General features: G+C 43.5%; 1 protein-coding gene across 3 annotated transcripts; it reads left to right on the forward strand.

Annotated features, from left to right (window-relative positions):
• The first annotated feature begins 19,531 nt into the window (after positions 1-19,531).
• VEZF1 (vascular endothelial zinc finger 1) lies at positions 19,532-47,093 on the forward strand. 3 transcript variants are annotated; one of them, XM_056865295.1, is made up of 10 exons: positions 19,532-19,541; positions 23,601-23,635; positions 32,849-33,546; positions 34,212-34,275; positions 36,998-37,181; positions 38,535-38,576; positions 41,189-41,323; positions 45,072-45,110; positions 45,932-45,976; positions 46,563-47,093. In XM_056865295.1, the coding sequence occupies exons 2-10, from the start codon at positions 23,603-23,605 to the stop codon at positions 46,988-46,990; spliced, it is 1,668 nt and encodes a 555-aa protein (XP_056721273.1). In that variant the 5' UTR covers positions 19,532-19,541; positions 23,601-23,602; the 3' UTR covers positions 46,991-47,093. The 3 variants fall into 3 exon arrangements, with proteins under 3 accessions (XP_056721273.1, XP_056721275.1, XP_056721276.1); XM_056865297.1 differs by lacking the exon at positions 45,932-45,976; XM_056865298.1 differs by lacking the exons at positions 45,072-45,110; positions 45,932-45,976.
• The last annotated feature ends 24,996 nt before the right edge of the window (positions 47,094-72,089 follow it).

The following is a 72,089-nucleotide window of genomic DNA, read 5'->3' on the forward strand; positions in this document are numbered from 1 at the left end:
GCTTAGGAAATATGGCCCTTCTATTGCAGTTTGCTGCATTGAATAACCTAGCTAATCAACCTGGAATTCAGCTGGTGCATGGACAACAATTGGTCTTCAGAATAACAAATGGGCCACAAGGATCGCTATATGCAAGGCGTTCTAGCATTAGAAGATAATGCCCAACCACCAGTTCCATTGAATCAGCCAACATCAACTTTAAATCAGGGATCAATGGATCCTCAAGATACAGTATTTTCTTAGTCATTTTCAAGCAGAAGGAAGAGTTGGACAAGGCAATGCTACTCCTATGGAAGGCATAGCATGGCATGGGCCATTTCATGCGGTTGATTGGCAGCCTGATCATCCTTTCTCAGCAGGATTTTTACCTATTACTGCAGTTTTGGTAGCAGGACAAGTGGTGACTGAATTAAGATTTTTAAGTCAAGTTGCCAACAGAATTATCCAAATGTGAGCTCAAGGTCTAAGAGCACAAGGTGGTGCCCCTTTTATACCACATGGCATAGTGACTATTCCAGTAAATCAGCTCTGAGGGGTTGTTGGAAACACACCTTCAGACATCAAAAAGATTGCAATATGGCTTTCTAAGAAAACCAAAGCCTTAGATGGAACAATGCCAATAAACACCCCAGAAATAAGGGCTCGAGTGGTGAATGCTCTTGTTGGTGAATATCCCTCACTGGCATTATGACCTGAGGAGGCAGGATCCTGGCCCCAAGACATCGGAAACCTCTATAAGAAAGCTCATTGAGTAGTCCCGTTAGTTGAACTATCTAAAATTTTGACAGAATTAGTCAAAAGTGAAGGATTAGTAACTGCATTCAATATAGGGATCATGTTAAAAGAAGATTTTGGACTAGTGTGGGTTATCTTGAAACCAACTTGTACAGGCCTTGCTGTGGTCTCTGCAATTCAAGCTTCTTTGTCAGTTTTTCCAGATGGTAATATTCGACAGTTACAATTCCCGCACATAGTCAATACTGTATTAAAATTTGGGTCTAGATTCTACAGTCGACCAGCCCATCGGGAAGCAGCTCGACATCCAGAGTACCCTAGCAAGGAGGTGCTAGGTGGACAGGAAGAACCCTGAAACCGAAGTTCCAGATCTTCCAGCAAAAAACTGCACCTATTAATGAAAAAGGCCCACAGAGATCAGAACAACAAGGACAGAAATACTTCATTAAACAACAACCCCACATGTCACTCCCAAGAACTCCATCCAATAAGAATTGGAAGATTGTGCCTGGCAGTGGAAAAAGTCCACCAGGAAGACAAGGAGGACTGGGATATAGCCTAAGACAGAATGTGAAACGACCTGATTGGTATGGGGATCCAGATTGTGGAATCTTGACACTGCACAGACGAACAGAATCTTTCGCACCACCTGCTGAAGAGCATCAGGTTCCAGTAAGGCCACAACCATCACAACAGCAAGGACAAAGAGTGCAACATGTTCAACATGGAAATTCTCGTCCAGTACAATGATCATTAAATGAGAGTGGCTCCAGACACTCAGGCTACAATAACATGTCTGCCCAACAGCTGGAGGATGCAACGGGAGATACCAGTGGAAACGACCACAGTAACCACCATTAACGGCGGTAAAGATTATGATTTGTATTTTTAAATTTTATATTTAGATGGGCGTAAAGGTACAAACTGAGATAATCTTTTATGAAGGAATGCAGGATATAGTCTCCATTAAGGACGTCCCTTGGAGGATAGATTTGAATTTAATCTTAACTATCAAACAACTGATAGAAGACTATCAAGATAAGATAATTCAAGATTCTTAGTTATCTGAGAAAGGAAGTTTACAGTTGCAACGTCTTTTCCACCAATATAATAAAGTCTTTCAGAAATGGGAAAATGGGAAAATCAACTATAGTTCTATATTGCTAAGGCATACAGATGCCAAAAGCATAAAAACAATATCACATCAATCAAAAGGCTAGACCAGACATCCAAATAGTCATAAAACATCGAGCAAGTCAAAAAATTTAAATATTTGGGGGTAACATTCACCTACAATGGTAGTTCCTCTGGTCATATTAAATCACTGGCTTGCTCTGCAGAGAGAAGTACAACAGCTATTTTGAATTTTTTTTTAGGAGAGAGGGAGCCCGATTTGTTCCTGCTGCTCTAAAACTTTATACCGCAAAAGTGCTCGCCCTTATGAGATATGGGACACAAACCATCCAATTCAGTAATCTTAAAACCTTAGAAATAGTTCAGTCGAAATTTCTAAGATTACTTTTCAACACTCCAAGAGGTACTCCAAATGTGGTTTTGAGACAGGAGGCTGGTTTATCTACGGTATCAACTGAATTATGGCGACATACCCTTTTTATTGGCTAAGAGTCCACTTAAAACCTATGGGTCTAATCCCCTCTATGCTACCTGCTGATCCCTTCCCAAAATGGTCTCTTAGAGCCATAGACCAATTAAGATCTATAGGATTAGACCCTGAACAACTCTTAGAAGAAGGTTTAAAAAAAGCAAAAAATTTGGTTCACCAGCGACTTTTCGACATTGAATTGCAAACTGAGCATGCCGCCTTACCGCCTTTTTATAAACATCTGAATCCCAGCCCAAGCACAGCTTTAGCATCATACTTAGCCAATATTTCAAATTCCAATCACAGATGGGCCTTCTCAAGGGCTAGATTTGATGCCTTTCCCTCCGCGGTTCTCTCTGGTAGATTTAGTCGAACCCTCATGTCTAGGAGAGTTTGCCCCTGTTCAGAAGACATGGTAGAGTCAACCTGTCATGTTTTATTTCATTGTCCTCTGTATGAAGCAGAAAGAAAATGACTAATTGAACCCCTATTAAGGTGTCTTAATCCCTCCTGAACTTTCTTGCATCAAGCAGAAATTATATCTCTGAGATATCTCTTGGAAGAAAAGCATATATGGATATCACATTTGATGGTCAAATTTCTGTATATCGCGATTGCCAAATGAAAGTCATTTATAAACAGGTTAGGTTTTATGTAGATAGAATACCATTTAGTTTTAATTCCACTTCAGTGCTTAGCATCATATTTGGATTTTATTCGGTTAGTCATGCTTAAGATAGTATATAATGTATTGTACACTATTTGTGCTGGTTCATTTTGATCTCCTTATTGGAATTTAATACCTTTTATTCTATACATGTGACAGATATTTTACTGGTCATGGACCATTTTAATAAAACTGAAAATAGTCATAAATGATCTGTTGACCCAAGGTGTGTTAATCCCACAAAGCAGCCCAATGAACACACTGTTCTATCCGGTTCCTAAACCTGATGGGAGATGGAGAATGGTTTTGGACTACAGAGAAGTAAACAAACTTACTCCTGTAGTACCAGCCCAGTACTGTCATTCAACTGGGATGTTACACAATTTGATACGACACAAGTTTAAAATTACGCTGGATTTATCTAATGGTTTTTAGGCGTGTCCAATTTCTCCAGACAGTTATTGGATTACCGCTTTCACTTGGGAAGGTAAACAATATTGTCACACATGTCTTCCGCAAGGTTTTTAAAATTCTCCTGCACTCTCTTCCAGTGATGTTATTGAACTTTACACGGACTTCCTGGTGTATTTGTGTATGTTGATGATATTTATTTTTCACACTCTACTGAGGAAGAACACCTACAGACCATAAAAGAAGTAATAAGGAAACTTCATGCCAGAGGGTATGTAATTTATCTGAAGAAATCTGAAATTGCAAAGTCTACTGTCACATTCTTAGGATTTGAAGTGACTGATATAGACTGAGACCTGACTCAAAGGTTTAAAGATAAAACTTTGAAACAGTTACATAGTATCTTGGGCTTCTTAAATTTCACTAGAAATATTGTTCCAGATTTTGCTGAAAGCATAGCCATAGAGAGGCTATGGATTAATTTCAGTTTCAAAATCAGAAAAATATTTTGTTCCATGGACTTAAAAATATCAAGCAGTACTTGATACCTTGATTGTGAAAGTTATGACTTAAAATATCTTAAGGCAAGAGACTAGTAAAGCATTAGATGTGAAATTTTATGCTTCTCCCACGACTGGATACATTAGGTACCAGAATACTGGTTCTTCTAAACCCCACCAGGAGATCTACACCTGGAATGGCCCCCGAATGATGTTATAAATGTGCAAATGGCCCTTGGCAGGAAAAAGGTTCCCCACCCCTAACTTAGATAATTATTCAGCTGTGTTCTATACTGATGGCTTAGCAATAACCAGTCCTGTTTCAGGGAAATGACATGCAGCTGGTATGGGAATTGTCCAAGGACATTATAAATCAACAACACAGTTTGTTGTTGACCACAAGTGAAAATTCTGCTCAATATGCTAAAATTGCTGCATTTAACTTTGCTATCAAAGAGGCCACTTTGATTAACGGACCAATACTTATAGTAATGGACAGTAACTACTTGGCCCAATCCTTCAATGAAGATATAGAAACACGGATCTCAAACGGCTTCATGACCAATACAAAAAATCTCTACAACATATTGGGAAATGGAAAACTATTGCAAAAATTGCTCAGAAACGCCCAGATATCCAAGTGATAAATGAGCCAGGGCATGTTAGCACAACAAGCTAGTCACTCAGGTCATAGTACCATACATACCAAACCAATTTTTGATACAGATCTGATTCAATGTCTTGATTCATTCAGGTCTAATCCACCTGGCTATCCTGTAAAATATTCTTATATAAGAAATAAACAAGGTGATGTTATAGTATATAAACCTGATGGTGAGTTTATATTTCCACCACGTGCAAAGTGCCTTAAACTCATCCAGGCAGCTCATGCTGGATTGGGGGGTATACATGGTGGGAGAAATGCAACATTAACATGCTTTAAGGGGAAATTTTGGTGGCCTAATATGAAAAAGGATGTTGTTTCTGTTTTAAGTTAATGTTCTGCTTGTCAAGTTGTCAACAGCAGTAATACTGTACAAGTTCCTTATATAGAGCAACAGCGTCCTAGTAGGCCTTTTGAAAAAAAATATTTATAAATTATATTGGGCCCTTATCTCCTTAAAAAGGAATGGTCAATATTCTAGTATTGGTTGACAGTTATACTAGTTTCACTTGGTTATATCCCACTAGGACACCAACAGTCGAAGCGACAGTCAAAGTGCTCAATATTATTGTCTCTACTGCTATTCCAAAGACTTTGCATTTGGATCAGGCTTCTTCTTTTACTGCTGGACAGTTTAAGGACTGGGCCAAGGCCTTAGGCATAACCTTGGAATACTGTACCCCTTATCACCCCCAAAGCAGTGGAAAAGTGGAGCAAAAAAAATCTGAAATAAAACGAGCCTTGACTAAGCTCCTGCTTGGTAGACCTAAGCGAAGGGCCAAATTGATTCCATTTATAACGTTTGGTTTACATTCATATAAGAGCTTACCACCTGTTAAGTCACCTTATGAACTATTGTGTGGTGTCTCAACTTTGTCTCCATTTACCGCTAATGATACTGTGGTATCTAGGGATGAACAATCAGCCTTAGTCCAGGAATTGCACTTTTCTTTAACTCATAATGCTTCTGTTCCAGAAACTACTTCTCTTTGTCCAGGTCTTCTCATCCAGGAGAGGGTACATAGGCCGTCTCAACTTCAACCTCGTTGGAAAAAGCCCACTCCAATACATGCAGTTTTGTATTGGATGTCAACGGCCTGGAACAAATATTGTCAGTAGATAATATAATGATTACCAGCCACCAGAATGGTCCTCACAGCGAATCAATAGCTGGATTGGTACACAGCTCAGAGACAACAGCCCCATGTCATCCTCAATGATGTAAGTAAACTTTCACCTTCCTCAACTTCTCTACCATGGACTTCTCGATGTAAGCACTGGGCCTGTTTGGCTTGTGCCATGTCCACTCGAATATGCTTATGGATCTTACTTGCATGTGTGGTTCTTTCTTTGGCCCTTGGAGCAATATTATCTGTAATCCTGCTGATGCAATGGAAATACACAGTGGAACAACCTGGTGTAATACTGACTTGGAACCAGACATCTCACCAGTAGCATTTGACACATGCACATGCTTCTAGAAGATCAAGGCGTGCTTTACATCATGCTTGCTCATGTCTTATTTTATTGTAGTTTCTATACAGAATCTCGCAATGATCTATTAAGCCCCCTGTTGATTGATAGACAGAATGTCCCAGATTCTTTTAATGTCACCTATTTATTGAATAACCATTCACCTCAAATTTTGGAGACGGTGGCACAGTTTTTAAAGTTTTAAAAGCCCGCCGAACAGTTAATTATATGGTATTATCAACAAACAATGTTATTTGATGTAACTGTCTACTAACTATTTTTTAAAGGGAACCTTTTAATATTTCCATTCCTTTTGTATCCTTTTGTATTGTGCCTTTTTATGCCAATAAAGGAATGATTGATTGATTTATTGACTGTTTTAAAAAAGGTGCTCTTAGGCCACAAACAGATTTTGAAACTACTATAGCAAAACACCGAGACCATGTACTTGGTAGAATTTACAAGTTATTGCTGAAATACGATACAGAAACAGAACAAGTAAAGACCAATATGATTAAATGGATACAGAACCTTGGAGAAATTATCCCTATCGATCAGTGGGAATTGCTCTGTACCAAAGAACTAAAATTTACAGCCAGGACATACACAAAAATTGGTATAAGATGTTCTATAGATGGCATCTCACTCCAAAATTATTGAACAAGATGCATAATACAAACCAGGGTACATGTTAGAAGTGTAATGCATCAGATGGATCCTTCTTCCACGTCTGGTGGACCTGTCCGAAGGTCCAGATATATTGAAAGAACATCCACAATGAGTTCCAAAAACTGTTTCAACTAAAACTTCCCTTAGACCCCAAGAGCATGCTGTTGGGTATTACTTCATTAGAACTGCCAGTGCAAGCCAGAGAACTGTTTAAATACACTGCAACTGCCGCCAGAATTGTATTAGCAAGGAAATGGAAGACGATATCACTTCCGGATTTAGACGAGTGGAAGGAGAAGCTGTCTGAATACACAATTATGGCCAAAATGACCAACTTGGTGAATAAAGCTCAATACCACAAGCTGTTTTTTTGAAAAATTGAAACTTTATTATCATTACTTAAAAGTTTAACGATAGAAGAGTGCAGGTGTTAGAAGATTAGAAATGCTTTCACAAATCATATTTTTATCTTGAGAAAACAACCTGTGCAGGCCAGGTAAGAAATGGATATATATATTTTCATAATTTAGTTTAACATACAAAAGTTTAATAGAGTGCAGTAGAACAATTGATGCTAGAAGACTAGAATCGACAAAATCTTGATATTTCTATAAACTACACTTCTATGTTGGGTAAACTGTCTTATGTAGGCCATACAGCCATGTAACGTCTATGCATATAAGTATTTTTTTTCTTTATCTGAATTGTTCTATTTTTTCAAATGTCCCCCTTCCTGTATTTTCCCTACCCCTTTGCTCCATTTTAAAAATAAAACATTAAAAAATAAGCAAGTAATAAATGTGTTAACAGATATGGAAGAATATGTGGAGAATAATGAGTAATGCAATTCAAAGAAGTTGGCAATCGATTGTAATTTTGAATGGCGAGCTTCACATGTTATATTGTGTATATGATTTGATGTGCTTATGTTTGTTTGTGGTGTCTTGTTAAAATAAAAAAAACATTAAAAAAAAAACAGTGTGGTACTAAATACTACCCAAGCTGATTGCTAAAGACCAGCTCCAGGTTGGGAAATACCTGGAGATTTTGGGGGTAGGGCCTGAGGAGGACAGGGTTTGAAGAAAGCGGGGGACTTCAATGAGGTATAATGCTGTAGAGTCCATATTCCAAAGCCGCCATTTTCTCCAGATGAACTGATCTCTGTCACCTGGAGACCAGTTGTAATAGCAGAAGATCTCCAGCCAGCACCTGGAGGTTGGCAGCACTACTACAGACCAACCTACTGTCAAGGGGACAACTATAAGGGCCAGTTAAATGACACTGAAGGGGATTCTGCACCCCTGTCCCTTACCTTTGGAGATCTGTGGCTTTTGATAACAAAGCCTCTAAGATGCCAGAAATTATGAGGGTTGTGAACAAGCCTGGAGAAAATGTCCTGTTTCTCCAGTAGAGGCTTAGTGTGGAAATGGGCAGCTGAAGCTTTTCATGGCATAGAGGTAAATAACACCAACTGGTAAATAACATTCCATTAAACCTCTAATAAAGAATAGGATATTTTTTCTGTTGACAACCACAGAAACTACAGGTGGATGCTGAACAGGGAAAGCTCCCTGGCAAGCCATTGCCAGGACATTAAAAGAAACAGCAAGGGTTCCAATCTAGAAACCTATTCAGCCTGGAGCTGGAATCAACAAGGCTGCGCTACCTGCTGGGTATAAAGCCAGCTAGTTTGGAGGCCGCAGCTGTTGGCTTAACAGTGTATATAGTAATGTTACAAACAGGTGGGCTTGGCTATTTCTGATGTACTGCTTATAGGTCAACTCTTAGGTGCTTTTTCTGGCCCTGTTGTTTGTACAGAGGCAAGACAGATTTCCCAGGGTGATAGTTAAAAGTTGCAAAGCTTTTGACTACCAGAGTGATCAGGATATATAATAGAAAACTGGCTTCCGGCTTGCTAGCTGATCCTCATTCCATGCCCTGCTCTCTGTGTCCCTGCCTATAGTGGTAAAGTGGGTGGTAACCAGAATAGGGGCTTTTTCAGTAGTGGTGCCTGGCCTTTGAATTCTCTCCCCCTTGAGGCTGGCCTGCCACCAGCCTTCGTTTCCCAATCTTTAGGTGCCAAGCAAAATAATAATAATAATCATTTTACCCAGGTTTTTAACTGAGGCAATTGTACCTCTTTTCTATTTGTTCTAGTTGTTCTAGGTTTGTTTTTAGCCTGGTGACTGTTTTATGAGTATCATTTTAGGTGCTTCAATGCTTTATCTTATGCTGTTTTTAAGGGCTTGGTGTTCTCCTTCCTGGGTGCCCACCTTGTATAAATTAGCAAAGGCATTATCCAGATTAATAGAGGATAGAATCTGCTATTAAAGCCTATCAGCTACAATACCTAGATAGAGCCTCTGTACCTTGAAAATCTAGTTACTAGGAGGAAAATTGTTGATATTGTTTGTTGCCCTGCTGGTAGATTTCCTGAAACATCTAGCTGGCCATGCTTGGAAATGTGTAGCTTGAAAAGGGTAAGCGTTTGATTTGACCCTGCAGGGACACGAACTTAACATATATTTATACATAGTTTCTTTTGCTAGTCCTAGGGAGGAGAATACTTATGCAGTGGAGGATTGGGGGGGGGTACCATTAGGTCACAGCCAACTTATGGCTACCCTGCAGGGTTTTCAAGGCAAGAGACTGACTGGGGTCAACCCTTCTTGGCTTTCAAGATCAGACAAGATTGGGATAGCCTGGGCCATCCAGGTCAGGGCAGGCAGATGAATGGAGGTGGTTTGCCATTGCCTGCCTCTGTGAAGTAACTCTGGACTTCCTTGGTGGTTTCCCATCCAAGTCCTAACCAGGGCTGACCCTGCCTATCTTCTGAGATCTTATAAGGTCAGGCTACCCTGGGCCGTCCAGGTCAGGGCACAGGGGTGGATGCCCCAGTGAAAATTCTTCTCAATGCTTATTTCACTTCTGAGTCAAAGAGTTGCCAACATTATTGACATAACATTTCAGCATTAAGGTCTACAATTGAAGATCGTGAGTTTGGTACCCAAGTGCCAAGTTTCTGCATGAGGATTTAATTGTGACATACAAATGGCCCTTAATGCAGCTTCTCCCTACTCTCAGGTGGCTGAATTATTTTCCCAGTCCAAGCAATTCAATAAATGCTTGTGTAACAGGCCTACAAGTGCCCAATAGAAGAGGTTGTCTATGCCTCTCTTATTAGGGAGATTTACAGTACAATCTGAAGAATATTTTCTTGGGAGTAAACCTATTGACTAAAATGGGACTGACTTCTGCGTAGACCTGCTCAAGATTGATCTCTAAGTGCTGTTTCAGACTTGCCTTTGATTTACATGGCCAACGATTGCTTCTGTGTGACAGTTGGCTCTCTGCAAAAAACTATCACTGTAAGTATGGGTGGGCAGGCAGGCTGATGAATTTTTTATTGGCTAGTGACTTTAGACTCTTGCAAGGCGTGGCTCTTGGGTAATAGGTGCAGTCTTTGTGGATTGTATAATTAGGACAATTAGGTCTTTCTTCAGGTTGAGGAATGTCCTGAAGGTGCTGCTTTTCTTTTTCTAGTGATGCTTGGTGCACGCCTGGTTGCACATTATAAGTTATAGCCTGACAAGTGGGAGGGTCTGTGAGGAATGGGAGGGGAACAAATAATTGTGACATTTTCCTCCTCTCCAAAATGCTTATCTCTAGGGTATTATAGGATGAGCAGCCTTGCCTTTCCTCTCCTTTGAGGCTGCCGTGCCTCTAAGAGCATGCTCAGTCCTCAGTACATTTTTGTCTTACCAAGTAATATTGTTCTGTATGCCTAAGAAGTTTACACGCAGGCACACTCTTGCTACCATTACAGTTTCTTCTGTTTCCCTCATGATAACAGTTTGCTATTGGAAGAAGCAATCAGAGATAGGGGAATAAATGATTTGGAAACTTTCTCACTACAGCCATAGGCGTAAACTTTGGGGGGACTGAGGGGCTCAAGCCTCCCCCCCCGGATTTGGCTGGGGGGGCTGAGCCTCCCCCAGGCAACCAGTGCCAGGCAATATTGACACTCACATGAGGGACTCAGTTACAATAGGGTTGCCAACCTCCAGGTGGTGGCTGGAGATCTCCCACTATTACAACAGATCCCAGGCGACAGATCAGTTCCCCTAAAGAAAAGGACCACTTTGGTAATTGGACTCTATGGCATTGAAGTCCCTTCCCTCTCCAAACCCTGCCCTCCTTAGGCTCCACCCCCAAAATCTCCAGGTATTTCCCAACCCAGAGCTGGCAACCTTAAGTTACAATGGCAGCTGAAGCACAGGACTGCCCCACCTTCCTGTTGTATCAGTTTCCATGATTCTTTGAGAGTTTGTTCCTGTTTGCTAGTATGTATTTGTGTGCTTATGAAGAATTTATGCACTGCCTTTAAATACCTATGCCTCTGGGCCACACAAAGTAGCTTAGTCCTTAACACTGGCTGGCTCCACCCACTTTCAGTGTAGCCACATTCAGACGACCAGGCCTCTGTTGGGCAGAACATATTTGCTTGGCTCCAATTTACATTTGGGGGAAACCGAGTCTCTATTTTATTTTACTTTTCAGTTACGTTCTCATTACATTGTATTTTGGAAATGGAACACTGGGGAAGGGTAGTGCAGATATTTCCTTGTTGAAATAGCTTTGTTTGCATGTTTGCTTGCTGCTGTTGATGCTTTTTGCTGGGTGTAGGATGGGTCCATGTATCCTTGATTGAGAACAGTTATTTTTGCAATGGTGGGGGAGGCTGCTTCAGCCACTCCTAAATTTTCATTTCATTTTTAAATGGTGATGTGGTATCTATTGAAGAAAAGGACAGTTCCTAAAATGGCAACCTGGTGCTGTCTCTCTGAAGCAATGAGAAAGCCCATCTGTGTGAACAAGATTGGCGGGGGGATGCAGATCAGAGGCCCTTTTAAAATTTCCTTTTGTGCTGTGTGTAGCCCAGAAAGAACACTGGCAAGGAATGTGCACTCTGTACGTGTTCATGCTCTTCATTTTGCTGTTACCTAAAATAGTGTGGTACAGCTTCAAAGGGACAACCAATAATGCTTAGAGAAGAAATTGAAAAAAAAAAAAAAACAGTTCAGCTGCACTTTCAAAACTACAGCAAATGTATTGCTATAGGATTTGGAGATTCTTTTGGTTGGTATTTTGTGTCTTCTTCAAGCCTGTGATTTTCTATGTATCTTGAACTGAATGCTGAACCAGTTCTTTTTTTAAGTTAATTAATGGCCCCAGCAAGCCTGTTAAGCATTCTTTTAAAAATATCTGCACTCTAAAGAGTTGGTCAAGTAGATGTACTTTGCATGGCTGTTGTTTGGATAAAAAGCTATAAAACACTTTGGCAAATATGAAATGCTGTTACAAAAAGTTAGAAACTGCAGGGATTACACCCTGCCTGCACAACCCAGGCAAGTCTGTCCCAGCAGACATTCACACATATTTGCCAAGGACCTAAACACAACATCTAATGTGTACAAGCCAGAATATTCAGACTGTGTCCAAGATTCTTTTTTATTTTATTTTTAGGTAGGTTTGTGTTAGTATTATTTCAAACCTGGACCCTCTTCAGGATCCACTTAGAAATCTCTGTTCTCTGATACTATGATTAACATGGCTAACCTTCTATTTTTTATATGTAATTTCCCCTTCAAAATCCTGATATTTTCCTTTGAGTTGTTTTCAGTCCACCATTCCATTCAATTTGCCATGGATAGATTTTAATTGTGTGTGTTAAGTGCCGTCAAGTCGTTTGGATGGATATTATTAAGATGGTTTAGAAAGTCCATTAATTTTTCTTCACCATGGCTCCAAATGGTAAATGTATCATCTACGAACCTGAACCAGACTGTAGGTTTGTAAGGTGCTGATTCTAATGCTGTCTTTTCAAAATATTCCATGTAAAAGTTTGCTATTACTGGACTGAGTGGACTTCCCATAGCTTTTGAAAAGACAGCATTAGAATCAGCACCTTACAAACCTACAGTCTGGTTCAGGTTCGTAGATGATACATTTACCATTTGGAGCCATGGTGAAGAAAAATTAATGGACTTTCTAAACCATCTTAATAATATCCATCCAAACATTCAGTTTACCATGGAAAAGGAAATTGAGGGTAAACTCCCATTTCTTGATACCCTTGTCATCCGTAAAACAAACCTTCAGTTAGGTCACAAGGTCTACCAGAAACCAACTCACACAGATCGCTACTTACACAAAAACTCCAACCACCACCCCCGACAGAAAAGAGGAATAATCAAAACATTAATGGACCGTGCAAGACGGATCTGTGAACCACAGTTTCTCAAGGAAGAAACTAATCATCTAAATCACGCACTGCTAGCAAACGGCTACTCCAAGAATGAAATCAGAAGGGCCATTAAACCAAACAAAAATCAGAAAACTCAAGAAAAACAGTCTCCCATAGGAAAGGTATTCTTGCCATTTATTAAAGGAGTCACTGATAGGATAGAGAAACTTTTGAAAAAACATAACCTACAAACAGTGTTTAAACCCACCAAGAAAATACAACAAATGCTACGATCAGCAAAAGACAAAAGAGACCCCCTCACCTCTGCAGGAGTATATCGTATACCTTGCAGCTGTGGAGAAGTTTACATCGGGACCACAAAACGCAGCATACAAACAAGGATAAAAGAACATGAAAGATACTGCAGACTTGGCCAACCTGAGAAATCAGCAGTGGCTGAACATGGACTGACACAAACAGGACACAGGGTCTTATTCCAAGACACTGAAAGACTGGACAATTCTACCAACTATTTTGTCAGATTGCACAGAGAAGCCATTGAAATTCATAAACATCAGCACAACTTTAACAGAAAAGAGGAGAGTTTAAGAATGAATAAGGCTTGGCTTCCTGCCCTGAAAAACCTCCAGACAAAGACAATATTCAACAATAGCCATACAGATTAGCTTTGGATTACACACATTAACAGATCACTTCAGGATACAATGGTTCCATATTAACATACCATACCCTCATTAGCACATTATCTTGATACTTACAGGACAATACTTTTGCAGGACAATACTCAGCTCAAACCCAACCCTTTCTAACTATATATTACTCTTCCTACACCCTTGACACTGAGAGACACTGTCCTTCAGTGTTACTACTCTGAAGATGCCTGCCACAGTTGCTGGCGAAACGTCAGGAAAGAAAATTCCAAGACCACGGTTACACAACCCGGATAACCTACAAGAACCAATGAACTCTGACCGTGAAAGCCTTCGACAATATTGTGACCATTAGTTTGTCCTATGCACATGGTATGTATATTTGCAGATCTTAAAGTGACTATCCTACAGTGAATTTCAAAAACAGGACACAGTAGTAGATCGCTGAGCTACCATTAGAACCACTGGCCAACTCCCACCTTTTCCTCGGTTTGGCCCAGCCCAGGCCCCCCTAAATTTCTGTGCCCCCCCTAAATCCCCCATGGCCTTGCCTCCATAGATAGTGGCAATGGAGGCCCATCCCTGTGATGGCTCTGGCTCCTCCCTATGATGTCATAGCAACATCTCTGGCCCAGCCCCCCCCCCCGAAACTGGAAAGTCTACACCTCTGACTATAGCTAAATGATCCCCTCCAGGAGTCTATGAATTGTCCAGGGTCTGTGCAGGCCAATTTTCTCAACTCCCCACCTCCCCTTAAGTAACTCTCAACACTCACTTCTTCCTGGGGTGTGATCAGTCCTTCTTCTAGTTTTGGTGGGTTACTTTTTTTTTTTTTTAATGTTTTTGAAAATTAGCCAAAGTCATTTTTTTCTGCATATCTGGGAAATTCTCCCCCCTCCCTGAGTATGTAGAAAACTTTTCTGTGAGTAATGTTGCCACTTTTGTGGCACAAACTGCCCATTTTACCATTGCATAAAATAATGATTGCATTTAGGAATGTTCAAAATAAATGCATTCACAGCTCTAGAAACCAATTATGAGCCCAAGGACTTTCTATGTCATACAGACTAACAATGTGAAATATTTGCAGAAGAAAACCCCTTTAAAGGTGACAAAATGGTATAATGTTAACTTCAGATTTATGTGTCAAGACAAAACTCCCTGTTGGCAGAAAAGATGAACATCATACAATAATAGGTAAATGCCCCACTTATAAATTATAACTTTGTTATTTTTAAAATTCAATTTATACCCCACCGTTTCCCATCCTAAGATGGGCTCAGGGCGGCTTCCAACAATATATATATATACACACAGTATAGTAAAGCATAAATTTAAGATACAATTTACGGCTCATACAACAGGTTAAAATAGCCATCCAACTTATACCTACTACCACGAAAATTTACATTACAATTAAAAGGTGAGGAGCCCATTATAGATTGTAGGCTGAGGGCCCAAAGATAGCAAATTAAAACAAGCAAAAGAGAAGGACAAACGAGGGAGGCCCATTTTTGATGGATAGGGTTGCCAATCTCCAGGTACTAGCTGGAGATCTCCCACTATTACAACTGATCTCCAGCCGATAGAGATCAGTTCATGTGGAGAAAACGGCTGCTTTTGGAGTCTACGGCAGTTGGACTCTATGGCATTGAAGTCCCTCCCTTCCCCAAACCCCATCCTCCCCAGGCTTGGCCCCCAAAACCTCCCACCTGTGGCAAAGAGGGACCTGGCAACCCTATTGATGGACCCATTGCTGCCTCAACCATATGCCTGGTGGAACATCTCTGTCTTACAGGCCCTGCAGAATTGAATACAATCCTGCAGGGCCCGGGTCTCACTAGACAGGGAGTTCCACCAGGTTGGGGCCAGAGCCAAAAAAGCACTGGCCCTGGTTGAGGACAGCCAGATAGTCTGGGGACAGGGACCACCAACAAGTTGCTTCCTGATGAGCGCAAAGCTCTCTGGGGGTTATATTGGGAGAGGCAGTCCCTCAGAAGGTCCCAGACCATTTAGGGCTTTGAAGGTAAGCACCAAAACTTTGAACTTGACCCAGTATTCAATCTGGAGCCAGTGCAGCTGGTGAAGCACAGGTTGAATATGTGCTCTTCAAGGGATCCCTGTCAGGACCCGCACTGCGTTCTGGACCAGTTGAAGCTTCTGGAGCAACCTCAAGGGCAGCCCTACGTAGAGTTAGTTACAGTTGTCTAATTTAGAGGTGACCATCACATGTATCACTGTGGCCAGATCAGCTAGGGACAGATAGGAGGCCAGCTGTCTGGCCTGGTGGAGATGACAGAATGCTGCCTTGGCCATATTTGTGACCCGGACCTCCATAGTAAGAGAGGTATCCAAAGATACACCCAGACTCTTGACAGGAGTCGGTACCAATTGCTCCCCATCAAATGTAGGGAGATGGATTCTGTGATCTGCACCACCTTGGCCCAGCCATAGGACCTGCATCTTCGATGGGTTCAGTTTCAGATGGCTCTGCTTCAACCATCCCACCACAGCCTCTAGACACCTGGCCAGATCTTCTGGAGCGGCATCCAGCTGACCGTCCATCAACAGGTACAGCTGGGTGTCATCCGCATATTGATGACAACCCAGCCCGAAACTGCTTTCCCCACACATTTGCCAGATTCTGGGTAAAACAGCATCCGGAAAACACGGGCAAAAAGCGCAGGGAGAGTGAGGTGACCTCTGACGGGCAGAGAAGGCTTCCATAATCAAAAGAAAGCCCCGAAGCAGTCAATCAATCAATCATCACCTTTATGGGCATAAAAAGGAATAATCAGAACAGTCTAAATACATCCAGCATCAAATTTAAAAATTTCACAGTAAGCCCCGAAGCAGTTGGCGGGGGGTGACCATGGGGAAACGTCCCTGGCTGCATAAAAGGCCAGCGTGGCAGGCGCTCTCTTAAAGTTGCTAGTTTGTATTCTGCTGTTCTGCTCAGCCACGTTTTGGGGTCTTCTACCTTGGAGGAAAAAAGCTCCTTAGGCTGAAGGAAGGTATGGCTGTTCCCCAAAACCCCTCCCCCCCAGTCCTTTTTAAGTTTTCTGTCTCTAAGGTACCATCTTAACTGTGAGGGGACTTGTTTATAAAACTGTTCCACACCAACTAATTGCTTTTGCTCTTCAAATGTCTTTACTTTGCTTCCCTCAACCCCTCTGGTTAAAGCTCTGTCTAAGTGACACCCTAGCTGGGTGTACCATTCCCTGTTTTCTTGTAATATCTCTGAAAGCTCTCCAGCTTTGTTCTGCTCTGTCCACACGCAACTCTAACTCTTTCTTTGAAAAGTAAATAATTAGATGTTTCCTCATCTCTCATTTCTGAGTAAACTTCACTTGGTCCTCCACCAATCTGGGGGTGCACATATATCATCCTGTCCTCCTCTTGGACCCCCAAAATCTCTACAAGCTTGTTTAAAGCAAATTAAAAAACTGTCTCCACATCATCCCCTTTTTGATGTTAGGGAAACTTTCTTTGCTTCACTGAGGTATTTTCTCCACTCCTTGGTGGAAGTGGTAATTCTGCCCTCGGCTGCATCTCCTTATCCTCATCGCATACATTTCTTTTTCATTTTCTCTCTCCGCTTCTTTCTCTCTAGCTTTGCCATCTGAGCTTTTTCCATTTCTGCCTCTATTTTAGCCAATTAAATTTTCATTCTCATAATTTCAACCTCCTCTCTGGAATATCCCTCAGCTGTAGCTTCTTCTCCCTGATTTATCTCCCTCTCTGGGTCTGTGTAGTGGTGCCATTTCTGACAGGAATTCTGAGGGTAATTCCTCCTCTTAGCATATTATGAAGTTCCTCACAATCTTATAAAATATTTTCCTATGTTTGTTATTTACTGTGGGACAAATTACTTGTGGGTTTTATTTTTGGATCCCGATGCTGCCACCAAATATGACAGTTCCCCAATCTCCGACACATGAAATGTATATAGAGGTATTCTGACCCAGCCTAGGAAGCTGAGGAACCGAAAAGCCCTTTATTAGTATGGCACATGAGAGGCTGATATGAATTCTTAATTTTAATTTACTCTTACAGGGAAATGGTCAGATCAGACTGTCATGGAGGTTTCAGGTTAGGCAGGTGAAAAGACAACAGGAATGAGGGGAACTATATAGAATAGTTTATGACAAGAATGTAGCTGTTTTATTCTACCCACAGGTGTTTGTAACTGTTGAGAGAGGTCACTGGGCTGTCACTCCATAGGTAAAAAGGCATAATAAGCTTATTTGACCAAAATTTCTAAAGTGGAGGCAGGAACATATACACAGGTTCCAACTTTCCTTCTTTAACACTTGATAGGGATCACCCCCTTCTCCTTGGAGCTGTTCCCCTCAGGGAAGGACTACTGGTTTCACTTCCCAATCTCAGGATTCTCCTCAATCCTACCCTCCTCTCCTTCTCCACTCTAACTGCCAACCTCTAACTGCCGCTCGCCCAGATCAACAGTAGGATTCTTCTTTTGAACCCCGTCAATCAGGGTTCTCAGACCAGCATGAGGCATCTGTGGTTAGCTGCCCATCACACAGACACTGCTTCAAACTTGGGCTGAACAGAATGGTGGGGGTTCAAGCTGCTCTTTCTTTGTTTGGTGGATGGGATTCTGCATCTAAAGTACTGCCTGCTATGATTCATAAAACAAAATGCTTACTCATACAAAGACTTTAGTGGACTTAACTCACTTAACTTTGTCCTTTGAAGCCCTACAAGGTTTAGGGCTGGGATATCTGAAGGACCATCTTCTCCCATATCTTCCTGCTTGGGAATTAAGATTGCAGGGAGATGCCCTCCTGACTGTCCCACCAATCAAAGATGCTTGTTCGGTGAGTACATGAGAGAGGACCTCGTCCATGGCAGCCCCAGAGTTATGGAACAACCTCCCCAGGGAGGTGTACCTGGCCCCCTCTTTGACAATCTTCAAGGGGCAGTTGAAGACAGTTTTATTTAGGGCTGCATTTTGATTAATTTGGCTTTTATTATTGGCAGTCCTAATTTAAGTTTTTCATCTGTGACTTTTATGGGTGTTATAATAGTGTTTTTTATTGTGTTTATAATATTTAATTTATATTGTAAGCTGCCTTGAGTTCCACAAGGCAGAAAGGTGGCTAATATTTTTTAAAATTAAATAAATACAATTAAGCCACTGAAATCTTTAAGCACGTGACTGTCATAATAAGGAGGAAATCCAAAATGAGTAGATAATAGCTTTTTATTAGGACAAAACCAAAATATTGCAAAGTAGAAAGGGCAAGCTTTTTAATTCCCCAGAACTCTTTGCTAAAGTCTGCCATGTGTAGCTTTCCTCAAAAGGAGACTAAGGAAGAGTTGCAGACCAGCAACTTTCTGTGCTTTGCTTTTTCATTCCTGGAGCCTCTGGGACACCTTGAAATCTGATTTGTTCCTTTTATCATGTGAATTTATTAAGCTTGTAGCACCACCTCTCCCTAGGATTGCCAACTCTGGGTTGGGAAATTCCTGGAGATTTGAGGGTAGAGCTTGGGGAGAGCAGGGTTTGGGGAGGGGAGGGACCTCAGGGGGGGTATATTGTCATAGAGGCCACACATGAAGCTGTCTTATACTGAATCAGACCCTTGGTCCATCAAAGTCAGTATTGTCTACTCAGACTGGCAGAGGCTCTCCAGGGTCTCAGGCTGAGGTCTTTCACATCACCTACTTGCATAGTCCCTTTAACTGGAGATGCCAGGGATTGAACCTGGGACCTTCTGCATGCCAAGCAGATGCTCTACCACTGAGCCATGGCCACCCTCCAAAACAGTCATTTTCTCCAAGGTTTCTGTGGTCTAGAGATTAGGTGTAATTCTGGGAAATCTCCTGAAACCATCTGGAGGTTGGCAACCCTACCTCTCCCCCCCCCCCGCCCCCGTTTGCACTGGATATCCAGCTTGATGAGATCTTTGCTATTATGACAGTTTGGTTAGAACTAACAAGCAGGCATTAGATTAATATGGTTAGGTATGTTTTTTGTTTATATTATGGAGCGTGGATTGGGGAAGGAAGCAAGAGAAGACTTTCATAGAATTGGAAAGGACCGCCAGGGTCATCTAGTCCAAATTTGCCATCTTGGCAGGTGGAAGACTGAGTTGGAGATGGCTGGGGAGAAGTTTGTGGGTGTAGGATTAACTTTTGAATAGGGAGGGGACTGTGGCTTGTTGGCAGAGCATCTGCTTGGCACACAAAAGGCCCCAGGTGAAATCCCTCACATCTCCAGTTCAAGGCTCAGGTAACCAGAAACTCCTCTGCCTGAGACCCTGAAGAGTAGCTGCCCACCAGAGTAAACAAGCCTGCCCTTGAGAGACTCATGGTCAGACGGGCAGCCCATTCCTGATCCTTTGGCGGCTGGGGGCGGCACGTCAGAGGCGTAGCTGCAGCGCCTCCAAAGCCATTTCCTGGCCACCGAAAGGCTTTAAAAAGCCTTTCAGAGGCTTTTTATTTTTTAAATGGGACATTTTGCCCCATTGAGAATAGCAAGGCTGCGCCAGCAAAAAAGCTGGCATGGCAATGCTATTCTCCCTGTTGGCATACCAGGTCGAAAGGGGACAGGAAGCTGCCTACTGGCAGCTCCGTCCCTCATCATGCCCCGGCTGGCGCAGGGCTTTGCACCGGTGGGACACTGGCAGAAGGCACAGCTGTCATCCTTGGGCAGTGCTGGTGCGGCAGTGCCAGATTGGTCTCCGGGTCCTCCCGCAGGTGTCTGAGCCCACCTGGACGGTTCAAGTGGGACAGCCACTGGTGGCCTTTTAACTGAGGTCAGGAATGGACTGTTAGTGTAAAGCAGCTTCATGTGACTTGCTGTGTGAAATCAAGGGGGGGGGGGATTATAGTCTCCCTGGAGGGCTAGCCTTATGTCTACTTGCCGTCACTTGCCAATAGCCCATGAGATAAGTTGGTTCAGAAATAAATAAAAATGGGTACTAACACACACGAACAAATGAAGCTGCCTTATACTGAATCAGGCCCTTGGTAGGTCAAGACCAGTCTTGTCTATTCAAACTGGCAGCGGCTCTCCAGGGTCACAGGCTGAGGTCTCTCAAGTCACCTACTATTTGGTCTTTTTAACTGGAGATGCCAGGAAGTGAACCTGCAATCTTCTGCATGCAAAGCAGGTGCTCTGTTGCTGAGCCATGGCTCGTCCCATGTGGCTGTAGTACTGAAAGAGTGAGGTGGAACCCCTAGTATATCTCACCCAGCCTCTCCTAGAGTGGGCCTCTAGAAAACTTGCTGTTGGGAATGTAGATATAAATGGTGTGATCCTTTGAACCACGTAAACCTTGGCCTTTTGTTTTTGTTAACAAGCCATGCAGCAGTGTGGCATTAACAGCTTTCTCATTATAACAACACTGGGTTGGGTTGATGTACTTTGCTTAGAGTTCGATCCTAAACAGTTATACCTTTCTAAGTCCACTAACTTCAGTGGTTTTAAGAAATGCATGACTCTGTTTAGGATTGCACTGCTCATTACGCAGTCTACAAACCAGTTCAGTGGCTGTTTTGAATAACCTTAGCCTCAATGGCTAGTATGAAAGACTGGCTTTAAGTAGATTCAGATGACTTGCAACCATTTAAAGCTAACTGCATGGTGCTTATATATTGTCAAGGGAGATCTTCTGCAGTTGAAACCCAGTGTGAACTCTCTCATTTCCTGGATTTCCAGTTGTCAAAGAGGTGATAATGTTGTGCTTAATTGTGCAGGTTGAATGCAGTTTCCTTCCTGTGAAGGCTCCATGCAATAAGCTTTCAAGTGGGTCTTAATTGTTTGAATCACCATTTTTGGTACCTAATAGATGGTGTGTATTATGATAGCTCTGCTACACATCCCCTGCTACAGAGTACCACAGTTTAGCACTTTTGCACCTTTGGATGGTTTTGTAATGGGGCAGTGCTTTTTGTTGCCTGTATTTTTTATAGCCTACATTGCTATATGGGTGAACAGAAAAATATGTATAAATATATGTGGGTTGAAGTACAATGGGAAATTAATTAAATTTAAAGTAAGAAGTAAAAATCAGAATTCCATGCTCTGGTTAATCTGGAATTGAAACTCAGAGCTGAGATTACATTTTTACCTTTACTGTGATTCAAAATATGTTTAATCAGAAAAGTCCTGTTAGGTATTTTCACGCTTTTGAGACTGGATTCCAAACACAGTAGGATAGTACCTTTTAATTAGGGGTAATTGAAACCTCACAAAACTCTTCACTAGGCTTGCTTGGTGTATGTTTCTGATATTTTATTTGTCCCTAATTTGTTTTTGTTTTTAAAGTTACTGGTTTTAGCATTTTTCTTTAGATGAAATACAGTTGCATAAAATTTCAGGCTTGCAGTCTTAAGCTGTAAAATGTTTAGTCCTTTTATTGAATATTGGTAGAATGGATGAAATTGCAGCTACATGCGTGACCCCCTGTGCTAGTTCCTTCCCTAGAATATACATATATCAGCTACTAGTGTAGTTGCATGAGTCTCACTACATGATGAATCTTGGAAAAATCAGATTCCCAGTTCAGTGCAGAGAGCCCGTTCCAAGGATCAGACAGTAGGTGATGTGAAAGACCTCCGCCTGAGACTCTGGAGAGCTGCTGCCAGTCAGAGTAGACAAGACTAACTTTGCAAGACCCGTGGGTATAAGGCCTGTTTATTCCAATGAGCATGTGGAGTGCAGTGGTGGAATTACCACTAGAGTCCCACTCCACGAAAACAAATTCAACACACTCTTAAGCTACCTCTGAATAGGACTTGGGTTGCTTACAGTGCCATCCGAAGCAACTGTACACCCTCTTAAGCCCATTGAAGCCACTGGCCTTAGTTGGGTACAACTCTGCCCAAGTATTAAGAAACAAAAATCCATTGGACTGAGGTTAGAGAGAACTCTTATGTGTTCTTCAGTGCAAACTTTTAAACGGTTTCTGTATATATGCATGCTGTAGTTAGAAACTATTAGAACGAGGAGGGGGGGATTGATTCGAATGTTCCTCACAAGCGGCTTGTTTATTTTTTAACATTGGCGTTGTTGCGATCCCATTCATAAAAAAATGTGGATTTGTTCACTCTTTTTTGGGGGGGGAGCGTGGGGTGCTCCTCGGGAGCGGGAGGGAACCCCTTCTCGGGAGGTGAACCTGAGGAGAGGAGAATTCTCCCCCGTCCAGAGGATTCCCGGGAGGGGGCAGCGAGGGAGCCGCCAGCCCTCCATCTCCCTCTCTCTCTCTCTCTCTCCTCCATCTTCTCAGCGCTCCGTCTCCCCCCCCCCTCAGCTCCAGAAGGGGACTGTCCCATTCCGACCAGCCGCGGGGGTGTCGTTCCCTCGCCGCCCCCCGAAGCCCCCCCCCCCGCCGAGCCGTTCCGCCCCCCTCCCTCCAGGCTCGCCATTCCTGCCCCCTCCCGGCGAGACGGACCGCGCGCTCCCGGCCCCCGGCCCCCTCTTCGCGCGGCCCACCCCTTCCCTTTTTTCCGCCCTGGCGATGGTACGGCCCGCGGGTTAGCGGAAGCGCGGCCGCTGTGGCGCTGCCATGTTGAGCCGCCTCCGCCTCCTCCGTCGCCGCCGCAGCACCGCCGCCAGCAGCCAGCGCCGCCGCCCGCGCTTTGTTGTCGGCTCCATGTAGCTGGGGGCCCGGGGGAGGGAGGAGGGGAGGGGGGCGGCGGAGGAAGGAAGGAAGGAAGGAAGGAAGGGGGGGAGGCCGCCGCCGCCGACAGAGAGAGAGAGAGAGAGAGAGAGGAAGAGCGGAGGAGGAGCCGCCGGAGCAGGCCAGGCCGCTCGGCCTGAGGAGAGGCGGAGGGGGAGGGAAGGGGGGGAGAAGGCCCCGACGACAATAGTGTAATAAAAATTTTATATGTATTTTTCCTGAGAGGGGGAGGGGAAAAATACCGGGAGGGGCGCCCCCCTCTTCCCTCCCTCCCCCCCCCCGCAGCGCCCGCGCCGCCATCTGCGAGCCATGGAGGCCAATTGGACCGCGTTCCTCTTTCAGGTGAGGAGAACCAACCAACGACCCGCTTCTTATTCTCTCGCTTCCCTCCACCATTTCAGTGATTTCCCCCCCCCCCGCATCAAAAATATCCCGGGGTCGTCCCCGCCCCGTGCGCGCGCCCGCGACCATCCACCCCCCCCGTCTCTTTCCCTCCTCTCCCCCCCTCCCCCCTTTAATAACCCAAATCGCCTCAGCCTGGCTAGGCCGCGCAGCGGGAGGGGGGGCGAGCGAGCGAGCGAGCGGGAGGCCGGCGGGCTGGTCTGTCAGGCTGAGGCGGCGCGCGCTTCTCTCGCTGATTCCCTCTCTCCCCCCCCCCCGCGGTTTGGGCTCGCTGATAATTCTGAATGGGGGGGGGGGAGAGAAGAGAATGCGGCGGGGTCGCTCGGCGCGGTGGGGGACCGGCTGTGGCGCTCTGCCTCCCTCCCATCTCGTCTGCAGCGGCGACGATTCGCACTCCCGCCCTTTAAAACTGCCTTCTGCATTGTTTTAATTAAATGAGAATTTTTTACAAAGTTGATTTGGAGAAGTGGGGGAGTTGTTCTCATGCTGTTTTCAAATCGGTCGACGCTTTTATTTCTCCCTTGGGGGGGGGGGGAGAAGCATGTTACTCATCTCCGCTTTATTTATTTCCTCCACCGCACACCCGCTTTAGAGTTTTCTTCTTTTGCTGCTTTCTTTTTTCTCCCTTCCTCGTTGTTGTTGAATTTGTGTGTGTGTTTATATCCTGCATTGTGATCCTAAGTATATTGACTCAGAAGTAAATCCCGTTAAATTCAACGGGGTTTGGTCGCTAGTCGGCGGGTTCAGGATTTTTAACTAGTCTCCCCTACACACACACTTTATAAAGATACTCTGCACACTCCATTCACCTCTTCTCTCCCTCGTAATTTGCTGCTGCTTTCCCTCCTACACTCTCCCACTAGGAATCTTACATTGTTTCTCCTCCACGACCTAAAATGGGATTTATGCCCACTCCGTTCCAGTGACTGCTCCATCTTTATTGTTTTCCTCCCTCCCAAAAAATGCACTCCTCAACCATGTTTTTTGTGGGTTAATATTTTGTTTTCTTTTCCCTCTGCATTCTTTAGCATTTAACAGCAAAATTTCCCTGCCTCTCCCATCTGCTGCCTTCCCGCAGTCCCTGCTTACTTTGTTTGCTGCTGGGGTTTTTTGTCTTCCCCCCATGTTGCTCTCAACTCTCCTTTGAGTGTGTTTTTGGCCCATTCAGTGGTTCTAATTCTTCATTCTTATTTGCATCTCCCTCTCTGAAAATGATTGGCATTCCATTCCCCCCCATCCTGCTTTTCTTCCTAGTGTTCTGTTTTGACACTTTAATACTTTCTGCTGTTCCCCTCCTGTTCCCCTCCAATTCTGTTGTTTCATGTTTAGACTACTTTCTGCACTAATTTTTTCAGTTGTGTTTTGAGTTTTCCACCCAAAATACTAATATTTTTTCCTTCTGTTACTTTTGTCACTGAATTTCCATTGCATCTTCAGTTTTTCTCTGCTCTCTCCATTTTCATTTAATAGTGTTTTCTTCACCATTTTATCTATTCCTGCCTTTTTTGCTCTGTATTAATCTTTGTTTAGTTTATCCTCCGCTTCCTCTTCCCAAAGATTCATGTTGTGCTGTTTATTCTTTTTTCCTTTATATCACCTCTCTTCCAAAAATTTGTCAACTTAGTCTTTTCCCTTTGTTCTGCTTTCTCATTAAAAATTTCTTTGCTCCCTTTTGTCTAGTTTTTTCCCCCTCTAATGTTGTCACATAAATACATTCTGTTTTTGTGTGTGTTAGCCAGTTCTGTGTGGGTGGTTAGAAAAACTCCATCACTGTTTTCATTACTCTTAGCTGAATTTCTTCATGGGGAATTTAAATCAAATTGAAAAGCATTAGAAGAAAGATACATTTTTATTCATAGCAAACCCTGTTGTTGGGATATGGGTTAGAAATCCCCACTGCTGTTCAGTTTCATATGCAAGTAAGTGCTTTGAGAAGAGAACCTGTTAATTGAGTTATTAGCTGGAATTGATAGGCTTAACAAGAAAATGTTGGGACAGACCATCTGTGGGGATGGTGGGGAGACTGTATTCAGCCTTCTAACTAATTTACTAGCCTGCAGTCAGACTTCAAAGAATACTTGCCCAAGAGACATTTCTGAGGTTTGTTAGGTTGTTCCTTCAAGTTTGAAAGGAAATAAATGTCTACTCTTTAGTCACTGTCTGTTAGCTTTGAAAAAAAAGTTGGAGAGCTGTTCCTTTAAAAGGATGTTTGAATATAATTAAAAATGTAGTAAAATGATGCCACATACCCTGTAACTTGAGTCACCCAGCTTTCTGTCTCATCACTAGAATTATTAATCTTCCATAAAGAATGCAGAATGCCAAACGACTTCCTTCTCAAATCTACAAGCCAAGTGAGATCATAGATTATAAACCATTCTTCTTCCAGCTTGAAAAAATACACTCATCTCCTCCTCTCTCCCTCCCCTTCCTGAAGGTAAAATAATCCTCTTTGCAAATTTCAAGCCTACGTCATTTGCCCGTTGAGTCCTCTGTTCTTTTTAAAATACAAAGCATGACTCCAGTTTGAAAACATGAAACGAAGGAATAAATCTGAGGCAAATGCACTGCAGGCTTTCACTTCTAAAGGAAAATAGTCTCCCAAGTACAAAGATGAGTCACACGCTAAGGTCTCAGTCTCTGGAAGTAAGGCTTGGAATATGCTCTTGAAAACAAATCCCCTTGAGACTAAGGTAGCTATAGAAGTTGTGCAGTTCTTATCTTTTGTGTGCTGTGAATGAAATATTTTGCCATATGCAGTCCAATCAAGGGTTTAATTATTTCCCCTCTTTTTGAGATCTCTTTCTGAGCAGTGTTAATCTCTCATCTCTGTTGCATGGGACATTTCCCCCCTCTATTGGTTGCTTATCTTTACTTAAAACCACTTGAAAGAAAGATAATTCTGAAAATAAACTTCAGAACTCATAGCTGATATCTCTGCATCAGAGTCCAGTCTGTGTCATTCTCACCTTGGTCCCCTAAGGGTTCAGTGGTTTTCCCTTGTTAAATACAAATGATTGGCTTGTAAGCATTTGGAATGGAGGCTTTCTGTTAACCTTTGACAGTCTTCCAGTCCCATCACTTAACCAGTTGAGTCTGCAGAGCTTCTGAGTATGGTAATACATTAATCCTGTCTTTGATAGAAAAGCTAGAATTACTACTGTAGTGTCAAATCTCCTTGAATATGCTTTTACTTCCATTTCTCTTCCCATACCCTCCCAATCAATGTGGTATTTTTAGAACCCTCTTTACAAGACATTTCCCAATCTTTAGCAGTCTTTAAAACTGATGATGAGCATTATGCCTTCTTGCAGTTTAAATTCTTGACGCTTAGCTTTACAAAATCTTGTACAGTATTTAAAGTTGGGTAATAATAGAGGTTAGTGTTAGTTTAGGCTGAGAAAATACATTAGGTCCCAGATCACCCAGTGAGTCTCATGGATGAGTGGGGATTCAAACCTGTAGTCTAACGTATCTTAAATGAGAATAAAACATAGGCGAGGAAGAATAATGTCTACCACTTTCTGAGCACCATAGAGAAGAAGCAGGGTAAAACCAATAAGTTCAGCAGGTGGGAATGGCAATTTAAATATATAATAGATTCTGTTCCATTTTAAAGGAAGGATATTTATCTTGCTGATTTGCGCTGAAATGAGAGACAGGTTTTAAACTAAAATCAGCAAGGTATCATGACTGATTCATATCTTAAAACAGTGCTTATGCTTGCTTAGAAGAGACATCTATCTAACAGCATAACCAAGGTATGACTCAATGCTAATTGGTTGTTCTGACATCAAGGCTTCAAAGCAGAAAAAGAAAAATCTTTGCCTCTGGCAATGCAAGTTCACAATGCCAAGTCCTCCCACTCTGGATCATGAAACTGTTTTTTTATCACAGAAATCACAGTGGTAGGAAGCAACTCCAAATAAGCTGTATTCTGCTAGTGAATAAAAATAGTTTATAAAAGTTACAAAAAGCCACGAGCACAATGCATGCAATACCTTTTATTGGGTATGAAGAGTTCTGGGGAACTGGAAAGTTCCCACACTATTATGTGTCATTGGGATGGTCCTAATAAAAGGGTATTGGCATGGATTGTGATCTTGGGTTTTTGGATCTTTCTTTCTACCAATACAGTTGTAAATGGCCTGTGAACAAAAGATAGTCACACGTTGTTTCATTGTGCACGCATTCTTTTCTCTTGTTCCTTCTTTAAAAGGTCTTCATCTGGAATCATTTAATGCTGTTATATTAGATATAACATTGACTTAGCAATTTTGGGAAGCACCATTAAGCTATCTCAATCTCTAGGTATAGATTCTTATACAAATTACTCTTAGGTGTTTTATGCATGGTCGCTTTAATCTCCTTTATTCCCTGTTTCAGCCAGGATCAAAATTTTTCAGTATGCACAATATCTCATTCCTTGGAAGCTCAACGCTGTTTTTACACAAAACGAACCCGGCTTTTCCCATTCCTCTTCTGGCCGGAATTAAACCATTCATCCTGGCTCATTCCGGAGTCACAGAGCGTGCATACTCAGTTCTCAGGTTGAACTTCCGCGCGCCATCAGGTCCCACCCTTTTCCAACCCCCTCAAAGCAGCATGCTGATGGTTAAACGGGGAAACAGAATATTTGCTTCTCAGCCAATCACAAAGCAGTGTGTAAAGAGGCAGGGATTCAAGTGCTTCCTGCTACGTCTGAGCTCTTTCTGAGCAAAAGAAAGGCTTTTTTAAAATGAGGCTTGGATTTCTCCCTCCCCCTTCTTTCAGGTAGCTCAGTTTTTTGTTCCTAAAATGCTTTTTTATGCCGCAGTTGGGTTTGGGGGGAAGGAAATCTTCTCTCGCGGGGAGCACTGCAAAGTAAGCCAATTACAGAGCAGCATTTAAAGGGGTGGGACTTGATTTGAGTTTGGGAGACTGCTTTTCTGTATTCATGGTTTCATTAGCACAGTTTCGTCCCTGATCATTCAAGCCAATGCATACAGTTTCCACCAACCCGGGTTACTTTAATGTGCGATGAACCCCTCCCTCCTCACACTTAGCTCCTTGTGCAGGTCTATTCCACTCCAAGCAATATTCTGTTCATTGAACTTCTTAAAATTTTAGCACTTAAAGGGGTTGATTCTATTTATATAGCTTTGCAGAGGAATAATGGGATTAAGATCTTTTCTCAACAATGTATTTTTATTTTATAACATTTTTGCTGGAAGAAGAGGTATGTTATCTCTGCAGACACAAATTCATAGTTTTGAGAACTGCAAAACCAAGCATCTAATAATATCTTCTACATGGAAAATTGCCCAAAACAGTCTTACAGAAACCTTTGGAATGGATTAATGGAATTCATTTACCAGAAAATGTAAACATTTCATGATTATACAACCTCATGCTACATCATTAAAAACTAACCCTTATTTCAAAACTAACCTTTGGACTATAATGTATCTTAAATAGAAAACTAACTCTAGACAGATTGTTCCTCAAAAAGCATTGTATTTAAAAAAAACCAGTTTAAATTTTAAAAATCTGATTTAAATAAAACATAATTGATTTTTATCCACCCTGATTAAATCATATGTGCAATTGCATGGGACTGACATGAAAGTAGCTCTCATTGCTTAGACTGTTCATTGGGAATATAAATTTTAAGTACCTTGTACAATGAATAGAAAAATAAACTTAGTAAATGGGTTGAAAGCTGTCTGAATTGGCTTGCCATTATTGCTTCCTTGGTTGCATTAGTTTTACTGCCCAGAAAGATGTATCTGTGTTAGAAAGTTACAGGGTGATTGTCCAAAGGGTTGAGTGTTACAGATTAGAACCAGAATCTGAAGAACTGTGGAACTAGTTTGTAGTCCAAGGGGCAGATGCTTAGTTTTCTGCAATAGAAGCCCTCCATTCTGCATGGCAAGCTTCTTTTTAAACCTATGGAAAATTTATTGTTCAAAGACCTAATTCTGTAAAGCTGCAGCAAGACTCTTGCGTGAACCTCTGGAGCTCTTTGGCTATTGTGTTGGATTTGCTCATCCAGCCTGAATTGAGGCTTCCTAGAGCATTTCCAGCAGTAAACACGCTTGTGAAAACCACTGACACCAGATTGTGGAACCTGCTCCTTGAGGTGAAATGCAGAGATGAGAAGGCTTGATTGTTACCAGCGGCAAGTTCCAAAGAGTGCTTGAGATGTTAAAAGAATTGCATCAAAAGTTTGTTAGATGTCTTCAAATTAAGAAACGTTTCACTCAGTTATACTTAAGATCATGATTTAGAATAAAAAAGGCTTCCATGTGACTAACGCAGCAGTGTTCCAGCTCCACTTAATACCAGCTATAGGAAAGCAAATAAAATTAAGTGAATGAAACAAAAGGAAATTAGATGAAAGAAACACTATTGTTGATACCAGCCCCTCTACAGATGGTACTTAAAACAGATTCTCAAGCATTTTGGACGGTATGCACAGTTCAGATGTAATTCTTTATTGTCCTGATCTCATACTGGACACTGTTGTGGGAGGGCATATCTAAAGATGGGCACGTGCATGCAGTGTGCATTGGAAAGTGCCCTGCACTTCTCAAGTTCTGTCTGTCCCATGCCTTGAACTTGTGCCAACACTTTTAACATTAGAAATTGAAAAACACTACAAAATGTGCTTTCATGTCTTGCTTTTGCTCCATGACTGCCATTTCTCTAGTTCTTGATTTGTTTTACCAAATCTGTCTTTCTGTGTCCTTGAACCTTACTTGTCCCACTCCTCTGTGTGGAGGAAGATGCAACTTATATATATTCTTCGTGGCTATGAAAGTAAATCCAGCACCTTAGTTATGCCTTTTAAAAATATCAGATCTTAAAAACCCAAATACTTGCTGACTTAAACCTTTTCTACTAGGAGTAGCTGCCAGAGTAAGATACTTTTACTTACAATGTCTTAGTCATTGTGTTGCTAAATATATACATTTCAGAGTGAGTCTCAAGCATAGGATCCTTACGTTTAGCTTCTGCATTGGCAAGTTATCACAAGTTGCCTCTTAGAATAAGCTGTCTTTTTTCTGGCTTACTGTGGCTGCAAACTGGCTCCCAAGTGGCCTTTAAATAAAGCAGGGGGAGGGTGCTGGTGTCAACAGTTGCATTATCCCCCAGTGTATCCACAATGTAATATGGTAGACTGGGCATTATAATTGTGTTAATGACTGTAGTTAACCAAATAGGCTGTCATTAAGATAGAGATCATACAATATGTTGAGATGCATGGCATACACCCAGTCATTAGCTGCAAGAATTGCTTCCCTTGGGGAATTTAGAAAAGGGTTTGCTGTAACGGTGCACCTTGTTACGGCAGTCTGTTATGAGCATCTGCATTTAGAAAGCAAGCTTATCTTCCTATCAGGAAATCACAGTGGGTGAGGTTATATAACTGCAGTGCCTGTGACCTCTGTGTTGAGGATTTGCTTTGTGTTTATAGCCTAGTTTTAAAAGATGTGGGGGGGGGTTGCCTTTTGGAGGTGATGTGACTAATTTTAAGTTGTCCAACAGGCTGTTTTTGCAAACCCCATTTGTTAAGGCTGAGCTTGTGAAAACAGACATATGGTGCAGTGGCTTTCAAACTGCATTCCAAGGAGCTGTGGGGAATCCCTGATAAGCTTCCAGCGTACCCTAATTGGAAAAGCAATAAATGGCATGCCAGCTTCCCTGAAAGAAGGCCTGTTTTCCATTACTGATCTTCCCCTGCAAAGTGCTGCTATGGAGAGTGACTGGGTGTGTTCTAAAGTGTGCAGTAGGTTTGCACACTAGGTGCATGCATTGTGATTGATGAGGCATTGCTTGTTATTTAGTTATATCCTGCTTGTCTCTCTGATTGGGGACCCAAAGTAGCTTTTCACATTGTTCACTCCCTCCTCCAACTTAATACTGACAACAGCCTTGTGAGGGTAGGTTAGGCTTAGAGATTGTGACAGGCCTGAGGTCACCTGGCAGACTTGCATACCTGAACAGTGGTCCACAAATGTGACAGAGTGGTTTCTCAGCAGGGAAGCAGATGTGGGAAGAGTTCCCCGACAATAGCTTGAAAAATAGACTGTTAGCTGTGTGTAAGAATTCACTGACCTCTCACCATGTGAGACACTGCATGCATTCAGATATCACTGTCAGTCTTGGCTGGCTGTGATATCTGAATGCAGAAAGTCCAAGAAATAAGTTCATTGATTGATGCCAACCTTAGTTTTTAAACTTAGATTGCAAACAAAGCTGGTTTGTTAACCACAGTTTGTTCTAATTGTGCACAGGTAACGTCACAAACTTCAGTCTGAGTATCACAACTGTTTATGTTGAGCTGGGCACAGACAGCAGTACAGGGAGGCTCTCTTCCCTGCTGAGAGAGAATGTATGGAGCAGATGAATCCTGGTTTGTACATGAACTAGGGTTGGTTACTTCTCTCTGATGGATTAATCAGAGCTTGCTGAGCAAACTGTATTGTGAGCAAACCACAGCTTACCTTGATGTTTCAATGCATCCATTATCTTATATACTCAGAACCAGAAAAATGAGCAAGGTGCTTGTACTCTACTTATCTTTACTCCCATCAGTGTCCTGGGGAGGGGATTTTATAAAAGCAATGTTCCTGCTTTCACTACAAATTATCCAAATATGAGGTGATACCTTTACTTGTTAAAGCAAGCTTCTTGCTCTACATCTGAAGGGAACATTAACTGTTTCTTAACTTAGAGGTGGGATGGGGCATTAGATGAGGCTTTCAGTGGCTAGTAGATAAAACTTGGGTTATTAAATTGGTTTTTCTCCTGGCAACTATCTCTGACTTGCACTTACATTAATCAAACAACATACCCTTCCTTCCATCCATTTTATTCTCTAAGCCTCGTTTTTGTGGGCAGATAACTAACCTGAATTCTAGTTGCGCTATAACTTAAGCCAGTTAAAAGTGTACAACCATTTGCTTTCATTTATTCTCATTAACTTTACATTTGTGTGTATATGCATAGTCTTGGATGTTAAATGGTACTTGGATTGTAGAATTCTAGTGACTGTGTGCCGCTTCCTTCCATTCTAATCAAGGAAGCATTCTTATTATCAAAATTCTATCCTACCAGATTAGCCTGCATGCTCCATCTAAGTTCTAAGGTGTTAATGTTTGGTTTTAGGCACACGAAGCTTCGCATCACCAACAGCAAGCAGCACAGAACAGTCTGCTGCCGCTCTTGAGCTCTGCTGTGGAGCCCCCCGATCAGAAGCCGATTTTACCCTTGCCGATAACTCAGAAACCTCAGCCTGCGCCAGAAACGCTAAAAGATGCCATTGTTGGAATTAAAAAGGAGAAACCGAAAACCTCCTTTGTGTGCACGTACTGCAGCAAGGCCTTCAGAGACAGTTATCACTTGAGGCGCCATGAATCCTGCCACACGGGAATAAAGTTAGTGTCACGGCCAAAGAAAGCTCCTGCCACGATGGTACCACTTATCTCTACCATTGCGGGTGACAACAGCCGGACATCGCTGGTTTCAACCATTGCAGGCATCTTGTCAACAGTCACTACGTCTTCCTCCACTGCCAACCCAAGCAGTAGTGCTGGTGCAACGGCTATGCCAGTGACACAGGCAGTGAAGAAACCCAGCAAGCCTGTAAAAAAGAATCATGCTTGTGAGATGTGTGGCAAGGCCTTCCGTGATGTATACCATCTCAACAGGCATAAGCTCTCCCACTCGGATGAGAAGCCTTTTGAGTGTCCAATTTGCAATCAGCGTTTCAAAAGGAAGGACCGCATGACCTATCACGTGAGGTCTCATGAGGGTGGCATCACCAAACCCTACACCTGTGGTGTGTGTGGAAAAGGCTTTTCGAGGTACCATGTAGAAAATCCCAGGCGAGCTCAAGTATTGGATTTTCATTCCGTGTTCGCGAGGGGGGTTGGGCGGGAGGAACGGGGCTGTGAGGAAAGTGAGAGAAGGGTTATTTTGGGCATGGGGGAGTAGCCTCATCTTTCCATGTGACTTTGTGTGTAAAGGCAGTTTTTGCTAGTGACAGGAAATACTGCCTGTAGCCCTAAAACAAAAGTCAGTTACAGTCTGCTTGGGCCTGGTAGAGAGCATGAATAGTGTATAAATATGAAACTTAGACCTTTGGTTATGGGGAGGGGGGGAGAACTAGTTTAATCATCCTGGAAAAATATAGCCTGTATAGAAATAAAAAAAAATTAAAGTGAATGGCTAGTAGGTTTCTTTTACTTTTATATTTTAAACTAACTAATGGGGTTTGGGGGAACGGGAATCAGAACTGTTTAGGGCAGTTTTTGGATATAACATCATTACTTATTTGGAAGGTAGAGCTTATTGGGGTACAGTAATGACACTTCAAGCACACTCCTAAGCTTTGCAGTTTGAGAGTTCTAGTGTGCTATTTTGGGATGGGAAGAGATTCAGATTGATCCATGGGAAGGGTTTTATGTGGTAAAGAAGTCAGTACTGCACTATATGTAACGTGTTTGCTTGTGCCCTCTTGATTTTGCAGGCCTGATCATTTGAGCTGTCACGTCAAACATGTTCATTCCACAGAGAGGCCCTTCAAATGCCAAGTAAGAGTTTTGGTGACTAATCAAAAAGCTTAATTTCTTGGGCTGTTCAGCTGCCAGTTGAACCACCTCATGCGAGAATTCTGGTATAGAAATGATAGGGCATCCTTGTATTAGAGTTTGGGCTGGTGAGAGCCTCAAAGTAGGGTCTCTTTTTGGGCTCTTAGTCTATGGGAACATTCCTATATTCATAGGATCTCGCCTTGTCTAGAGCAGGCATAGGTCTCATCATTGTACCTTGTTTGGATGAATGCCAGGTATCTAAAGGGGATCAGGCCAGAAGGTTGTAGGAGAGGTGGAAACTGCATGTACTTTTTAATTTCAGTAGCTGCTTCTTTGGAGGAGCATGCCTATTATATTAGGTGCTTTGGAACACAGGCAGGATAATGCTGCTGCTGCAGTCGTCTTGTTTGTGGGCTTCCTAGAGGCATCTGGTTGGCTACTGTGTGAACAGAATGCTGGACTTGATGGGCCTTGGTCTGATCCAGCAGGACTTTTCTTATGTTCTTATGTTCTTGGAGCAAGGATCCACAACCTGTTGGGCTTAGTCAACCAAAAGTTGTGGCTTCCCCAACTCTGCTTCTGCCCTAACCTTGAGAAGTAGGGTCTTGTCCCTCACGTTATGCTGAACTGTGGAACTGCTTGGAGAAGCTGGGAATTACAAGTAAAAATCATGGAGCATCGTTCTTCCTCCAAGTTGGGGAGAAGGGAGTTGATGCTTGCTGTAGTGAGAGTATTTGTGGACCCCTGTCATTGAGGCTATTGTATTCAACTCCCAACCACTCTAGTGTGTTTGGCATGTGAACAATATGAACTCCTCTGTGTGTGCTTTCATCTGAAGAGGTGTGTGTTTCAAACATTAATTTGGTAGCATGAATTATATATTAATATAAACGTGAAATTGAATGCACATGGATTACTGAGAAGTGGGCCGTCTAGCTGACTTAAATTGGCTACTTTTACTCTTCCTTTATAAGATAATATTGCTTGATTTTATTAAAAATATATGACCTGCAAAAGCTATTAACATATTGCGGCTAAGCAAGAATTAGTGAAGAGACCATACTTAGTCTTATAATAGCATTGTAACTAAAGTAAGAGGTTCTTAGCAGCTTTCTCAGGCCGTTGTATGTATTTATGTAAGAGGCATAAACTCCTATGTCGAGTGCCAGTTGTGAAACCTAGGAATAAGAGAGGTTTCTTAATAATCCACACCTCTTGTTACCCTTTGCAAATAAGAATTCCTTCAGATAACCGGGTAAGGAAGATTTCCTCAGCTGGAGGAAAGTGGGTTTTCCTTTTGCTTGCACACTGTTGTGATATAAATGGCATAGGTAGACAGGTTAATCATTTTTCTATGGACTAGTAACTTTCTGAGGTATTTGCAAGGCTGAGCGTACAGAAAAAAGCAGCATGGCTTGAACAGTTTCATCCATGTGTGACTGAGCTTGTTTCCAGTGACTTGTTATGAGTAGCCATGCTTTGGAGTCAAAGGAATGACTCTTGATTTGTTGTGTTCAGTGTTTGTCTTGTATTCAGTCTGTCTGATGTTTAGTTTAACCAAATATAGCTGAGCAGTGGAAAAATATGTTGCCGGGAGTGCACTGGGAAGTCTCTGACACCACCTGTGCTAGCAATGGGGTATGTGTTTGTCCCTGGAGCATGATTCAATTCCATGTCACATTCTTAAGAGTATCATTCTGCCTTTAGATTGTGGATATGTAAATTCTGAGAACATTGGCAGCATAGATAAATTTAAACTTTTTAACATGGTCATTGTCACTCTGCATGGCCAGTTACAGGTTACTGACCACAAAAATATACTTACTGAGGGCATAAAAATGAGAGAGAGGATAACTTTCTTAGCTTCTGAATAGAAAAGCCAGCATATATTTTAATGGTATGATTCTGATAAATTTTGAGCTAAATCCCATTAAGTTCTTAATTTGAACTGGTTTGTGTGGTTTAAGGAGTTGTTACACATTCTCTCTTCCTTGTATATTAAACAAACTTTGGGCCAAAGCATTTGAGATGTATTCTTGAGATCCCATTCAGGGATCTTTCAGTGTGTTCTTCATAAAGATTTGTGGAGCCCTTCAGACTGGGAATACAGCCTGGGCAAGAACTGTTAAAGTCCCCTGCTGGACCTCAAGCAGTCCCCTGAGCTGATAATTGTCCCATTAAGGGGGTCATATAGGTTTCTTGTATGTTTCCTCAGCAGAGCAGAATAAAAGCTCCAGGGGACTGATTAAGGTTAGGAAAAGGCATGGTGGGAGGAGTAACGTTCCTATAGCCCCAGTATGAATCAGGACTAGGGTTGCAAGGCCTGAACCCTCAGGGGCGTTGGGACATGGGAAGGGGAAGCATCAATCGACGTCCTGATGCTCTAGGAATTCCTCAAAGCTCTATGGTAAATTTACGATAGAATTTCAGGAACTTTCTTGAGCATCACAATGTCACTGCTGGGAACCCAGAAGTGACGTTGATTGACATTGCTCTCCCCCCCACACAGTTTCCCCCCACCGCTCTATTGAGCGAGGAACATCGGTGGGAGGACTCCTGCCACAAGCAGGTAAGTGGCAACCCTAATCAGTATCATTGGCTTAACAAGTATTTACAAAGATCTGTACACGGGTCTTCCATGATCTTGACTAATTTGACCTTAAAATGAATGCAGTGTGCAGCAAGACAGTCTACTTGAAATCTTTTCTTACTTCCCATGTAGACTTGCACGGCTGCCTTTGCCACCAAAGACAGACTGCGGACACACATGGTGCGCCATGAAGGAAAGGTGTCGTGTAATATCTGTGGTAAACTTCTGAGCGCAGCATATATTACCAGCCATTTAAAGACTCATGGGCAGAGCCAAAGTATCAATTGTAATACCTGTAAACAAGGCATCAATAAAAGTAGGTGAAAAAAAGTTAATGCAATTTCCTCCTCTTTTGTCTACTGGGTTTACAGAATGTGTTCTGTGTTAAACTTGATTGTGCCTTTAAATTTTGGTGTGAGGGCTGGAGTCATGGTGGAAAAGCCTTACAAAACAGACTTCTGTGGAATCTCTCTGTTGGATTGAAGGTTTTCACATCTTCTTGACTCTTACAACAAGATATTTGAAAGCCTGCTGGGCTTTCAGTTTTGGATGCAGGGCCTCATCCAAAGCCCTTTGAAGTTGGTGGAAGGCATCCCATCGATTTCAGTGGGCTTTGAATTGCTGCTTCAGTGTTCCTGGAATGCCAAAGCTGATGACTAAACAAGTATTTTTTTTTAATAAAAAAAAGCATTAATCCTGATGCATTTGGGAGACATTCAGGATAGATCAGAGTCGTTGTAGCTGAAATGCCCAATGGTGCAAATACTGAATCCAAGTTCCTCTTCCAGAATATTTATTTAAGGCTAGAATTTTCGGTGGAGCTAAAAAGAATTATGTGCCCTTCTTCAATTCAGTCACCCTTTGAAAGATTTCTGAAGTGCTTACAAAAACCTTTTCAGTATCATAGTTTTCAAGTTAAATGTTTGATGGCATATAGCATCTACAAGTCAGTACAGATGCATTAGAATTGCATCTCATAGGTTTGCCATGGGGTAGAATTGGGTAGCTTTTGTCAGTCTTCAGAATCCAAGCATGAGTAAGTTTCCTGTTCCTAGTCACTTATGGGAAGTAAAAAATTGTGGCTAGGATGCCAAGCAGAGAAACGTTACCATGTTTGGCTCCTTTTTTCTTTTTGGTCTCAAACAGGCTACTTGTATGGTTGACAAAATGTACACGACATATTAGTTAACTATTTATAGACTACCAAATTGAAGGAAAGCTTGTAAGTAAGCTTCCATATCTGCCCAGTTATTGGGAAATAGAAATGTAGTGGACTATAAATGAAGTGAATAAGTGTCTTCAGAGGTCTGGGAGAGAGGCATGAATGTATGTCCCATGTGCTAGTTCAGAATATACTTTCGATGCTTTATCCTGACAAGTCAGTGAGGACAGGTTAGATTGAAATAGTTACGTGCCCGTGGCTCGGGAGGGATTTGAATCAGTTTCTCATTTCCAAAGCATAAGCTAGTATCTGTCAAAGGCTCTGTTGTCCTGCTACTACATAACATTTCTCTGCCAATGTATATACTTTTTCTAATTCCTGTCTGTGCTGTACTTCCCCTTGCAATTTAGGGGAAAGGAGCCTCCTAGTCTTTGTGATAGCAAGAAACCTTGTGTGCGTTGACTACGTTATGCAGGGTTACTTTATTTGCTTTCTTCTTAATTACAGAGTTTGGCTTTTTCAAGCAAGAAAATCTACACCTCCCTGCTTGTGAGTAGAAACTCTTTCAGTTGATATCTTAATTGTATTAGCCTGACAATGTTTAGTGCAGGGATTGTTGGCCTATCATTTTAAAGAGACTAAGCAGCTTGCTTTCAAGTTTTCATTGGAGCAGTGCTAAAATGAGGGGTTTCCATTTTCTCATAAATTAGTCCATGTGACGTCTGCCCATCCATCTACCTCCAGTTGATCTGCTCTGCAGTGCCCTGTTCATTTAGCTCAGTTGTTGTCCTGTCTGTCTCAGTCACAGCTGGGACACTGTTGAAGAAACAGCTGTGTTACTTTGGCCTTTTGTGTCTCTTGCACTCTTCTTTTCTCTTTTGACAAATGTACATTATGGAATTTACTGTTGGTAAAGAGTGTGTGCCTGCAGTAGTGAGATGGCCAGAAAGCAGTGCTCCTGAATGCTTATTTAGACTCTCTCACAATTTCTCAGGAACAAGTAACAGCAGTTCTCTGAATTGGAGAGGGCTGCCCTGCCCCTTAAAGGACTCTCAGAGCAGACCAAATGCCTCAATGTTAGGCCTAACTCTACAGTGTTCACCTGAATCATAATATATTGGCTGGTGCTTAATGAGCTGTGACAGTGGGCTGTGTCTGTCCTGGAAAAGTGTAGCAGAAGTCTTTGTGCCAGATTGTTCAATTTGCTTCCTTCTCCAGTCCCATAACAGCTGTTGGTCTTAAATGGCTGGATTTGGAGGAGGCAGTGAAGCTGTTCCAGCTGTTTCAGCAGCAAACTCTGGCAGTGTGGTCTTTTTAACAAGCGCTTTATGCTTTTTCTTTATCTGTCTCAAAATTCTGTGGGAAGGTCTTTGCTTTATCCTGCAAAACAGTCAAGGCTACTACACTACCTTGTCAAAGGAAGTCCTGAGGAAGACTAGTTATGTTTCTTAATTTTCTATCACAGGATGGGCAGAAGAGAGACAGTAGTCCACTGGCCAATTCCCAGCAAAGCACATCCTATATTAAAAGTATATTCTTAAGCTAGGCCTAAATGATCCTTATTTAAGGGGGCAAACCTTGAATTATACTATTGAGGGTGGGAGAGCACATGCTCCATATTAAAAAACCTGTGCCAGAAAAAAGTGTCATGTTGGGGGAAAGAGGTCTAAGCCAGCCTTCCTTTTCATCTGCAAGGGAGGGGGAAATTTGTATAGAGGAATATTCCCACCTTGTCTGGAGTGGTACAATCCAGGCAGAGGTTTTGCAATCTATGGTGCTGATTACATCTTAATTGTTTAGAGATCCTGAGCAACTATCTGTGTCCATGCTGGATGGCAGTGATTTTATTTTTTTAAAATAGGCCATGCATAATTGGTCCACCCTACTCCAGTTGAGTGAGGCATACTCAAGACCAAATAATGCCAGTATCTGCCTTCTAACATTGTATGATACTTAGTCTTGGTGATACGGTCTGGTTTTAAAGAGAGCTTGATTCTGAGTAGCTTGCATCAGCTAGTAAAGCCAATTCATTACCTCTCAAACTTATAGAACTTGCGGGGGAGCCTCTTTTTGAACTAGGTGTACTTTCTGCTTCTCCCCCTGCAACCCCATGTGAACCATCTATGAAGTAGTGGGAGAATAGGACTCACAATAATGGGTTTAAATTGCGGGTGGAAAGGTGCCAGCTGGATATTAGGAAAACATTTTTTACAGTAAGAGTTGTTCAACAGTGAAATCCCCCTCACTGGCAGTCTTTAAACAGAGGCTGGACAAACACTTGTCAGGGATGCTCTAGGCTGATCCTGTATTAAGCAGGGGGTTGGACTAGATGGCCTGTATGGCCCCTTCCAACTCTATGAGTCTAGGTTTCTGTGCATCGTGTCACTGCCTACAGGAATACATGGATTGGTATAAATGGACATTTGTTTCAGAGTAAACCCTTCCTTTCCTCTGTCGCATCATTTGCTTGGCACTGATTCACAGGGCATCAGCTAGATCAGGGGTCCCTATCGTGGTGCCCATGGGCACTATGGCACCTGCTGACACCCTTCCTGGCACCCTCCAAGTGTTTTTAGAAAGTAGGTGGAGCCAGGTTGGAGACTTGCCTAGTAAGGCTTCTTATTGGTCACTGGAGATCCAATTGGCTGGGCAGATTAAAATAATGTTTCAGTGGCAACTGCCACCAGTGTTGGTTTATTCTCTCTCCTCTTTCCCAAAGTATTTTTTAAACTACTCCCCTTTCCCCCAGCACCTCAGCTTTCCCTGTTTTTTGGCATCGTCTCCAGCAGCCATTTTGTGGTTGGCTCCACTTCCTGTGGCAGCCATTTTGTCTGGGCCCACTGCCCTGTGTCAGAACTTGAAAGGTGCCCATGTGCTCAAAAAGGTTGGGGGCCTATGAGCTAGACATTGCAGGGGGACACTTAGGAAAAATAATCCCCAACAGCAGCAGATCACTCCATGAGTCCATCATGCTTGCACAACTCACCCAACCCATAAACCTTGCTTGAGGGAAAATATTAATTTTGCCTTTAAAGCCTACCTTTGTTGGTTCCTCAAGAGGTTCCAAGAATGATTTAGAGGTTCCTGATAAAGAAAACTGTATAATTTGCATCTCTGTGTGTGTGTCTTAAAATTTAATTTTACTTATTTGGCTGGAATAGCGTGCATGAATGAAGAGAGCAACAACCAGAAGCAGCAGCAGCAACAGCAGCAGCAGCAGCATGTTACAAACTGGCCTGGAAAACAGGTTGAGACCTTGAGATTATGGGAAGAAGCTGTCAAAGCAAGGAAGAAAGGTAAAAAAAACTTGTGGTCGTAGTATATTGAAATGAGTGCCTTTGATGTGCAGGTGATTTATATACTGAGCAAGAAAAAGCAAATTCACACTCCTGTAGCTGTGTGATGGCAGTTCCTACAAGTTTATTAAGTAATAGCTGCCATTACCACTCAAGCACCTTAAACAGCTTGAGCAGTAGCTTAATTACGGGTATCCAGGCTGGGAGGTGCTAGTCCTATTGTGGGTTAGCGAGTCGCCCCCTCAGTGTACTGCATTCATACACCACAGCAAACTGTAATTGACCTTCAGTCGGGTATGAAAGCAGTTGATTGCTGAGCTCAGTGCTGGCCCTTGCTTCTCCTTCTCTCTCCATTCTTGTACATAGAGTTGCTTTGGATGCTTCCTGGCTTGATCAAGCTCCTGCTCCTAATCCTGGTTTGTATGGAATAAATTCCAGGTTACTAAGGTCCCAACAATTGGATGGAATTGTAAATTAGAGCTTGATCAGACCAGGAAGTGTTGCAACAGCTCCTCACTTTAGAGGAGGAAAGAGGTGGGAGGAGCAAGAGGCACACACGAGCACAACACTGATGTGTTCATGCTAGACTGAAATTTAACTGCAGGCTGATGAGATGTCTCAATGCAGCCCCAAGTCCCTTGGCTTGTATCAAATGCGCTTTAAGGCTGTGGTGTCACACTGCAGTTCCCAGTTGAGAGAGAGCCTCTGACAGAGTCCTTCCTGCCTTCGGGAAGCTGTGACAGATTTGTGTAAAACTGACGCCTTGGTAGTGGTAGAGGTGTCCTCAGTCTTGGGTTGCTTTTGCAGTCTTTGCCTAGGTTTTGAAGACATTTGTCCTCCATGACTTCTTGACCTGGTGCTATTATTCCACTGGACTATCCACCCCTCACTTGTACGAACTTGGTTTGACATCTTAACTCTTCACTGCCTGCTGATGGCTAGGGATGTAGTCTCCTCTTGCCAGGGTGATGCCTAGTGCGGTTGTATCCTGAAGCGGGTTAGCTGTGTTTCAAAGCTCAGAGTCTTGGGAGATGCATAACTATTTGTAAAGCACATGAGGTGAGTGCAATAGGTGTTGGATAATCCAGGTGGGCAGCAGTATAACAGTTCTCATGGAGTCCAGCTTATTCTTTCCCTTTAGAATTTGTGCTTCTCCCAGATCAATTTTTTAAATAAATAGTACCAAACAACACTTACAGCCCATTCCTGAAACAACGTCGTGTGGAGTCGGTGGGGAAGAGGCGCAGCGGCGCCTCCTCCTAAGCCGATTTGCGCACGCTGTAAAACAAAACAAAAAGCAGTTTTGCAGCTTTTTTTGGTTTTACCGGGGCTAAAAGCCCCATTGAAAACAGTGAGGCTGCGCCTGCTCAAAAGCAGGCACAGCACCACTGTTCCCGGCGCCAGCGTATCCGGCCAAACCTGGTTAGGAAGCAACCTAGCCGGCGGCTCCTCCGGCCCGCCCCTGGAACACCCCCCTGTGCCAGCGTGGCTTCTCTACGCCATGGCCAGCGCCACAGAGACGCTGCGCCGGCAGAGGGGGGAGGCGCGGTCCCATGGCACTCTGCCGCCGGCGGGCCTGGCCTCGCCGCCAGCGTAAGTGCGTGTAATCACATGATTACACGCTCTTACGCTGGCGGCGAGGTGACACTACCTCCTATGGATTTTCAGCCCATGTTTCAGGAATGGGTTGTTAGCCTGACTTTGAAGCAAAATTGCCAAACAAGGGAACTGCAGTCTTTGTATTGCAGCTTTCTTTGTAACTGCATCTGATTCAGTGTAAATTAGTGCCCAGAATAAATAAGGGCGACAGGAGTTTGCCCGATTCTTGCCATAGGAATGGAAGTAGAGGCTAACCTCACTCGTTTTGTGTTTCCCATTTGACTTCACATATTTCTGCTGTTTGTCTCCACCAGTATTGATGTACTTCATAAAATATTTCAATAGAAGACTGACCGTCTTGTGCCCAGTTTTTATAACATGTGTTATTTCCCTTCAAGCTGGGGTTATGTGTTTGGCATACCAAAAAAATCCGAAATGTGCAGATAGAATGGTATTCCTTTGCCAAGATTCTATTTTCCAGGGTGTTCTTTTCAGAGGGTTTTTTCGGGGAGGGATGGTGGGATAGGGACTTTCTACTGGTAGGCACCTTCTAATTTTGTTGCCTGAGTTCTCTTTGCAAATTTCTTTCTGAAATGGAAGCTGAAATTTCCATTTCTCAGAATGGCATCAGCTGTATTCAACTCATGCACGGAGAACCTCCAGGCTAGGTTTAGGTGCATTAAATATTTATAATCCTGCTCCTCCTTTGTTGGTAGCATATATGGACTATCCCTTTTGTAAGCTTCTCTACAACCTTGTGAGGTAGGTTAGGCTAGCAGACTAGTTGAGCCTCTCTCCTCAGTTCAAACCCTGCCCTCTTAGCATTCTAGCGAATAGTACATTTGGCTGTCTTTCTTCATTATATCCCTTCCTTTCCAAAAGAAGGGGTGTTTCAGTCACTGACTTGCAAGTCACACTAGACCTAACCTCTGCTGCCTCCCCTCCTCAGTTGCTGTTTCCTCCTGCTTTTTTTCCTCTGTTGCTTGTGGTGGCTTCTAGCATTTTGTTCCCCAGCAATTTTGTTAAGAACCTACACATGCATATGATTGTTTTGGGGCAACTTGTAGAGAGAGGGTGGCATTTGTAGACAGAGCCAGGCGAGGGGAGGCAGCAGAGGTCATCAGAATAGGAAAGGAGTTTGGTGGAAGCTAGACATGGTGGCTCTTCTGGGTGAGAAGCAGAAAAGAGAGACACCAGCTGTTCCTAAAAGCAAGATGTTTTTTATGTTTTTATGTTTTTCATGTTTTATGAGCAGATGTGGAAGGACCCTAGCAAGTAGAAATTGTTACCTGTAGGAGAAATCAATGGTGGGAGGAGAATGGTTAGGATGAGCAGAAAGATGACAGGTTGTAGTCGTTGTGGATTCTAAAACACTTGTACAAATAAGCAACTGCATTGAGAACCAGAACGTGTTGTGACGACTACGAACATCCCGGTGCTTCAAAGAGTGAGGAGAGAATGATCCTGGTACACTGAAAATGGCTTCTTGGGATGCACAAGGCAGGGTGCTAGCCCTAGTCCACCAGGAAGCTTGGATTGAATGCTGCCTTCTGTTTTTGCCTGATTTCCCTCGCAACTGAAAATCAGGTCTTTACAGAGAACTCTTTAAGGTACATTCAGCAGCTCCTTGTTCCTTGTGATGCAGAATGCTGCAGAATTGTTGGGAATGGTTTTCAAATGATTGTCATGCATGTTCAGCATCATAAGGAACCTGGGAACAAGCAGCTGCTGGGCATAGCAGCTGTCAGCTCTGAGGATGGCAAGTGTGTCAAAGGATGATATAGGGCTTAGTTTTGTTGGTGGAGCACATGATTTGCATGCAGGCAGTCCCAGGTCCATTCTCTAGCATATCTAGTTAAAAGAGCCCTGACCAATTGAATGCTGAATTAGACAGACCAATGGGGTAACTCCATAGAAGTTATCTGATTTTTTTCCTGCATATTAGTAACACTGGTTCCCTCTGGCTGACAGTGCTTGAGATTCGGCTTTGGATTGAAAGTTTAAAACCAGACTAGTTGGATTTATTCTCATGCACAGAAAAGCCCTTTTTGTAAAAAAACAAAGAGAGAGTAGGGGAAACTATAGAAATACATCATGTAATGATGGCTTAATTGCAACACCTTTCCTCCACCTCCAATTTTGATTTCAGAAAGTCAACAGACTCTGAGGCCAACTTCAGTCAAGCAAGGTAGGGTCAGATACATTTCTGTAGCTCGTATGGCACGGCTGGACTCCCGGCTCTTTTAATCTGCCTCTTTGAAATATCTGCTTAGAGTTGTATCCCACAATGGAACAAGATGGTAGATTCCATCTTGTGACAATAATAGTTGCTTGTCATTTGAATTGCATCCTGGGGTGTTCCTGTTGGCTCTGTCATACTGGCTGTAGCTCCACCTGTCTGTTGCCCCTGCCTATCTGTTCAGCCTTCTGTTAATGGCCCCCCTTCCCTCTTAATTTGTTTTTTTGGGGGGCTATGGGGTGATATCATGGACACAGCACAACCAGGGCTTTACAGGAAAAGCATTTGGGCCTACTGCCTGTAAAGGAATTCCAGCCACATGGTTTGTCAGTGAAGTATGTGATACCACAACTGAACTATTTCTAGCAGTCCTTCATTTTTTCCCTACCTCTCTGTGACCACAATTCCATTCTTATTCTATGGCTAGCCAGCAGGTGGTGCTGAAATATCAGAGGTATCTACCTCTTCTATATAGCCTTTCTGTTTATTCCCCCCACTCTTGCCCCAGGGTCCTGTTTTTGGATGCCAGTCAAACCCTTTCTCATATGCCAGATACTAAAGGAAACACTGGTGTGTCATCTTTAACTAACATGAAAACTGCAACCAGTGGGGCTTAATACACAGATCTTATTGACTGAGGTGTTGTAAGCTTACTAAATCATTCCACCAATTTTGGTTTAAATTGATTTTCAAGACTGAAGTAAGCAGGTAAATAGTGAAACCACCTTTGCCTATTGGTCCCTAATAATGACTTTTTAAAACCTTCACAGAATGTCAGTACAACTTTGAGAAGGCTATAGAGTACGTACCATTCGGTATGTACACTCTCCTCTACTTATAATGTTCCTCATGAGAGGATTTTTTCTGCTGATAATACTATGCTGTTTTTATGAACAAGCCCCCCTCTTACATATTTTTTAAAAGCTTCCCCTTAGTTTCCCAGGAAATGTCTTGAATTCAGATGAGTTGCATGATTTGAAGTTACTGTAGGATGTAGAACTATGTTATTTAGCAGCTGTACTTCTGAGTAAATGCATAGGCTTGTCAGAAGGCGTTATCACTGCCAGTTGGGTGAGAATTGCCGGCAGTTAATTTGTCGGCCCTTAAACCCTCCATTGCCAGTTTGCTGAGCAGCATTGATACATTCCAAATATTTTAACTGCTCAGATGTAAACTGTTGGCAAAAAGGGCCTGGGTTTAGAAGGGGCTGCGTGCTGTGGTGGGCAGGGATGCAGTGAGGTAAGGAGGGTTGAATTTGGAGCAGTGCAGATGGGAGCCCATAAAAAAGTGCAGTACAGCTTATTCTAAGGACTGCCCCACCAGAACTCATTGATGGCTCACGCTCTTTCCTTGTGCATAACTACCATTTTGGTTGTGTGTGTGTTCTTTTTTGTTTTTTAGAAGCTGCTAACTTATGCCAAACGTCCACGGCTGCCACAACGCCTGTGACTCTTTCTACTCCTTTCAATATTACCTCCTCAGTGGCGTCTGGGACTATCACCAACCCAGTCACAGTGGCTGCTGCAATGAACATGAGAAGCCCAGTCAATGTATCGAGCGCAGTTAACATCTCCAGCCCGATGAGCTTAGGCCACCCTGTAACAATAACCAGTCCGTTGTCTATGACCTCTCCATTAACGCTTACCACACCTGTCAATTTACCGACTCCAGTAACTGCTCCGGTGAACATAGCACATCCGGTCACTATAACCTCGCCCATGAACCTCCCGACGCCAATGACGCTAGCTGGTCCATTAAACATAGCGATGCGACCAGTGGAGAGCATGCCTTTCCTCCCGCAGGCATTGCCAACCTCTCCACCCTGGTAAAACAAGCAAACACACAAACCCTCACAGCAGTATTAAAAAGAGGAATGAAAAGCAAGTCCTTACCAGCAATTTTATTTTTGAGTTTTTGTTTTGTTTTTTAGTTAATGATAATAAAACCAGACTAATCCAGCTGGGGCAAAAAGTGCACCAGTTTAAAAAGACAATTATAGCATCCTTGTTTTGTTGGTTGTTACTCTAACACTGGGCCATTTCATTTCCTTCCAGGTGTCAGTTGGAGATGAAATAAGAGCAGGTGAGAGTTGAACCCGGTGCATAAGGGGAGGGGGACATCGGGTTCATGTTAGACTTTGGAAACCGCAAATGGAGAAGTAGTTTAAGCTGAACACTAGAAGGCTGAAAATAAAGCCCTCCACAAAAACGCAGGGTGGGAGATGGTTCACTTACATTTGCCAGCTCTGTATCCCTCCAGTTCTAAAAGTAGCATTGTAGTGTTGTTTTTTTTAAAAGTAAATGCATTACATGGTCCTATTTTTTTAATGCATTTTGAATAATTATTCATTTTACTTTTGGGAATATGATGACTTCAGGCCGAATTCCCTATGGGAAAAATGATACCAGCTCTGATATGCAAAGCATATGGTAACTTAACATTCTAACTTCAACATGTAACAATAGGGATTGTGACCTGATATTTGGAGATGTAAATAACGCTGTATTACCCGAAGGGATATAACAGCATAGTCAGCATATTAAAGAAAAAAAACTGTTAAATGTTTGGCAAGGAACAGCTGTGAGTGATGGAAGAAGAGTCGAAATCGACATGAACACGATCTTTGGTCAGAACCCACCTGGGACTCTTAAAGAGCCAACAGCAGGCTTTGAAACAAATGGGGGGAAACTGCATCATGCTGGAAGACTTTGGAGGCGCCATGGGTATGACGCGTGTATGCCCTGATTCTCTAAATCAGAACCTGCCGACATCGTGATGGAGAGCAGGTGTTCACTAGAAGTTTTTTGTCTTATATTATAAAAATCGTATACAGTTTTTATTCTAACCACTAATTAGTTAGGATGCCCCTTCAGGACAAGCCAAGAGAGTGCATCTTATTGTTTGTGTTTCTTTTTTAACCCTTTCTTCCCTCTTAATCAAGTGTTGTGCAGATCTCCAACTTTGTAAATATTTGCAAGAAACCATCATTTTTACTTTTTTAGTTTTTGTTGTGTTAACACATAGTTATCAGTGGAAGGGGCGGGGGGAGTTCCCAATGACCTGTCCAGTGCAGGAGAGATTCCCCTCCCTACCCCCGTAAATGGTCACACTTAAAAAAAACCTACACAACTATTTCTTTCAATTTTTTAAAATCTGTACATAAAGTAGGGTGGGAAATCTAGGGAAGCAGTTACTTTTTAGGCTATCATGTTGGTCACTTTTTAAAGAAAAAACCATGCCCTATAACCACGACTGAGTTAAGAATTAATTGGAAGGCAAAAGTGATCAGACCAGGGGTATGACAGCGCAGTGGCAGTCAGTATTTTGATTCTAACAGGATGCCGGCAAGCCTGAGAGGTTCAAAGTCCACTGTTTGTGTTTATACCCATTGTGTCAATGTAAAAACATCATATTCTATACTTTTTGAGGCTGACGTCTGGAGTTGGGAGACGGCTGCCCAGTTCATTATGTGAAAACGGTTCTAGGGGGCTCAGACTACATAGTAAAACGGGGCGGGGGGAGGGGACAATAGAACTTCGTGTAAAATAATTTTATAAATGATCTTTTTGTACCTTAGGACATCAAATTGTACAACTTTTGTATATAAAAAAGCTTAGGAGCTTTCTGTGTAGCAGAAAGAGAACACATTCCTACACTTTTAATGTATATGTTTGTTATAATGTCATGTAAACATATGCCCCATGTTTGTGCCTTTTAATTAGTTTGTCTGAATAAACAGAAATGTAGAGACCTTGTAGTGATGCTTTTGTTACCTACAATAATTTCTTTTTGTCATACAGAATTGTGTGGGTGGTGGAAAAAATGTTGCTGAAAGTAAAGGTATTGGGGGGGGGGGAGAACAGCCATGCAGTACAAGGTTCCTGGTTCTAGTTCCAGACTTTGGGTAGCAGATAAACAATAAGGCTAGGTAGAGCAGTTGTCTGGAGGTAAGGACTCAACCAATTTGAAAGCATCACTGTAGCAAACAAGCTTTCACATCCCCCAGTGCTCTTCTTTGACCTTGACTTTCAGTTTGAAAAGGGAGGGAATGTTTCAGGGCATGAAAAGTAGGCCCCTGGTTGGCTACAGTGCTAAGATGAAATATAGGAAATGTTACGGCTACGCAGACTTTATTAAGTGAGATCATGCTAGAGCCATCCATGGTTATTGAGAGAGACACGCACACAATGGCTCTTGACCCTTAGAAACTTTAAAAGCCAATAATTTGGATCAGGTTCTAATGCTTATTAAGATGTGGTATGGTATAATGGTGAACTTTCAGTGCAATCCTATGCATATCTGTACTGAAGCAAGTCTGCATTCAGTGCAGCTTACTCCCAGAGAAATGTACATTGGATTGCAGTGTGGGTTTCCCTTTCTCCCAGTATACGATTGACACCCAAGATTGGCTTTGGTCTGGTTTGTGTCTCAATGTTTGATTCTCCCAGCCCTGCCTCTTTCGCCCTCCTATTCTTAGTTATGGCTTTTCCTCCTTCCAATCTAACCACTCTCAGCCACCCTAAGAGCTCGTTTCATTATGTTACTCTGCTCTGGTTCTCTTCCCTGCTATTGAACGTTTTTAACTCATCTGTGGCTTTCATGCACATTTCTCTGACCATTACCATGGACACTGATCAGCACTATGTAAAGAATAAGGTTCATTTGAAAAGGCCTTGGTTGCTATGGGGTGATTTGGAGTGCTGAGTGTGGTGACTCATTGTTGTGTGCAAGGGACTGACGGTTGCACGGTAAGTGAACAGATGTATGAATCTGCTCTTGCAGAAAGCAGACCTGGAGACTTTCAGCGGTTTGATACTGTCCAAGTGAAATGGCTGGATCGTCTCAACAGTATTACCCAAAGAATAGACTAAGGTGAAGAAACAAGTGTTTGTGCAAGGCCCCAAACACTTATTTGGAGGATTTATACCCCATCTTTCTGTCACTTAAAGTGGCTGACTCCTACTATGACCATGAAAGCAGCAAAACCCACAAAGGTTTCAACATATCTGGGGGGACCCCCCCCCACACATCATATATGTGGGGAAATTTGTTAATTTTTTTGTGTGTGCCATCAAGTCACAGCCGACTTATGGCAATCCAGTAGGGTTTTCAAGGCAAGAGACTAACAGAGGTGTTTTGACATTGCCTTCCTCTGCATAACAACCGTGGACTTCCTTGGTGGGATCCATCCAAGTACTAAGCAGGGCTGACCCTACTTAGTTTCTGAGATATGAGATGAGCCTGGGTCATGCAGGTCAGGGCTACTTTGTTAACAAAGGAGGATAAATGGGCTCAGGAGGAAACTGCATACTCCAGAGTGCTGAGAGCTGAGTATTTGTGTGCTCTCTCTAGCTCACGAGAGTGCATAGAAATCCTGGGAGAGAGTTGTTCCTCTCAGGCCTCTTGTTATGTATCTGTTGCTGAAAATACCCCCCAGTGGATCAAAAGCCACAAGGAGGAGACAGTTGGGGTTCTGGGAGTTTTTCACATGGTGAGGGTGGCCATCTTGATAGAAAAATACCAACATGTGTTTTGTTTTGTTTTTTAATCCCCATTGTTTTTTAAAGGGATCTCTTGATGCTATTTGGTAAAATCCTGGGTGCAATTTTGGGATTGCCTTGCAACTGACATAAACATCAAAGCCAGCAGTGGGAAGGGAAAAGGTAGCAGTAGTGGAAGAGTGAGGAAGAAGGAAGAAGCAGTGGTGATGGGGTTCTGAAAAGAAGGGCATTGGGAAGGATGGCATTTTTCTGTGTGTTCCAGGTGCCTGTTTGTTACAAACCTAACAATTTGAGCATGAACATGACCCTCAACAGACAGCAGTTTATTGTGGTGCGTCACGTTGCGGACCCTTCCAGCAAGGTCATGGCCTCATCCATAGTCCTTCGGAAGCATGCATGACTTAACCAGTCCATCCTTCCGTATGACACTCGGTCGTGTATCTAGGACCTTGCCCTTGAGGGCACCTCCGTCGCGTATTGGGAACCCTCCCTTTGAGGGCACCTCGCTCTTCAGTGATTAAACGATGCCTTGGAGTTTTTGGGCACACCTAGACCCAGGAAGGATCCTAGCCATGTCTCAACCGCCCTACAAACCTAAGCAGGCGTGGCTAGACACTCAAGTGTGTTTCACAGACCGGTTGTCTGGTTGTTACAGTATATGATGTCCATCTCTGATGATAATTGGGTTCTCAAAATGATAGACGACCATCATGGGTATATTGCATTCCTCCGAGGCAGGTCCGGTGGCCCTTCCAGTGGTTACAAGCCTTTGGAGGTTGTCAATTCTAATCGGACCAAGCCAATTTTTGGTTCCCTTTTCACCAGAAGAGTTGAGAACCTTTACAAGATCCGCCGTGAGGACGGTGATTTTCCGTACCAGTAGCCTGTCCCAAATTCTATGGTGGTCGAATGCTAGACTTCGCATGAGACCTTTGCGGTTATGGTTCCTAGGCTGTTTTAAACCTATGCTACATACCCTCTTCCACCATTTTTCAATCCCTAGGGTTGTCCTCAGGTCCCTAGATTGGTGATTGGTGGATGAAAACCTATTCAGAGGCATTCCCTTTGGGTACTGGTCCCATGAGTTGGTTCTTACTACTGATGCTTCCCTACACGGTTGGGGGGCACATTGCAAAGGTCATGCTGTCCAGGGTTTGTGGACAGTGGAACAGTCCACCCTACATATTAACATGTTGGAATTGGTTGCTGTGCGTCTGGCCCTTACCTCCCTTACAGATGTGGTTCGTGGTTTCAAGGTGCTCCTTCAATCAGACAACATGAGTACCGTCTTCTACATCAACAAGAAAGGGGGCACTGGTTCCAGATCCCTTTGCGAGGAGGCCATCAGAGTTTGGGAAGTGGCCATTTCCAATGACGTCTTTATCAGAGCGATCCACATCACGGGTGTTTCAAATATATGGGCAGATACCCTCAGCAGGGACTATGGTACCAACCACGAATGGTCCATACAGGACGATACCGTCTACCCATTTTCACAACGTGGTGTTTCCCAGACGTGGACTTGTTTGTAACCCGGGAGTCCGCAAATGTGCCAAAGTTTTGCTCCTTGGCAGGGAACGACAGGTTTTCTCTAGGGGATGCCTTCCAAATCAGCTGGTCCAACCTGTTCTGCTACGCCTTCCCCCCCCTTCCCGCTGCTACCCAGGGTGTTGGGCAAGATAGTAGCGGACAACGCTTCTTGCATTCTCATTGCTCCCCACTGACCCAGGCAAATCTGGTACCCGGAGTTGATCAGACTAGCTGGCCCCAATGTCATCCCCCTGCCTCAGGTCCCGGATCTACTGAAGTGGGGAGACGCATGGCATCAAGATGTACCCAGACTGCACCTTACGGCGTGGCTGGTCAGTGCTCACAAGGTGCCCTGAGTAGTGATGTTCAGGAGATCCTGTTACAAGCTAGGAAACCCTCTACCAGGGACTCCTACACCAGGAAGTGGGCGCAGTTTGAAAGTTGGGTTTTGGAGAGAGGTATCCCCCTTTTCAGTTGTCCCTTGGCCGTGGTTCTTGAGTTTTTGCTCACATTGGCACGCAAGGGTCTAGCGGTGTCCTCAGTAAAGGTTTTTCTGGCCACAATTTCCGCTCACCATGACCCAGTTGAGGGGTCTACAGTTTTCTCTCATCCCCTCTCAAAAAGGTTTATGAAGGGGCTTTTAAATGTTTCCCTCGGTACCTATTCTGGTGCTCCAATGGTCCCTCCAATTAGTCCTCCTTAGGTTAACAGGGGCCCCCTTTGAACCTATGAGTGGATGCCCTCTCTCCTTTTTGTCTAGGAAGGTGGCCTTCCTAGTGGCCATTACCTCAACCAGAAGGGTGAGTGAACTAGCTGCTTTACAGTCGGATCCACCCTTTCTAAAGATCTTCCAGGATAGAGTTGTCCTTCACCCCAGTTTGGAGTTTTTGCCAAAGGTAGTTCCATATGGCGCAAGCTGTTACCTTACCTGTGTTTTTTCCGAACCCCTCCTCGGTTGCTGAGAAAACACTACACAGATTAGGTGTTAAAAGGGCTATTCTTTATTATTTGAATAGGACTAAACACTTTAGAGTATATAAGTCACTGTTTGTTATGCTGGACCCAAGAAGGGAAAGCCTGCTTCCTCCCAGACTATATCTAGGTGGGTCGTGGCTGCTGTCCGGTCAGCGTATGAAGCTGCGAGTGAGGAGTGTCCGATGGTCGTCAGGGCGCATTTCACGAGGGCCAAGGGTGTGTCGGCTGCATTCCACAGGAGGGTCCCGCTATTGGACATCTGCAGGGCAGCAACTTGGTCGGATACTGACACCTTTGTCCACCATTATGCGCTGGACCTGCAAGTGAGAAAGGAGGCTGATGTTGGAAAGGCAGTGCTTCAGTCACTCTTCCAATAGTTCTCCTCCTCACCTCCGGTATTGTAAGTAGCTCGCTAAAATCCCATATGTGGGGCTGCACAGAAGACTGACAATGAAAACAGAGTTGCACTTACCTGTAACTGGTGTTCACTGAAGTCTTCGTGCAGACACACATCCCTCTTTCCATCCCCGCTGTGGCTCACTATTGTATCACTCTTTACTGTAGGAGTTCACAGCGGCGTACAAGAACTGAGGGAGGAGGGGGTGCCCTGCCTTTCGGATCACGCGGTGGTTTGAGCGGGAAGGAACAGCCATGCGCTCTCTCCCGAGGGGAGGGGCACCCCCTCTGTATCTAGACTAGAAAATCTTCCACTGGAGGCTGGCCTGCACCTGCGCAGTCCCATATGTGTGTCTGCACAAAGACTTCAATGAACACCAGTTACAGGTAAGTGCAACTCTGTTTTTCTCTAGGACTTCCCAGATGCGCAGGAAAAAATACTGCGTTTGAAAAGGAGCCCCCTCCAATGAAATAATCCCTACAAAACCCCTACAGAGACAGGACAATGAGGAAAGGGAGGGGAGTTTGCAGACTTAGCAGTTGGTGACAGAAACTGCAGCCTACTGCACAGACCTATGATTGGGTTTGTGAGAGATGGAAGCAAGGTTGTCAACCTCCAGGTGAGGCCTGGAGTTCTCTGGGAATTACAGAGACTACAGATTACAGAGATCAGTTCGCCTGGAGGAAATTCTACAGCATCACATCTCTGCTGAGGTCCCTCACCTCCACCTTCCCCTGGTGCAGCCTCCAAATCTCCAGGAATTTCCCAAACCAGAGCTGGCAACCCTACGTGAAGGGTAACAGACTGACCCAGTGTCTGAGATGTAGAAGAAAATGTAGTCACAAAGTGGTACAACACAGGCAGCCGTTGACAAGAAAGAATGAAAAACCATACAAACAGAAAAATGGGAGGGAACAACATTTTTAAAATGACTTGTGATGACCTCACTGTACCCTCAGAAAAAGTGGAAAGCAGAAGAAAATATTGGCAGAGTGCTAGTTACGCAGAGAAGCAGCAGCCTCACTGATTAAAGATAAAGCTAAATGTTTATTAGGGAACTACATTTTAGATTGTAAAGCTAAGAGCTAGCCTCTAACTGTCTTACTAGCTACAGGAGAGGGAGAAGAGGACTGCTGAGAAGGAGGAGGAAATTAGACCTGAGAATATCAGTTTAAGGACAGGCAAGAGGTGCCATAAAAGGGTGGTAAGGTCTCTAACCTCACATTTCTATCTAGCTGACCACTTGCCTGCCCCCTGCTGTGTCTTCTCATTTCTTTGCATACTTGACTGCTAATTCCAACAGAAATAAGTCACTGGCCATTAGAAAGCCATAGATAATATGCTCACATTTGGCACATCACTTCTTTTAAAGTTTAACAAAATTATAGGAACTGAACATGAGTAATTGAGTGCCATTAAATTGAGGGAGGAGGTTGATTGCTGTGCTGCCCCAGCAGAACGCGAAATGTTACATAGAAAATGTTTGTAGTAGTTAGCCCTTTAAGACTTAGAATCATGGGAAATGTAGTCCAGACCAACACTAGGTCAGATGTGTCTGAACTGCACGCTAATTGGCTATCAGAGCTTCTTCTTCCCACAATTCCTTCTGGCCCGGGTAAATTGAAATCCTTTGTTCTACCAAGACTGAGTCAGAAGAGGAAGGAGGCTCCCAATTCATCTGTTTTTTCACAGACTCTAGATATGTTCTGCATCTACTTCCTGTTCAGCGATGTGTGAGTTGAGAGATTAATCCTTATGCATTTATGTGAAGAAATAATAAAGATGTAATATTTTGGACATTAAGAGTTCTGTTGTCACTACTCAAAAGGGGCCTGGGGGCCGAGCTCCAGGCGCTGGACGAGACAGTGAAAAAACAGTGACTATTAAGAGCCTACGGATATTTTGGATTTATACAGACAGACTGTATCAACTAACTTCATAAACTTGCATGCCTGCTCTGCAAACTGCTTCAGCCCATGCAAACGGCTTGGATTTTAAAAGGACATTTTTCCTGTGCTTGAAGCTGGTCTAGTCTGCATGTGAATTGCAAGGAGATTGCCGATTTGCATTTGTATATGTCTCCAGCTTACCCTCTCCAACTAGCTGAAGAAAGGGTGGGGAAAACAGATCTCCCTGCAGTTTGAACAGTTTAAAAGGTTTTAGTCTGCATGCTCCTGTTTTGCAATGTCTACAGCATTCAGCTCACTTCTCCTCTAAGTAACTCCTGGCCTTTAACCTAGCCCACAAGGACATTAAGGCAGGAAGTCTCTGGCTCCCTGAAAGCAAAGCACGCCACGGTCACTGGAGCCCCATACAGCTCAGACAGCTAACGAGGTCCAAGCACCAGACGGCTACCCCTTTGCAAATCAGGAAAAGCTCCCTGTTGTAAGTTGGAGTATAAGAGGCCAAAAGAGAACCAGGGAGTGGGGAATCAGGATCCCAACATCAGCATAGAAGGAAAGCTTAGGATCATCGCCGCCTAGTGCCAGCCAAGAACAACTGAGGGCTGGCAACCCACGCACCCAAGCAGACCAGAACAGCGCCACCTGGTGGACGGCAACGGTACTGCGCCCCCAGAGAGGACAGCACCACCTGGAGGACAGGATGTCCACCAACGTTGCAGCCACGGAAGATCAGTCTAGTGACGACACACGCCACTCGGGAGCTGACAACCTCCGACCAGGAGACGAAAGCCTGATCGTGGGTCCAGATCGAGCAGACAGCAACCAGTCCACCTCTGCAGCAGCAACAAATCAAACGCACGGAACGACCTCAGTGCATCGGATGCCAATGCTCACAGCCAAGATGAGAGACTATCTGTTGAGCCAAAAGGATGAGCTTTGCGATAAGGCGGAACGCGCATGGCAGAAGACGCAACGAGAACTACAGAAAGACACTACTAGCTGCAGCGTAGAGGAACTGCGCGGCCTTCAGGCCCGTCGTGTACAGCTGTACTCACAGTGGTGGGGGAACGAGGATCGAATTTCGATAATCCTGGCCCAACTGGGCTCAGAGGAGGCACCACAGTTCAAGGATCAACGGGAGACCCGAGAGAGATTCTTCGAAGGCGCTGCACAAGACCTAGACGTCCGCATTAAGGCAGCAGAAAAGGGGAACTCGACCACACAGCTCTCCTCTCCACCATCACACCTGGCATCAGTGAAAGACGTGCCTTCGACAGCCCACTCCCTTGTTTCTTCAAAACGGCAGTCTTCCAAGGCCCTCTCCCACGTTTCCGGAGGTACCCGCAAGTCCGGGGCCTCCGTCGCCTCGAAGGTTTCTTCCCATGCTGCTAAGGGCTCCCACAGGTCAAGACCTGCCACCTCTAAGGCCCGTTCTCACGTTTCTGGGAGCTCCTACAGGTCAGGATCAGACGCTAGCCTGGCATGCATAGCGCTGGAAGCCAAAGCTGACGCGGCAGCAGCCGCCAAACGAGCAGAGTTTGCCAGGAAGGAAGAAGGCGTGAGAAGGGAAGCGGCATTACAACAAGCGGAGTATGAGGTTCAGCAAGCCAAACAACGAGCAGAGCAAGCCAAACAACGAGCAGAGCAAGAGGTTCGGCAGACCCAACTCCGTGAGGAGCAAGAAGCTTGCGAAGCCAGACAACGAGCGGTACAAGAGGAACGAGAAGCGAGACTACGGACGTTAGCTCGGAAAGGTGAGGCCGCAGAATTGGAGGCCCGGGCTCGGACCTTCGATTTAGCAGCGCGGCTGGATCTGGGTTTCCGGCCTGAGGAGCTAGAAGAAGAGGATACACAGCACCGCGTGCTGTCCTTCGTACAGGAACAGAATGCTCTCATCAGCGTACCAGTGGACATCAGCCAACTCACCGCTCCTGCACCCCAGTCATCCGCTGCTCCTGCAGCTCAGCCACTCAAGTCACCTGTCGTTCCTGCAGCTCAGCCGCTCCAGTCACCTGCAGAACAGAAAGCTCTCATCGGCGTACCAGTGGAGGGTGGGTCCGAACGCAAGGCAGATATCAGCCAATGGGCTTTGAATCCAAATACTGCAATGTTTGCTCCCACTGTTCCTGCACCCCAACCATCTGCTGGGCCCGCAGCTCAGCCACTCCAGTCACCTGCCTTTCCTGTGACTTGGCTCACTGCTCAGTATCCCACACAGTTCATTCATGCCGTTCCACTCCCAGACCCTACCCGCCTTGCCCAGTACAGTGGCAGCTACCTGGGATCACGCAATCTCAGGAAGAATTTGTCCGAGCAGGGTGTGCAGAAGTTCACGGATCGCGTGGAGGACTACTTCTTGTGGAAGGTCATCTACCAGAGGGTCACAGGGGAGATGGGATTGCGAGCAGATGAGGAGTTAAGGCTCTTGATCGCATGGCTGGGGCCAGCTTCTTCGGATGCAGCCAAGCGACTCTATGCAGCGCACGTCGAGAACCCTGAAATGGCACTCAGGACAGTGTGGCAAAGGCTTGATGAACGCTATGGCAGACCTACAGACATCGAAAACGTTTTCATGCGGAAACTGAAGGACTTCCCTAAACTGACTTTGAAAGACACTCCCAAACTATGGGACCTACTGGATGTCCTGCTGGAGGTGGAGGCGGCCAAGAAGAATCCACAGCTGTCCGGTCTCGTGTGTTTGGATCAATTCAGCGGACAGGACAGGATTATTGACAAGCTGCCTCTCTTGCTGCGAGAGAAGTGGGGCACAGAAGTGGCTACCTTCAAGGTGAACAACAATAATACCTACCCCCCCTTTTCATTTCTCATTGACTTCATTAGGAGGACAGCGAGAGACAGGACTGACCCTCACACTGGTTTGGATAAACTCTACGGCGAAGCTCATGAAGAGAAGTTGGCGTCCAGAGACACGAAAGTCAAGGCCACTATCTCTGTGCAGAAGACGGAAGTCTCAGCTGCCACGCTGCGACCTAAGACGGAGAGGCCTGTGGGAGCTTTCTGCCCACTGCACAAGAAGCCACATTCGCTCAATAAGTGCAGAGAGTTCGGGCAGAAAGGGCTGGACGAGCGGAAGGCTCTGGTGAAGGAATACAGATTGTGTTACAAGTGCTGCGAGTCTAAGGACCACTTGGCTAGGGACTGTCCAATCAGCATTCTGTGTTCGGCCTGTGGCAGCAACAAGCATCCCACAGCTCTTCATGCTGACCTCATCTTGTCACAACACCCTATGATGGGCACCACCACACAGGCATCACTGGAGCCTGCAACGGGTCTCCCTGCAATGGCGACGCCAGTGACTACTGCCCCTACTCAGGACAATGCTGTTAGCACCCAGTGTACTCGTATCTGTGGTGCTCCGATGAAGCAGAGAACCTGTCATCAAGTGTGCCTTGCTAGAGTTTTCCCCACGGAACGCCCTGACGAGGCTGTGAAGATGTATGTGGTGCTCGATGGGCAAAGTAATCGTTCGCTAGCCAGTCCTGCATTCTTCCAGCTCTTCCACCTGGATGGTGATGAGATACAGTACACCCTCAAAACGTGTGCTGGTGTCCAGCTCACGGCGGGGAGGACAGCCAGTGGATTCCAGATTGAAGCACTGGAAAGTGGTGCTCAGTTCCATCTCCCAACGCTATTAGAATGTGATGTGCTACCCAATGACCGCGGACAGATTCCCACACCAGATGTCGCACTCTGCCACCCTCATCTGCGGCCTATTGCTGACCACATACCTGACCTGGACCCCGAAGCGCAAATCCTGCTGTTGCTGGGAATGGATTGTTCTGACCTGTTCTTATGCCACGAACAAGTCAGAGGTCCTCCCGGCTCTCCGCATGCTCAGAAGTTGGAACTGGGATGGGTTATCATGGGGAACGTGTGTGTGGACCGCCTCCAAACCCCAGCCACCGTCAGCATCTTTGCCACGAACATCCTGGACAATGGCCGTGCTCCTCATGGGAAGCCATGCCCGGATCATTTCACAATCCCTGAGAAAAGTCTCTATACCTTAGGCTCCACAGTATTCCAGGTGACCAAGGGCGACAATGAGCCAGCCTTGCCCATTGAAGACAAACAGTTCCTGAAGCTGATGGAGTCAGACCTCGAAAAGAATAAGGAAGGAAGTTGGGTCGCACCACTCCCCTTTCGAACATCCAGACAGCCCGACAGGCCCGAGACGAGGTATGACCTCTTAGCCCCAGATCAGGATACTGACGTGAGGCCCGAAGTTTCCTGCATGCGGACTGAAGCGAGGACAGGACTCCAGTTAGGGACACAACGTTTCCACCGCTACTCCACCTGGGCAGCGCTCGTTCGGGGAGTAGCCCGCCTGATCCACTTTGTCCGCCACAGAAACTCTGAGACAGTGTCACCAGACGAACGACACCGCGCAGAATGGCTGATTCTGTCAAGCATACAGCATCAGGCCTACTCAGAGGAAATCAGGTGCCTTGAGAGCAGGAGAGCAATCCCGAAGACCAGCACCCTCGTTAAGTTAAATGTTTACCTCGACGACGAGCTGTTGAAAGTGGGTGGGCGTTTGAACAGAGCGGATCTAGCCTCAACAGTAAAGAACCCCATCGTCCTTCCAGCACGGCAGCATATCACCATCCTTTTGGTGAAGTATTATCATGAATCAGTCCACCACCAGGGACGGCATTTCACAGAAGGCGCCGTCAGAGCGGCTGGACTATGGATTGTGGGCGCGAAACGATGCATAGCAGCCATCATTAACCAGTGCGTCAAGTGTCGCAAACTCAGAGGGAAGCATCAGCACCAGCTGATGGCAGACTTGCCAGCGGATCGACTCAGCATGGACCCTCCCTTCACCAACGTAGGGCTTGACGTCTTCGGACCCTGGAACATAGTTGCACACAGGACGAGAGGAGGACAAGCTTGTAACAAGCGATGGGCAGTGCTTTTCACGTGCCTGAGCATACGAGCTGTCTATATTGAAGTGGTCGAGTCCTTGGATGGTTCCAGCTTCATTAATGCCCTCAGACAATTCTTCGCTGTGCGCGGACCTATCAAGATGCTCCGTTCCGACCGTGGCACAAACTTCGTGGGAGCCTGCAGAGAGCTGGGGATACGAGGGACTGCAGACTTTGATCCAGCCCTCAGCTCCTACTTGATCTCCCAGGACTGTACATGGACATTCAACCCACCCCATGCATCCCACATGGGAGGTGTATGGGAACGCATGATAGGAGTAGCACGTCGCATCCTAGATTCCATGCTGATGGGAACTCAGTCACTCTCCCACGAAGTCCTAACTACTCTTCTGGCAGAGGTTGCTGCCATCATCAACGCCAGACCCTTGGTTCCGGTTTCCTCAGATCCTGACCACCCAACGGTACTGACACCAGCCACCTTGCTGACGCAGAAGACTGGAGACTGGCCAGCACCCCCAGGGGACTTTGTCGCTAAAGACTTGCACAAGCAGCAATGGCGACAGGTTCAGGTGCTAGCTGACACCTTCTGGAAGCGATGGCGACAAGAATACCTCCCACTTCTGCAAGGCCGCCACAAGTGGAAAACCTCTACACGAGGGAGATGTGGTCCTGTTGAAAGACAAGGAAGCTCCTCGGAATGCATGGCCTATGAGACTTGTAGAGAAGGCCATACCAAGCGCAGATGGGCGAGTTCGCAAGGTCGAAGTACGCGTCATCAAGCCAGATGGCGCCAAGACTCTTCCCAGACCAATCACTGAAGTGGTGCTTTTGTGCGCCAAAGAATAATTCTGGTGAATCCTGTTAGACCGTGTGCATGTTATTTGGATATGCAACCTAGTTGTGTGTAGTATTGTATAATCCCAGTTAGACTTGTTATATTAACCATAGTATGCATGCAGTTAGTGGAATTCATAAGAATTCCAGGCGGGGAGTGTGCTGCCCCAGCAGAACGCGAAATGTTACATAGAAAATGTTTGTAGTAGTTAGCCCTTTAAGACTTAGAATCATGGGAAATGTAGTCCAGACCAACACTAGGTCAGATGTGTCTGAACTGCACGCTAATTGGCTATCAGAGCTTCTTCTTCCCACAATTCCTTCTGGCCCGGGTAAATTGAAATCCTTTGTTCTACCAAGACTGAGTCAGAAGAGGAAGGAGGCTCCCAATTCATCTGTTTTTTCACAGACTCTAGATATGTTCTGCATCTACTTCCTGTTCAGCGATGTGTGAGTTGAGAGATTAATCCTTATGCATTTATGTGAAGAAATAATAAAGATGTGCCATGCCTGCCTTAAAGGATAGCGATTCAGAAGATGTGCTCTGTGTGTGTATGCATTTACAACCCATCCCTCCAAAAGGCAACACATGAAAACAAGCTCCCAGAGAACTTAAAACCAACCTTGAGTTCTTGGAAGCCCCCTGTGGCTCTTCTGAGATCAGTTCCCCAATGTGGCACCTGCCAATGTTTCAGAAAAGTGGGCAAGGCTCTTGCTCGGAGGGGGCTTGTGGTTGGCAGGTGGCTGCCCCCTTGAAAGAGCTGCTGCCAGAGGAATGGATAAGTTATGAGCCTTCTTGAAGAGCAGGCCTCATGCCAGCGTAGGGTTGCCAGCTCTGGGTTGGGAAATCCCTGGAGATTTTGGAGGCGGAGGCTGAAGAGGGTGGGGATTGGGGAGGGGAGGGACTTCAATTCCATAGAGTCCAATTGCCAAAGCGGGCATTTTCTCCAGGGGAACCGATCTCTGTTGGCTGGAGATCAGTTGAAATAGCAGGAGATCTCTAGCTAGTACCTGGAGCTTAACAACCAAGAAAAGAAGAACCTAGGCTGTCAGTATAATTATACCCAAACAAAAACAACCTACTATATTCTTTGCAAAAGCTTCTATTTCATATGTCATGCACCTACACTATACACAATATGTTAACTCTATAATAATTCTATATATACAAAATATCCCACCTATGTGCTATATAATATAATTCTACAAACAACTCAATAATTACATTTCATAAAGACATCTCAAAGTTGGAGGGTACAGTCTCCATGTGTAACAAGTGCAGTCCAATTTCTTCTTAAAGTAAGTGTCCTTATTATTGAAGAATGTATGCATGTTCCTCCAGTAAGGAAGTGGAAAGCTTTGGGCAAACTATGAGTAAAACTCAAGCTTGTAATGAAAATATCCATGTGCATCTTCTGAGGAAGAAATCTTTGAAACAGGAACAACCAACCGGTAACCTGTAAAGAGGAGAAAACAGCATTACACATGGAAATATACAGATAAAATATCAGTGTTTATGGACACTTACCTTAAGAAGAAACAGCGATACGTTGCATGGACATATCCATTGTTACACATGGGGACTGTACCCTCCAACTTTGAGATGTCTTTTTGAAATGTAATCATTGAGTTGTTTGTAGAATTATATAGCACATAGGTGGGATATTTTGTATATATAGAGAGAATTATTATAGAGTTAGCATGATGTGTATAGTGTAGGTGCATGACATATGAAATAGAAGCTTTTGCAAAGAATATAGCAGGTTGTTTTTGTTTGAGTACCTGGAGGTTGGCAACCCTATGCCAGGGATGGAAGTAAATGTGGCTCATTTGGTTGATGGTGTGCCTTTCCACGAGCCACAGAATGGGTACCATTGTTGTAGGTGGCTTATATCCTGAAGGCAGAATTTTGTCAGAAGGAAAGCAAGTGACAGAACAGAAGAAAATAACATTTTAAGAAAGAAAAACTGTGGAAACAGATTTATTGTTTGTTTACTGAGCAAAATGAACAAAATGAACAAAAATGTAGAAAAGAGCTGGGTGACAGAGCCTGCCCAGAGCCCTTTAAAGCACCACATACATCTTCCATTTTTATACAGGCAACTTGATGTGTGTGTCAATATTACGTAGCCAAGCAGTGGGGGTCATTACACAATACCCTGTCACAGTGGAAGGGCCACTGAACAACCTTTTCATAGAGTCTGTAAACAGGTGAGTCTCCTTTTTCACCAGTATAACACTCCAGCACAGAAAGGTCTCACGCCTATGTTAGCCGTGCAGACCCGTGCCCAGATGCGTCAGGACCCAGGGGTCGGATCCCAGAAGTCATGTCCTACCGAAGCACTCACCCCCCTCCCTCCGGAGGTGTCGAGAGAACCCCCTGCAAGTCCCACGTCCGGGGGGCCACCCGGACTTCCCTGCACAGCTCCTGATGAGCTTCTCTGGAAGGGCTCCCTGCTTCTTTCAGAGACACTCTAGTCCATGCCTACCACACCGAGCAATCGGTCAACACCTTCCCCAAGGATCTCGTTAAACAGGGTGAGCTGTGGTTTAAGAACAACAAGTTGTATGTGCCTGATAACCTACGGGGGGAGGTTTTGGGTCTCGCTCATGGAGCAAAAACGGCGGGTCGCTTTGGCTTTGTGAAAACCCTACATCTGCTCCTCCGGCAGTTTTGGTGGGCGGGAATGCGGGCGGATTTGGACACCTTCATCCGCAGTTGTCCCACTTGCGCTGCGCCAAGCGTTCTACGGAGAAACCGCCCGGTTTGCTAAAATCCTTAGAAACATCCACAGGACCGTGGGAAGTCATTGCCATGGACTTCATGACTGATCTTCCTCTCAGACGGGGAAAAACGGTACTCTGGGTGGTGACAGATCTTTTTTCCTTTTTTATTTTTTGTTATTATTTTTCAAAAACAAATACAGAAAACAAAAATATAAAAAAACTATGTAATAAGAATTACATATAGTTAAAAAAAATGAAAAGATCCAAAATACATTCTTTGCAATCTTATTACATTTGTTCTACTATTTTCATTCCCCCACCACCACCACCAGTGTACCCTTAGTCCCACCCCCCACCGTGTTAAACTTCCGGAGAAGTGTCTAAGCAGTTTGTTAATGCAATGTTTTGACAATAATTAAAACTACAAAAAAAAATTGTATCTACAACTCGTTCACTATATTAGTAAAATTCATTTTGCCAGCTTGTCCCAATATGCGAAGGCCTTTGACCACATCATTTTAAATTCTTCCACATCCTTCCCATGAAGGGAATCTGTTAGTTTGGCCATCTGCATATATAACCATAACTTATCTCTCCAGTCTTTAATCAGAGGTTTATTTATTAGCTTCCAGGATTTTGCTATTGTGATCCTTGCCGCTGCAAAACTATATTGACATATGACTCTGTCACTTCTATTAATTTTATCTTTAGGAATTCCCAATAAACAAAAAGCTGGGTCAATTTTTATTTTAATATTAATCATATTGTTAGTCTCCCTTCCTACCTTTCTCCAAAACTTTTTAATCTTTTTACAAGCCCACCATGCATGCATAAAGGTTCCTTTTTCCAATCTACATTTCCAGTATAAATCAGTGTTTCCTGTTTTAAATTTACTAACCATCACTGGTGTAATATACCATCTATAAAACATCTTATATAAATTTTCTCTTATTTCATTAGTAATTGTAAATTTAAATTCTTTTTTCCACAACCTCTCCCAAACCTCAAGATTAATATTATAACCTAAGTCCCTCATCCATTTTATCATAACCAGTTTAATCCTTTCCTGCTCTAAATTTGTTTCAATTAACAATTTATATATCCTCGCAATCTGACCTTTATTTCCCTTATTTAGTATTAATTCTAACTGAGATTTATTTCTATTGAACCCAACTAATTTATCTTTATTAAATATATCTTTTAATTTATAATACATAAACCAGTCCTCAATCTTGAGTTCTTCTCTAGATCTAAGAGTCCATTTCCCCCCATTATCCTCAATAATCTCCCTATAGCTGCCTATATCCAGATTAAGCTGGGTTCCCTCTTCATGAACGCTTCTATAGGATTAATCCACCCTGGGGTTTTGGTTTCCCAACATTTTTTATCTTTTCCAGACCTGTAATAGGCTATTCCTAATAATATGGAAGTTAAAATCTCTATTTACTTTATCTTTTTCATACCATAGATATGCATGCCAACCAAATCTTATATTAAATCCTTCCTTTTCTAGTAATCTGGGATTCTCTAATAAAATCCAATTTCTTAACCAGCCAAAACAGGATGCTTCATAATACGTTCTTAAATCTGGGAGACCCAAGCCTCCTGTTCCTTTTAGTTCAATTAAATTATTATAAGCTATCCTGTGTCTCTCTTTTCCCCATAGGAAATTCAAAATTTCCTTCTTCCAAACTTTAAAAATCTTTATTCCTTTTATAACTGGCAAATTCTGAAATAGGAAAAGCATCTTTGGTAATACCATCATTTTGATTACTGAAATTCTTCCCCATAATAATGGTAACTTTTCCCAATTTTTAAAATCTTTTACAATTTGTTGCCAAATTTTAACATAATTGTTCTGAAATAGATTAAGATTATTTGAGGTTAACCATATGCCTAGATACTTTACTTTGGATTCAATTGAAAAACCTGTCTTACCAGTTAATTCTTCTTGTTGTGAGAGAGTCACATTTTTTACCAAGATTTTCGTTTTGTTCCTGTTTATTTTAATTCCTGCAAGCTTTCTATAAACCTCCACCGTGTTGTTCCATTTTTCAATCTGACAATTAGGGTTAGTCAAAATACATACTAAATCATCTGCATACGCTTTAATCTTATAATGATTTCTCTCAATTCTTATACCTACTATATTATCATCTTGTCTAATCTTAGTCAGTAAAACTTCTAAAACTAAAATAAACAATAAAGGTGAAAGAGGACATCCCTGTCTAGTCCCCTTTTGAATTTCTAGTTGCGGTGATAATGTACCATTAATCAATAATCTAGCTGTTTGTTGAGTATATATACTTTCAATCGCCGTCTTAAAACCAATACCCAATCCCATAAAATCCAATATTTTTTTCATAAACTTCCAATTAACATTATCAAAGGCTTTTTCTGCATCTAAAATATCATAGCAATTGGGGTTGGGGTATGCTCTTAATATTCTAATAGATCTATCACCGTTCTGATGTTCTGACTAATCATTCTACCAGGTAAAAAACCAGATTGGTCTTCATGTATATATTCAATTAATACCTTTTTAAATCTTGTAGCTAAAATATCAACAGATAGTTTATAGTCATTATTTAATAATGCAATAGGCCTATAATTTTTAACTTCAGACCGATCTGTATTCGACTTTGGTATTAAAACTATATTTGCTTGTTTCCAGGTTTGTGGGATAGAACCATTCTGCAGACAAGAATTAATAACCTTCAATAGATGTGGAGATAGCTGCTCTTCAAAAAATTTATAATAGAATGACGTAAATCCATCCGAGCCTGCGGATTTATTTAACTTGCTTTTACCAATTGCACCCTTTAATTCCTCAGGAGTTACAGGTGAATCCAAAAGATCCATCTTCTCCTGAGATATGCCTTCCCAATAAAATTGTTTCAAATAGACCTCCATCTCTTTATCTGAAACCGGTTTTTCTTTATATAAATTTGTTTAAATTCTACAAATGTCTCCATAATGTTTTGTTTATCTGTTATTGTTTTGCCTTCTTTTTTTATTCTTAATATTGGTTCCTTTTTATCTTTGTTTAAGCTGCCAGGCCAACAATTTACCAGGTTTATTAGCATGTTCAAAAAAAATTTGTGTATTAAACATTATTTTATTTTCGTCTTCCGTTGTTATTAATAATTCATATTGTTGTTGTAACCTTTTCAAATTGTTAACCTTTACTTGCATAAGTAGTTTATCCTGGGGTTTTTTTATTTGTATTTCTTCTAACCTAATTTTTTCTAATATTGTTTTCTTTCTCTTTCTTTTTAAACCATCTCGTGTTCTGTTGAATCAAAACTCCTCTAATTACTGCTTTACCGGCATCCCATGCCATCATATCTGTTATTTCCTTATCCACATTTTCAATAATTTTAAATGTCTATTTTTAATTTGTCAACAATCTTTTTGTCGAAGGCTTTCACGGTCAGAGTTCATTGGTTCTTGTAGGTTATCCGGGCTGTGTGACCATAGTCTTGGTATTTTCTTTCCTGACGTTTTGCCAGCAGCTGTGGCAGGCATCTTCAGAGGAGTAACACTGAAGGACAGTGTGACACTGTCCTTCAGTGTTACTCCTCTGAAGATGCCTGCCACAGCTGCTGGCAAAACATCAGGAAAGAAAATACCAAGACCACGGTCACACAGCCTGGATAACCTACAAGAACCAACAATCTTTTTATTTTTTAGCAAATATTCATTTACTGACCAAGGTCTATGGTTCCTATCACCCATCTTAATTTTTATTATGATGGCATTATGATCCGATAATACCCTAGGAAGTATCTCCGGACTATCTGATATGTTCATTAACATTTTAGAAAGCCATATCATATCTATTCTTGAATGAGTAAGGTGTCTGGATGAGAAATATGTATATCCCTTTTTACACCCATTTATAAGTCTCCAAATATCAAACATATCCCATTGGTTTGTTATATTATTAAAAATACCAGGCAACTTACCCTCACATTTCACTTTATTTCCCCCCCCCCCGGATCTATCCAATTTTGGTTCCATTATCCCATTAAAATCCCCCATCCAAATCATTTTGTCTGTACCATATTCAGCCAATATTACCGCCAACTCATTATAAAAAATTTTTTGTTTCATATTAGGAGCATAGATACCAACCAAAAGTATTTTTTGGTACCCACTTGTAATTTCTATTAACAGAACTCTGCCTTCCCTATCTTTATATATTAACTTTCCATTACCAAAGGAACAATCATAGCTACCCCATTGACTTTTTTCTTTTCATTACATGATGTAAATAGTTTCCCCAATGTTGGATTCTCTAATCTGATTATATCCTTTGGTAAAATATGCATTTCCTGTAAACATAAAATGTTAGCTTTAAATGTTTGTAAATGGTAAAATACCTTTCTTCTCTTATTGGGAGAATTCAAACTATTAATATTCCACGACAATGCTTTTATCATATTAATTTACAATTATTCCCATCACTACTACCCCCATATTTTAATCAGAAATATCTTTAAACCCACCCATCCCCTTCCCCCCCCATTAATAATGTAAGAACAGTTCAGCCATCATTATCTTCTGATAGAGACTCCTGTTGGTTCTATTGGATGTACACCTCCAGCTGCTTCTTCAGATTTAGCCTCTTTTGGTATGTCTCTTGGAGAGGGCTTCTTTGAAGATTTAAGAAGGTCTTTATCATATCTTCTTAAAAATTGTTCAGCCTTGAGAGTATCTGTGATTTTATATCTTTTTGTCTTGAAGAAAAAAGAGATGCCTTGAGGGTACTCCCATCTATGTTGAATGCCATTAAACTTCAGCCTTTCCACTAACTCCGCAAAGTCCTTTCTTTTCGGAAGTAGTCTGGTAGGGATCTCCTTCATTATTCTCAAAGAAATGCCATCTATTGTAAATACATTTTTGTAATGTTGGTTCAAAATAAGGTCCCGATGACTTCTAGAGAAAAGTTGAATCAAACAGTCTCTTGGAACCTTGTTATTTCTGGCGTAAGCTGAGTTGACTCTGTAGGCTGTTACAATCATACCCTCAATGACTTCTTGATCCTCCTGAAGAAACTCTGCCAGGTGTACTTTTAAAAATCCTTTGAGATCCGCTCCTTCAGCTTTTGAGCCCCCGTATACAAATATAGTTCTCTTTAACCTTAAGTTCCAACATGGCAATGTGATCCTCTCTTTTTTCTTCTCTTTCTTGAATTGATTCCACTGACAGTTCCAGAGTGTCCATCTTCTTCTTGACCTCCTTATTGTCTTGTGTACATTTCTGCAACTTACCTTCCACTTTGTCTTGCCTTAAGGTTAAAGAGGTAATTGAATCCCTTAAAGCAGAAACAGCAGCAGGTTTATTTCCTTTTTTATGGTAGTAACTTCATGTAGAGTCTTAGCCGTCATCTCATGGAGTGAGTTGAGAGTATCCTCAGGTAATTTTGGCTTGGCTCCCATCTTAGTTGAACCAGGGACAGCCATTGAAGGAACTGAAGTTACTGGTGCCAAATTTATATTAGAAACTGAAGCTCTCCTTGTCTGATGTGCTGACTGCTGCAACTGCTGTTGTTTAAGAAGCTCTTTGGGGTGCTTTTCTTTTTTCTCTTTATCTCCCATTAGCTCTGAGCTGTATAATTGTAATCCCAAGAAGAGGGGGGGGGGAAACGGGGATGGGTGGGTTTTAAACGACTAATATAATAAATGGAATCTCCAAGATATAATATCCAGACCTTAGAGAATATTAGTTTCTGGATTGTAGCATTTGTTAAACTTTCATATCATGCCAGACGTTTCCCCCCACTCTAGTTCTTGTTACTGAATCTCAGTGGCTGGCACAGCTGGAATTTAAACTGCGCAATCCAGCTGGCAAAATGCCAAGTTCAGCTCAGATCCTGTTAATGGAGTTGTAGCAAGTAAAAAATAGCTTGTTTCGAGAAAAAGATACCTGCTAGACACCTCAGTTGTGTATTTAAAAAAAAACAAAGTGAAAGTACTTGCTGTCGTTTTAGAATCGGAGAGTCTCCACGACTTGTCCCGGCTATCGGCAAGGGAAAGTTATGGCGCCCGCCTATCAGCTGTCGCACGTCCGTGAGGTCTCTGCCGATTTCTCGGCAGGGACCGCTTCTAGGACGGCGCACTCGCCTGAGCCTTCTCCGCACTCCCTCTTGCACCGAGGGGTGCTGGTTAGCCTGGGGAGGGGTAGGTCTTTTTACCCCTCCAGCAGCCCTTGGCCTGGGCGCGATTGCTCGCGCGTCCGCCGCTGGTCTTCTCTGACCCGGAAGTCTCAGATCTTTTTTCCAAGCAAGTGCATTTGGTTTCCTGTGCGGGCTTGCCCTCCGCCCCAAAATTGGCCCGCTTGTTTGTGTCACATGTTTTCAAATATCATTCATTCCTGCGCAAGGTGGTCTCCGACCGCGGTGTTCAGTTCGTAGCTAAGTTTTGGAGAGCTTTTCTCAAGTTAGTGGGGGTGGAACAGGGACTGTCAAGCGCATTTCACCCTCAAACAGATGGATAAACTGAATGGGTAAATGCGGTCTTAGAGTGCTATTTGCGTTGTTATGTCAATTACCTCCAGGATGATTGGGTTGATATGTTGCCCTTTGCGGAATATGCTTATAACAATGCTGTACATCAATCTACTGGATTCAGCCCATTCTATACGGTATATGGGAAGGAGTTCAGTCCCCTCGGCAATATCGATGTCTCAGGGGAGGAGGGGGGTGCAGAAATATCAGAATGGGTCTAAGCGATTCAGAGCACTTGGCCTTGGCTACAGAAAAATTTAGAACGGGCCAAGCGCAAGTACAAAGTGCAAGCAGATAAGCATCGATCACCTGCTTGGGAATTCAAAGTGGGGGATCTAGTTTACCTATCCACCAAGAATCTAAGGTCCCTCCACCCATGTAAAAAACTCAGCGAGAAGTATGTAGGGCCTTTTCCCATATCACGAATTATCAACGAAGTGACTGTGGAACTCTCCCTGCCAAAATCTTTGAGAAGAATTCATCCGGTGTTCCATATCAGTCTATTGAAGCAACATGTACCCTCGCCCAAATGGCATCCAGAAAATCCGCCGGAGGTACCTAACATGGGGGAGGGGGAGGATCACTTTGAAGTCTCCAAAATCCTCGATTCCCGAGTACACCGGGGCGGGGGGGCTTCAATACCTAGTCCGTCGGAAACATTTTGGACCTGCCTACAATGAGTGGGTTGCTCATCGCCATATCTCTGCCCCCGACTACTCTGCCAGTTCCATGCATCATACCCGACTAAACCATCCCTGTCGGACATGGGAGGAGGGGGGCCTTAGGAGGGGCAGAATGTCAGGCACGACCTGGTACCCACCAACAGGGGAAACGGCGGACAGGCCAGATGGCTTTCCAAGGTTATCCTGTTATTCAGTTTTGTTTTGTCTTGTCTTTGATGTTCTCTGGGAACTGGGAACCGTTATCTTATGTTGCCTAGGTAACCCAGAAAGCCCACTTTCACCTTTATATCGTTTGCACCCTAAATCTTCCCTCATTAGTGTCCTTGCTGTTTCCAAGTTGGTTTCTGTAACTTGCTGTAATTTTCCATTAAACTAACTCTCTACGGAGAACCTGCCTAGAAGTCGTTTGTGGGAATTGTTTGGCAAGCCCAGAGCTGACAACAGCACAGTTTCTTTTGTATCTATGGATGTCAAATAAAACTTTTAATCTGGACTTTTGACATATGGGGAAGAACACTGCCAGCTTTTCCTGACTTCTCCAATTCTCCTCCTTACCACAGACCACATCCCATGGGGCTTGTGTCCATGCCAGTCCCATGATCTCTAGCATAGCTATTGTGGGTGGTCAAAACAATCAATTTCTTGCTTTTCTGCCAGTAGAAAATTTGATTGAATCCAGACCACATTTTCCACTAACAGAAAGGGAGGTGTGATTTCTGCCAGTTCCCCTTTCCTACTGCAGACTGCATATTTGCCCCCACACCATTCCTGATGGTCCCTTGTTCCTCGGGAGCACCACTTTGAGAAGATTATTGGGCTGCAGTGGGACAGGATGAGACAGGAAAGGTCTGTTCCACTGATGGAAGTGCCTTGTGTTAGTGGAAAATGGATTCTGGATCCAACTTATTATTTTCAAATGCAGGGGAAAATGTACAATAACCAATTTATATCCTGAGAAA

This window comes from Euleptes europaea, chromosome 19 (genome assembly GCF_029931775.1).
Source record: "Euleptes europaea isolate rEulEur1 chromosome 19, rEulEur1.hap1, whole genome shotgun sequence".
NCBI classification, from domain to species: Eukaryota; Metazoa; Chordata; class Lepidosauria; order Squamata; family Sphaerodactylidae; genus Euleptes; species Euleptes europaea.

Excerpts from the sequence above, each read along its gene's own strand:
- VEZF1 (XM_056865295.1), top strand. The coding sequence starts at position 23,603 with ATGGAGGCCAATTGGACCGCGTTCCTCTTTCAG. Across the intron at positions 23,636-32,848 it reads GGACCGCGTTCCTCTTTCAG|GCACACGAAGCTTCGCATCA; the intron begins GTGAGGAGAACC and ends GTTTGGTTTTAG. Across the intron at positions 45,977-46,562 it reads TATAGAGTACGTACCATTCG|AAGCTGCTAACTTATGCCAA; the intron begins GTATGTACACTC and ends TTTGTTTTTTAG.